Raw genomic sequence first — 72,089 nt, forward strand, 5'->3', positions numbered from 1 at the left:
TCTCTGGTGAAAAATGATGGTGCCATGTTTCATCACCTGTCACAATTCTTCCAAGAAATTCCACTGCATCAATCTCGCACTGTTCCAAAAGTTCGCCACATACCGTTTTTCTTGTTTCTTTGTCAGCCACTGTCAACAGTCAACATCATGGGAATCGACTTGGCACAAACCTTTTTCAACGCCAACACTTTCAAAATTCTGCAAACGCTTCCTTTCCCTGTCCCAACGTAGCGTGACAATTCGTTCACTGTGATGCGTCGTCAGCAGTCACGAACTCCTTAACTCTCTGCACATTGTCTAGAGTGTGTGCAGTACGAGGCCTGCCACTGCGTGGACAATCCTCAATATTGCCGTGTCCGCTTTCGTCACGTAACCTGCTTGCCCACCGACTAACTGTACTGCGATCGACATCAGCATCTCCATACACCTCTTTCAACCTCTTGTGGATGTTTCCCACTGTCTCGTTTTCACAGCACAGGAATTCTATGACAGCACGTTGCTTCTGACGAATGCCAAGTGTAGCAGCCATCTTGAAGACATGCTGTGACGGCACCACTCATGGGAACAGGTTGAACTAAGTTTGAAAACAAGCGTGAAGGATGTATCTACACACTGTAAAACATTCACACATGTAGAATGAAAACTGTATTTTTACAAAAATAGTGTGCATTTCTTTTGGAGTGACCCTCGTACAAAGCGTGTTGGCTGGAGGAGGAAAACAGTGCAGTGGTTTCAAACTGTGAAAATGGAACGATTTATCTGCCGTGCCAAAGGTGGAACCATTTCCGAAACGGCTAAGTTTATAAAATGTTCTCGTGCCGCCGTCGCTAAAGTATACAGTGCATGCAGAATAGTGTTTTCTAAACCTGGCGTCGATTCAACTGTGGTCCTCCATGGGCCTTAGACGACAGCGGTGAATGACGGCTGCGAGATGTATACGGGCGAATAGAGGTGAAACCGTTGCGCAAGTGACCACCCAGATGAACCAAGCCGCTACCAAGTAACTCCTCAAAGACCGTTCAGTGAACGCAGCTGCAAATGGGCCTACGAAGCAGGCGCCTTGTTCGTACACTCGGGATGACTGCTCTTCATTGGCGACGAAGACTTGATTTTGCAAGCCAGTACCGAAACTGGACGTCCACTGAATGACAACAGGTGCTGTTTTGAGATGAATCACGTTTTATGGCCCATCGGACAGATGGCCGTTTGCGTGTATGGCGTGAAACGTTGGAAAGCAAAATCCCTGCATGCGGTTATGGTCTGGGGAATGTTTTGGTGGCATTCCCTGGGTGATCTCGTCGTTCTGGAAGACTCAGTGGTTCAACATCCTTGGGGACGATGTCCACCGCTACATGCAGTTTGTTTTTACTCGGCATAGTGGCATCTGCCAGCTGGGCAATGCAGCGTGTCACACAGCCTGCAATGTACATGCATGGTTCGAAGAGCACAAGGATGAGTTTACCGTACTAACCTGGTCTCCAAACTCCTCGCATTTAAACTCAGTCAGGAACCTGTTGGATCATCATGATCTTGCTGTTCGCGCCATGAATCGTCAACCGACAAAACGTAGTGCTCTGGCCACGGCACTGGCATAGGCAAGGCCTCACATGGTTGTTAGTACCTTCCAGAACCTAAATGATTCTTGAGCCGTGTGTCGGCTGTTAAGATTGTTCTGAGTCCTTCCGTTCCATCGTTAATTGATTCTTTCATATTTATCGTCATGCTGCGTACGATTCTGTTGAGATTCCTCTCTGGCGGCGTGTCTGGTCTTATCGACCTTCGAGTCGTTGCTTCCTGTTAGCCTTGTGTAACGGAATAAGATCTTTGGGGGGATGGCCGGTTGGTTGCCTAGCGGTGACGAGTCGGTCGATCGGGAGGTTGGTTTTTAAAATGGGGAATTGGAGAATGTCGTACGATGAGACCGCGGCGTGGCGTGGCGGTGTAGAGTTGTCTGTTGTTCCGAGAAGCCGCGTGGTATATCCTGGCGGTGCGAGACGTGTGGGACGAGTTGACGAGAGAAGGCTGTAAGCTCTTGCTGTGAACACCACGGCTGTGGTTCCGAGTCAGTACTTGGTGGGAGCGGCAACAGATATCTTCATATTTTCCGTCTGGAGGCGGGAACGATGGACTAGTGACTCGCCTAACCTGAGGAGTGGTATTTCGCCGCCGTGGGTGCAGCGAAGACGAGGGCCCAGTGACAGAGCGCGTGGCTGCGTGACTGTGCCCAGTTGGGTAAGCTGGCGACGTGGACACGGTCAGGTGGGAGGAATCTTTGCATCGGAGTTCACCTGCTGTTTCTCTGATAAACTGCAAGTTGTTAAGTTGGTTAAAGGTTTAGATGTTAAATGAAGAATTTTGGTTTGTGCAACCCGCGTCCTTTCCGCCTTGTGGCCTCCTGAGTTCGGATTTCCTATCCCTGTCGCTGGTGTATTTATAGACAGTGATCTTTTGACTTCTTATTAGTACTGCCTGGGAGGAAGTGTATTTTTGGGCAGAGATTACGGTTCCTGATTTGATTCCTCCTCCTCCCCTGGCCTCACGTGAGGTCGATGTGATTGCTGAATGTGAGGCGTTGTGGGTCTGTCAGTCCGCTTCTAGCCTGAGCATCCATCGGGAGACAATTGTGGCCGCCCTTACACCTGGTCGTTTAATTATTTCTATCCGAGCACATTTTGGTGGCAGGACATGGTATTAAAGTTGTTAGTTATTGTAAATTGTTAAATGGTTGTATTTTACTCTGATTGTTTTTGGCCACTGTTTAAAAAGGTCGTCGACAACGAGGTCATTAGAGACGGAGCGCAAGCTCGGGTTAGGGAAGGATTGGGAAGGAAATAGGCCGTGTCCTTTCAAAGGAACCATCCCGGCATTTGCCTGAAACGATTTAGGGAAATCACGGAAAACCTAAATCAGGATGGCTGGAGACGGGATTGAACCGTCGTCCTCCCGAATGCGAGTCCAGTGTGCTAACCACTGCGCCTACTTTGATTGTTTTAATCTACTTGGCATCCTTTGAAAATGCTAGTTCTGCCTCCCTGTTAGCGCGTCCTTGTAATTTAATATCTTATTGTGCCAAAATTTAAAAGAAGTGGCTCCCTACATGTTCGGTAGCGAAATTGTATGCAGATTGGTGTTTTGTTTCATTACTTGGAAAGTTTTAATTTTGTTATTAAATGCTTTATCAAAGTCTGTTTTAAATAAAATGGCTTGGCTATTAACGGTAAAGTTTTTAATTTCATTACCTGGAAAATTTTGATTTGTTATCAAATGTTTTATCAAAGCCGGTTTTACGTAAAATGGCTTGGCCGTTAACTGTAAGGTAAATTGTTTTGAAAAGGCACTCATGCCTGCTAGCTTTTTTGGATCTGTTCCTGGTCAAGTGGTAAAGAAATGACTTTTAATGATTGGAGTACTCAATAAAGAAATTGTAAATTGCAACTCGACAGTAACCAACTAATTTTGGCCCCGTTTTCCAACTGCGGGTTTTCATTGATTAATCGTAGCACCAGTCTCAATTCTCTTCCTGCACATCTCACATCTGCACTACAAAAATTGGTTATTCACCCTTTTGACGGATGGTCACATTAATGTGACTGGACAGTGTATGTACATCACCTTCATAACGCGACCTTCAGTGTCGTAGTTGGAGCGGTCCTAATACTTTGACTCATCAGTATAGGTACCTCTTAATAAGACCGAGCGAGGTGGCGCAGTGGTTAGACACTGGACTCGCATTCGGAAGGACGAAGGTTCAATCCCGCGTCCGGCCATCCTGATTTAGATTTTCCGTGATTTCCCTAAATCACTCCAGGTTCCTCTGAAAGGGCACGGCCGACTTCCTTCCCCATCCTTCCCTAATCCGAAGAGACCAATGACCACGCTGTCTGGTCTCCCTCCCCAAACCAACCAACCATCTTAATAAGAATGCTATTGCCCCTCACTGACGAGTGATACTATAAGCCACTGGCCGATTGTTTACTTCTCTTTGTCAACACATAGCACCTTGGAGACCACCTTCGGCTTCAGTAAGATAACGAACCAATCCCTCGTTTAGCACTTTACAATAAAATCAGGATGGTTGGAGGAACTTTCCGTGCATATAGGAATTCTTGTGTGGCCTCCCAAGTAACCAGCGCTCATCTCTATACAACACTTCTTTTAATTCGTTGGTCGAAATATGCTCACGTTGACCAAGTTCCTATCAATTTCCGCGAGCACAGATGCTGAATCACCGTGGCTTTCCTAAGCTGCTGGATTCTTACGGAATGGACTGGGCTACTGTGCGCTGCTAGATACGATCTCTAAATCACTTTCTCACGAATGCATGTATAGTGCACACCAAACTATACTTTGTCACGACTGAATTTATAATTCGTACTTTCAGTCGACGTTGCCTTCGTTTGGAAACGTCCCCTCGGCGCCGACAGCTGAACAATAGCTTGCACAGCAAGCATCGTGAGGTCCCTGGGAATAAATCGCGGCGTCTGAGGCGGCACACACTGGATGTTTGTATTAAAAAGAGGGCGGATGCGGCGTGTTGCAAGCAGATCGATAGCCTGGATTTCACTTTACGGTCTGCTCCCAACGCAGCTGTCAACGGCGATGATACATCGCCGGCACTTCCACGCGCGCTGTATAGACACCAGGCCGGTCTCTATAGCATTTCTCGAATACAAGCGACGCCAGGTGATTTATGTATCGGAGACCTGGTTTAGCATTGCCTCTCCCTGCTGCGGGACCAGAGAGCGGCTGCTCTGCGTTGTCGACCAGCCTCTTGTACTCGCCTATTCTTGGCGAAATTATTGCCTTTACAATAGTGACAATAGTATCACCGGAAAAAAAGTATTGTAATCGGTCTGTGTAAAGTGGGAAAAGTGCGTAGGGACAGTCTGAGTCAAGACGATCTGGAAAGCTTGATTGGCGGTACAGTGCGGGTTGTGTAGAGTGGACGGGATGATGGTGAGGGGGACTGGAGAGGTGTTATTAGTTACCTGCCTTGAAAGAAGAAGAATGGACGTTTTCTTATATTGAGATCGACAGAGGATAAGAATTAACTCAACGTTAAAATTATGGTCTCGCGGCGCTATTATAACAAAAATTTTGCTAGCCTAACAACACCTACAGGCCTGTTTCCGCTTTTAATCCATTGTCAAAATCATTATAAATTGGCATCGAACGCATTCAGCCGTAAAAAGATTGTAAATTCTAATGTCAAGGAAGCCATAAAAATATTTGGGCACAAAATAAATTTGAGGCAGTGGTATTAAAATTTGATGCAGCGGAGTGTGCGCTGATATGAAACTTTCTGGCAGATTAAAACTGTGTGCCCGACCGAGACTCTAACTCGGGATCTTTGCCTTTCGCGGGCTGCAGAGTGAAAATCTCATTCTAGAAACATCCCCCAGGCTGTGGCTAAGACATGTCTCCGCAATATCCTTTCTTCCAGGAGTGCTAGTTCTACAAGGTTCGCGGGAGAGCTTCTGTAAAGTTTGGAAAGTAGGAGACGAAGTACTGGCAGAAGTAAAACTGTTAGGACGATGCGTGAGTCATGCTTGGGTAGCTCAGTTGGCAGAGCACTTGCCCGCGAATGGCAAATGTCCCGAGTTCGAGTCTCGGTCCTGCACACAGTTTTAATCTGCCAGGAAGTTGCATATAGACGTGGATGAACATCATTTCTGCCCTTTGTTATCGACAAAAACTTTAGCACTCGCCTACCAGCAATATCAGGAACATGCAGAGCGTCCCTCAATACAGTAGGAACAATCTTTCGTTACAAAAAAGTCTAGTTAACATGAGCTACAAAATGCATATCTTCAAAGCTATGAGCACTTGTTCAGTAGAAGAGATGTTTTTTCACAGTGGCGGAGATGAGCAAGTGTTCATAGCTCTTAAGATAAACGCTTTAGAGTCCATGTTTACTGGACTCCGTTTTGGTCAAAGTACGGAAAGCAAAGAGTTTGAAGCAGAAGAGATTTGTTTCACAGTATCGAAGGTGAAGAGGTGCTCATAGCTCTTAAGGTACGTATTTTAGAGAGCGTGTTTATTAGATTTTTCTGCTTCGAAAGGTCGTTCCTGCCATATCGCTGAAAACTGACTATTCCTCCTGGGAGACTGTACAGACACGCAAAACAAATGTACTGCCGTTGCGGACGTTTACTTACACCTCTAATTGGGACATGTGCACCACGATTCGACACTGCTCCTTGAATCACAAGTCCACCAATGAACAATGTACGTGCAAGCTAACTTTCACCATGATTGAGGTTTCTGTTGATGCCAAAATGAGAAAGTGGTCACTGCAAAGATGAAGATGTTAAGCATCTATATGATATTAAATTTTTACTGGCGTTGTCTGATCTGTTTCTTTAGCCACATACTTTTATTGTTATTGGGGTACAATTTACATGTTATTTCACGCTTGAATACATTCGATGTATACTTCTAACGTTTAGATACCACATAAAAAAGGCTTAAAAGCCGTGCTTTAATCGATATTAACACGATTTTTTCTCAGAAGGTCTTCAGCCCTGGTGGAACCGTAATTGTAGCCTTCAGTGAAAGTAACGTGATGGTTTACCGTTCTGTAGACGACTAGGTCCTCGACAGAAACTCACACTGGGATAGGCTTAAAAGTGCGCGAAAACTTCGGTCTCGCCTTTTTAAGGAAACTATCCTGACGCTCACCTTTATCGATTTAGAGCAATCACAGAAAATATAAATTAGAATTTTCATATTAAAACTGCCTTGATCGCAAGAATTAGTGACATGATTAATTGTTTTCAACTATTGTACAGACATCACGTTTACTAGAAAAGAACGGAAAAGACTAAATCCAGTAATTACTGAAAAAAAAGATACAAAAGTGCATCCGTGGTAGAGGATGTATACCCTTCAGCTTGCCACAGAGTAACATGTTGCTTGCTGTAATGATCACTGAATACAAACCGCCTTACGTGCATCTCCGTCACGATTATTACAGCGAGATAATGGCAACAGAGGGCGAAGAAGCATGCTCGGCATACGTAAATTAGACGATCCAGATAGTATAAATAAAGATGTCAACATAAAATGACAGTAGAACGCATTACTAAAGATGACATAAAATTCATAATCTAAAATCCAGAAGATCGTATGAGTTGTTTTTTTTTCTTCTCTCTCATCTCTCTCGCATTTGCTGGCTTGCGCTCTAGAGGCATTTTGACAGATTTGTGTACGCATACATTGAAAGAAATGTTCTTATGTGACGAAATACGTGATTATTGATTAAAGGCATTGTAGATTAATTAAAAATTATCCTGTTTGAACTTTCCTAGAAAAGAAAGGTCCGAGTGGAAATTTGTCAGTGTGTGAATCGTCAATTTTAATGATTTTGTTATCATTTTTTACACCGCTTAAGGCTCGTTGACTAAAGCCCTCCCGATCATTTAATTTCGATCAAAACGAAAACGAAAAATTGGAGTAGTTGCCTCAGTAGTTACGACCACGCATTTCATTGTGCATGGATCACAGTATTTCTTTTGAATTATTTTAGCTTGTTGCTGGGTACAGAATGTTCATGCAGTTGAAGCGGCAAGACGACGTAAGTTGTCTATTGCGTGCAGGAACATTACAGTGTAATCGTTAAGAGACGTTAGAGGATATTTTAAAAATCGCAGTCAGATACAAGAGAACAGATTTTTCATGATTTGTAGGAAGAGTAAGTAATTTCTTATTCTTGTTCTCTATCAAAATACTGACATGTCCGATAGCAGGAAGTTCGAGAAAAATATGTCGGAGTAAGGGTTTTCATAATACAAGTTGTACTCCTACACACCAGATTTTATGTTAATGATAATAAAGTTTCACTAGCTAGCCTAGCAATTTTTAGAGGAAAAAATATAAATAACGATAATATTATCAGAGTTAGTGCTGTGCATACTCCCGTGCGTCTGTTGACATAATAATTATTTTTTATAATAAAACATTCAATACTGAGCCAACTACAAGTTAGCTGTCCACGTGATCAATCGTTACTCTCAGTTTACTACACACATGACTAATCAGCCACTAAAAATATGCAATATATATGTGAAAACATGAAGTACAGTGAAACAAGTGATCGTTTTAGTAGCAACGTTGGCACTGGTGGCTTATCAGATACTGTAGGGCAATATGAGTTTTCAGTATCAAACCAATTCCGTTCAATAGTAGTCTAAAAGCATTTCTTTTGATTTACGAATTCTGATTTGCTAATATGGCTGAGAGCTATGGTATTTCGTTTCTGATTCTGTAGGTGGCCAACTTGGATGCGCGACAAATGGTATAGCTGCTGCACTTCATTTACTATCATTCGATGACGAAGTGGTTGTATTTAATCTCCTATCTTCACCATTTTATAGTAGCAGACCCTTAGGTCCCGCAGATTCAATCCAAATTGTTGATTTCTATTTGAGGACAATACATTTGCAGCCACCTGGAGTTGTTTACCATTCATTAGTTTTTGCAGTGCTGCGCTTTTCCAGTCCCAAAGATTCTGGACGTTGTATCACAACCAGTAAAACCATGTAAACAGAAAATGTTGTTACAAATACCACTACTCAACAAGTGTTTAATTCTAAGAGTATCGTATAGGGGTTTGATGTCAGTCTGGAAGTGCGGTTTAGAACCATTGTTTTTTGCATGATACAGCAAAAGAATAAACAAGACTGAATGTTATGTTCTGTTTATTTCGGTATGCTATTTTTTTGTATGTTATTTTTGGTATGATGATGCTGTAAAATGCACAGTATCAAAATCTGTTTCTCCATCAACATGTCGAACAGGACACCCCATTTTTGTCAAGGTTTCTGATATGAAACTAATAATACGTAGCTTATTCCTATTCGTTTGCCGAGAGGTTTCTTTCTACCCGGAAAACTTCACAACATGAAAGAAATTTACAGTCTCGCTAATTTTGGAGACAACTTGTCTTCTGTGAGTCGTGTCCTTAATCGAAGGAGCACTGTTGTAACTATCGAAGACAACAGTAGCCCTCCCGTAATTCTGAAATGTGAACTTTTCATAGGAATCTGTTAAGATCAAGTGTCTGTCTAAAACGTACTGGACACTACCTCCAGTTTCTAAAACATTTGCTACGCACAAATTATCACACTTTTTGAGTATTGCATTGGTTAACTGAATCTTTATACCTTTCCTTACTAGAGAAAAATGCACAATAGTTCCACAAAACAAGGAGTTAGTTAGGGCGAGAAACGGTCCTTCAGCTAACTGGACATTCTCTTTCGAATGCATGTATTTCTTGTAGATTACTGTTCGTTTCAGATGGTAATGCTTTCTCACCAGAGTGTGTTTTTCGGCATGACACATGCACTCTGTTTTCAGTACTCACGAAGACATCGCTGTCACCGAGTTCACTGGCCGCATTTATGCCATCAGCATCGTCCTGTGTTTGAGTGACTGCCTCTTGACCGTCTTCTAAACTTTTTTGCAAATTCTACTATATTCTCCAGCAGCACTCATTTTTAGTAAATTTTTCATGAAACAAGAAAATATTCTTTACATACGAGGGCTGTCGGGGAAGTAAGGTCCGATCTGTTGCAAAATGAAAACCACAGCGAAAATAATTTTTTTTTTATTCGCAACAGTTAGCCACGCCTTCCAGCTAAATCTCTAAATGGTCGCCGCTCCGTCATAGACATTTGTTGTGGCGTTGTATAAACTTTTCAGTACCTTCCTCACAGAAAGCAGCCGCATGTGCTTTCCGTCAGTTCTCTACACTGACCTTCCTTTCGTTGAAACTTTCTTGCAGATTGAAACTGTGTACCGCACCGAGACTCTAAGTCGGGACCTTTGCCTTTCGCGGGCAAGTGCCCTACCAACTGAGCTACCCAAGCATTACTCACGCCCCTTCCTCACAGCTTTAATTCCGCCAGTACCTCGTCTCCTACCTTCCAAACTTCGCAGAAGCTCTCCTGCATACCTTGCAGAACTAGCACTCCTGGAAGAAAGGATATTGCGGAGACTTGGCTTAGCCACAGCCTAGGGGATGTTCCCAGAATGCGATTTTCACTCTGCAGCGGCGTGTGCGCTGATATGAAACTTCCTGGCAGATTAAAACTGTGTGCCAGGAAGTTTCATATCAGCACACACTCCGCTGCAGAGTGAAAATCTCATTCTGCCTTTCGTTGTTTGCGCCGAAATGTTTTCATCGTAGGCAGCGGTTCATGTAACAAAGATGAACAACGGAGGGAGCCAAGTAAGGACTGTATTGTGGGTGATCCGACACTTCCCATCGAAAACGGTGCAGGAGCGTCTTTATTGTCCCTGTAGAATGCGGATGAAAATTGTCTTGAAAAAAAGAAACGCGTTATATTTATGTTACGTGGGATGCATAGCTTCAGGCGAAATCTCTCAGCAGACCCACATAACTGGCGGGAGACACTTTGTTTAGGCATTTCTACGTGATCATTTTGCGCTCTGAACTGAAAAGATCGACGTGAAGCGATCGACAGGCACAATAAAGACACTGCTCAACACATTTGTGCAAAGTTACATCGGACCTTATATTCAGAATACGATTCGTATTACACCTATCAAAATAACTTATTAATAAACTTAATTTCATAGTAACAAACAAAATAATTTTCAAAAATGGCCGCCACTTTGAATATGATTTTTAGGTGATTTCCAGAGGTCCGATTGTGTGTGTTTTATACATTTTGAAGGGTAATGTTTATTGAGTTGAATACCACTTAAGTATCTTGTGAAGCAGTTTTTCCCACGTCGAATCATATTTTGACTAGACTAATGCTCTTTCCGCCAGCTGCAGCTAGTATCGGCTTCCTGCCATGTGGCTCCACTGCTCGTGTTTTGTGCGTACGCGAAACACGTCATCCTCTCCCGCAAACGCTTGGCCATGGGCCGGCTGTTTTGACGGACCGCACGTCAGCTGTTTGCCCACTGTTGGTCACCCCGCCAGTGAGCGGCAATAGAGCTGGAATAGTCTGTGCTAACACTTTAGAATCCTCTACTAGGTATCTGTATAAGCCGGCCGCCGGTGGCCGGCTTCAAAAAAAAAAATGTTCAAATGACTCTGAGCACTATGGGACTTAACTGCTGAGGTCATCAGTGCCCCAGAGCTTAGAGCTACTTAAACCTAACTAACCTAAGGACATCATCACACACATCCACGCCCGGGGCAGGATTCGAACCTGCGACCGTAGCTCCAGACTGTAGCGCCTAGAACCGCTCGGCGACCCCGGCCGGCTCTAGGCGCTTCAGTCTGGAACCACACGACCGTTACGGTCGCAGGTTCGAACGCTGCCTCGGGCATGGATGTGTGTGATGTCCTTAGGTTAGTTAGGTTTAAGTATTTCTAAGTTCTATGGGACTCATGACCTGAGATGTTAAGTCCCATAGTGCTCAGAGCCATTTGAACCATATCTGTATAATTTGGCCGTATTGGCGTGCGACAACCTGTCTGAAGAAATTATAGTTAATAATGCTGTTGTATTCAAGACATTAGAAACATTAGAATTAGAATCATCTAGTTGGACCCATACAATAACTGCAACAGTATTTCTGCTACTATGTTTAGAAGTAAATGGTATTTTCTCCCAGCTCTAAAAATCGTTCCATTTCCAAGTCAACAAGCACTATCTAGATCGTTGCTCTGTGAACTTCGGTGAAGAATAAATCTGCATGTTATCCAACTTTTTGCTTTCATTTATCATGGTTTAGCTTGTTATCCTTAATAGATACTGAATTTCACATATTTTGAAGATAAAAATTCATGACTAATTAAGATTCTATGGCAACTGTAATTGTTAATAACTAGTGTGTTGGATCAGCCGCCAGATTGGTTTATAATTCATTGTTCATGTAAATGTTGCAGCCTCTTTTTTTAAAAGAACGAATCTTAATATATTAAGTGTAACTGTTGATGACAGTTATGCTAACTGTTTTGTTGAATAACAAGAGAAGAGAAAGGGTTAAATCTGTGACCATCATAGCGCCTAATCAACTTTAATTGTATCAAAAGGGCCAGTGACCTCACTTTCCTATCCTGGTGCTTACATCACAATACACAGCGACATCAGTCGTAAACTAGAATGTCGGCGCACACGTTTGTTCCACGTCGGCTAAATAGTGGAGACAAAAATTTTATCCTCTGCAGAACTCTACCCTTCTACCGACGGAGTGTCGAGATATTACTTTGTTACGTTGAATCTCGTTTGTTACTATACTTCAGATTTCTTTACCTTTTTAATGAGATGGTTTTTGTGGCTTTCTGCAGAAGACTGAAACTCTTTCTCCTGTTCTTCGAGGGAAAGAACCGCCGCTCCGCGAACCTCGCATTACTCGGAACTGGCTTGCGGTACAAGCGGGTCGCCCTGGAATAAAGACCAAAATAAATGAATCTCAGTTGCTGCACTGGCGCTGCCAGGGTTGTAGGGAAGTTAAACCGCCGATGTTAAACAAAAGATTCGTGAGCCCGTGTTCGCGAATTCTCCACGTATGTCGTGCTGTCCTCTCTGTCAGACTTTTTGCCTTCACTGCTGCGCTATAGAAACTGCTTCTCACTACGTCTGTCGGTAAACAATGTCTAAATGCTGAAAGGCTCCAAGGAACGAGATATTGTTGTGTTAGGACAATGCACTGCATTCGGGAGCATTAGTTTCGATTTCCTCCCGGCCAGGTGTTCGGTGGTTTCTGCAAATGCCTCTACATGCATTCGCGCGGGATTAGCCTAGCGGTCTAAGGCGCTGCAGTCATGGACTCGCAGGCTGGTTCCGGCGGAGGTTAGAGTCCTCCCACGGGCATGGGTGTCTGTGTTTGTCCTTAGGATAATTTAGGGTAAGTAGTGTGTAGGCTTAGGAACTGATGACCTTAGCAGTTAAGCCCTATAAGATTTCACACACATTTGAACATTTTTGACATGCGTTCCCTGAAATGCTGTAGGGACCTTTTTCGAGAATGGTAAGGTACTTGTATACATTCCATCGTAATTCAGAATAACACAGGCATTGCAATATCGTATTTATCCGTCGACACCGGGCAAGTGACTTTGAAGTAAAATCATTCACCTCTAGGGGAATATACGTAATGGATGTATGAGTACAGATTGGTTGATGACATATGGAAGTTTAGATCTGGTCGTGGATCGGTCTTGGACAGTCAAATTGTAAGGCGACAGCTTGCGATAAGCAGGAAATCCGGGTTCGAGGCCCGCTCCGGCACAAATTTTCATTGTTGTCATTCCATCATAGTCGTCTATATTCGCAACTGCGAATACATTTCATGTAACTCAACTAACGGCCGGGGCCACGCAAACAAACTTTAAAATTGACGAAAGTGTTTTAAGATTTACATGACATTTGGCTAAAATGCAAGAAATCAATTAGCAACCATGTTGACTGATCTTGAGTTTACGCCTGTGCGCCGGCCGGTGTGGCCAAGCGGTTCTAGTCGCTTCAGTCTGGAACCGCGTGACCGCTACGGTTGCAGGCTCGAATCCTGCCTCGGCCATGGATGTGTGTGATGCCCTTAGGTTAGTTAGGTTTAAGTAGTTCTAAGTTCTAGGGGACTGATGACCTCAGATGTTAAGTCCCATAGTGCTCAGAACCATTTGAACCATTTTAACGCCTGCGCACGTCTCCACGGGAGACAGATTATCAGGCTTACAGACAGAGTGAGCGTTATGGTGCAATATTAGACTAAAACTTCAGGTTGAACTTATACTAAAGACTGCCTGTAGACGGTGTTGCTTGGCTTTACGCAAGTGGGATTTAGAAGAAACCAATTTCTTTAAATAATGTCCAGCGGAAATGCAAAGTATTTAAGAATGGTAAACGCTTAATTTCAGATGTTTCGGGAAGGGAAACAGTGGTTGTAGCGGACCAAATACACAGTCAGAATCCACTAAGCCCCGTGGACAGAAACTGCAAATTAACAAATGAAAAGATAATTATTTCACAGCAGGCTCGTTCGGAAAACAGATAACTACAAGTAATGCGGACTTATTAGAAACAGCCAGCCAGCTGTCTTATCAAAACAGATACCATTTCCAGACATGTATGAAGAATTTACAAAATGCCACACGTCAAGCGAAGCATACAATGAGGTTCCTCTGTGGGTTTGGCCCTGGATTCGATAAAAAAAGGCATATAATAATGGCTAATCTCTCCTGTAAAACACACAAACACAAACACACACACACACACACACACACACACACACACACACACATAAGCAGAATCAAACAGTATTCTAATAACACACAAGCACTAAGGAATAAAACAAATTTGGCAAACATTGGAAGTGTTAAATACCATTGTAATAAAGTACAAATGCCAGTTAACAGAATAATGCTGGTAAACACTGAGTATAAGTAGATTACAGTGCGTTAAACAATTTTCTAATCAAATGAAAAAAAAATAGCAATGAATTAAAGAAAGCTGGCGATTGTTGAAAAATAACACGCCAGACTGATAGCATACAATTAGACTTGACAGAAAGCTGGTCTTGCGTGCCCAAGAGCGCAGCCAAGCTACCCAGAAACGTGGCGAGTAAACAGCAACAAAGCCAAATTATAATCCACTTTCGCCACAAATCGCGAGAATGTGTCCCGATATATCGGCTAAATACAGCCTGGCAGAGAAATACAAAGTAGCGCCTTTGCTCACAACAAGAAATCGAAAGAACGACTGCCAATACCAGCTAAACCTTAAGGGGATGTTTACTATCTTTGTCCCGAAAAAAGCATGTGCATTGAGAATTTTTTTTTCTCCGGGTGTGTTATAGATGTGATTGTCAAATTTGGTCAAAATGTTTATTGACATCTCCTCTACAAACTGAAAGTTTTTCAACCAGAAATGTCGAATAGCAAAGGCGAAAGTGCCGTCGGAACGAAACAAAATTTCAATGTAGACCTCCACGCTCGGTATGTCACAGGTCAGCCAGCCTGTCTCAAATCAAAATTGAGTTGACGTTAGCGAAGTGTATAAGATTCTTTAGGAGTTGTACCTCGCTTAAGTTATTTGTACCATAGGAAACAAAATGGCTGCCATTTGAAAGAAAAATAGGGATTTTTCGTCGATTTTTCGCGTTTGTCGGCCAAGTGAACATATTTATAGTTCATGGATCGGAATAAAAGTGGTACAACTCCTAGGCAATTTAGTTAGCTTCGGCGGAAACAAGGAATCATGCCAATCGGTTCAGTATATTTGAAGTTACCACCCCGCGCAATGAGAAAAAAGTCATTTCGAGAAAAACGCGTTTGAAGATTTGACTACATATAAATGCAATATTATGCAACTTATGTTCAATCGGCTATTCCGGGTCCATAAACTAGTCCTTCCTCTTCCTCAAAGAGAGCGTTCTGCTCGATCTGGGCCATCCTGCGCTACTTAAGGGCCGCTCGTACGGCCGGTGACAAGCGGTTTTCGGCCGCTTGCATCCGGTGGTCGTTCAAATGCTTCAAATGGCACTGAGCACTATGCGACTTAACTTCTGAGGTCATCAGTCTCCTAGAACTTAGAAGTAATTAAACCTAAATAACCTAAGGACATCACATACATACATGCCCGAGGCAGGATTCGAACCTGCGACCGTAGCGGTCGCTCGGCTTCAGACTGTAGCGCTTAGAACCGCACGGCCACTCCGGCCGGCCGTGGTCGTCCGAATGCTTGGCGACGTGCGTCGAATAGAGTCCCAGGGTGACGTCCATCGTTGTCATGGTCTTCAGAATTGCTGAATACCATTCGTTGAAGCTGCTCACTGCCAGGAAAGTCGCAGTCTCCACAGTCTTCGCACCAGAATGCAAATGCTTGGGGGCTAACTTCCAAACACTCGCGTTCAAACTTTCACTTCAGTTTTTTGTATTTCCTTCCTAGCACCGGTACAATAACACGTCCTCTCAGGCAGGTGCATTTTTTTTTTTCAACCGCATATAACAAATATTTCCGTTCCGTATTCAGAAAAACCGTTTCAGGGGTTGATTCTAAATACTTTTATGGATCAAAAAATGCAATTTTTTTAAAAATGGATTTTTTGAACCAAAAGAGAGTAAACCTCTCCTTAAAGGAATCAGGGTGCAGTGAGTCACACGTCAGCAAAGAAAAAATTAATGCCCATAACAAAACGCTTCACTGTATAGTCCACATTACAGACCTGCAAGAGTTCCCCTAGCAGGCTCGCTTTCTCCTACGCTACAGTAGCTGACAGTAAAAAACAACTGTGACGACGCCAGTATCTCTCTACACGTTACGCAGCCGTCGACCAGCTATGTTCGGCCCAACAGAGCTGTCACATGTCCTCGGTAAAGCCGGACCACCAGCTATCTGCGCCGCTACCAGAAAGTGACTCCTCTTGCTTGCGGAACAATCTTCTATATGGCTGCCCGCTGCTACTTATGCGCCTTCTTGAGAGTCGGCGTCCTTCCACTATCCCAGCAGCGGGCGGAGACATACACATATTACAGTCGCTTACTGAGCGCCCAAAGATTTCCTTTAAAGTAGTCCATATTTCTTTACTTCCTATATTTGACAATCAGAGAAAGTCTTCTTCTCTTGTTTACATCCCTCTCAATGGGACGATAAAATCAAAACCTTCCAGTCTTTTCACTCATGATGACCTGAGAACCTATTATAACAGTGCTAGAAATAGTGCGACCACCCTCAATTCATCGAATAAACGCTATTTGTGTCAGTAACTAGTTTCTTGTCTAAGCCTATCTGTCTATAAATTTATACATTTGAAGCACGAGCATAGAGAGCAAGATATTTAGAACAGTCTCCTACGCACCGGGTTGTATCGTGAGATATGAATTGTATCCTGTATTACTTTATAATGAGAGAGTATATTTACAGGACAAATGAAGTAAGTGTCCAAATGAAACAAATGTCAATAGCTAAAGAAGAGTCGAAAACGAAAATTGGGTTTGGCTACATAAATACACTCCTGGAAATGGAAAAAAGAACACATTGACACCGGTGTGTCAGACCCACCATACTTGCTCCGGACACTGTGAGAGGGCTGTACAAGCAATGATCACACGCACGGCACAGCGGACACACCAGGAACCGCGGTGTTGGCCGTCGAATGGCGCTAGCTGCGCAGCATTTGTGCGCCGCCGCCGTCAGTGTCAGCCAGTTTGCCGTGGCATACGGAGCTCCATCGCAGTCTTTAACACTGGTAGCATGCCGCGACAGCGTCGACGTGAACCGTATGTGCAGTTGACGGACTTTGAGCGAGGGCGTATAGTGGGCATGCGGGAGGCCGGGTGGACGTATCGCCGAATTGCTCAACACGTGGGGCGTGAGGTCTCCACAGTACTTCGATGTTGTCGCCAGTGGTCGGCGGAAGGTGCACGTGCCCGTCGACCTGGGACCGGACCGCAGCGACGCACGCATGCACGCCAAGACCGTAGGATCCTACGCAGTGCCGTAGGGGACCGCACCGCCACTTCCCAGCAAATTAGGGACACTGTTGCTCCTGGGGTATCGGCGAGGACCATTCGCAACCGTCTCCATGAAGCTGGGCTACGGTCCCGCACACCGTTAGGCCGTCTTCCGCTCACGCCCCAACATCGTGCAGCCCGCCTCCAGTGGTGTCGCGACAGGCGTGAATGGAGGGACGAATGGAGACGTGTCGTCTTCAGCGATGAGAGTCGCTTCTGCCTTGGTGCCAATGATGGTCGTATGCGTGTTTGGCGCCGTGCAGGTGAGCGCCACAATCAGGACTGCATACGACCGAGGCACACAGGGCCAACACCCGGCATCATGGTGTGGGGAGCGATCTCCTACACTGGCCGTACACCACTGGTGATCGTCGAGGGGACACTGAATAGTGCACGGTACATCCAAACCGTCATCGAACCCATCGTTCTACCATTCCTAGACCGGCAAGGGAACTTGCTGTTCCAACAGGACAATGCACGTCCGCATGTATCCCGTGCCACCCAACGTGCTCTAGAAGGTGTAAGTCAACTACCCTGGCCAGCAAGATCTCCGGATCTGTCCCCCATTGAGCATGTTTGGGACTGGATGAAGCGTCGTCTCACGCGGTCTGCACGTCCAGCACGAACGCTGGTCCAACTGAGGCGCCAGGTGAAAATGGCATGGCAAGCCGTTCCACAGGACTACATCCAGCATCTCTACGATCGTCTCCATGGGAGAATAGCAGCCTGCATTGCTGCGAAAGGTGGATATACACTGTACTAGTGCCGACATTGTGCATGCTCTGTTGCCTGTGTCTATGTGCCTGTGGTTCTGTCAGTGTGATCATGTGATGTATCTGACCCCAGGAATGTGTCAATAAAGTTTCCCCTTCCTGGGACAATGAATTCACGGTGTTCTTATTTCAATTTCCAGGAGTGTAGTTCATTGAGCAAAAGGATTGGGGAGGAGTTTGTGGCACAACTTGACTAGAAGAAGGGATCGGTTGGTAGGACATGTTCTGAGGCATCAAGGGATCACCGATTTAGTATTGGAGGGCAGCGTGGAGGGTAAAAATCGTAGAGGGAGACCAAGAGATGAATACACGAAGCAGATTCAGAGGGATGTAGGCTGCAGTACGTACTGGGAGATGAAGAAGCTTGCACAGGATAGAGTAGCGTGGAGAGCTGTATCAAACCAGTCTCAGGATTGAAGACTACAACAACACGAGCAAAACTATGATTAACTATATCACTAAGTGAATAAAAATCGCGTATGTCGCCAGTCGAGATATCATTCAGTCCTGTGGTTAGTGATTGATGCTAAAATCATTCACACAACAACCTTTTAAGTGAGTCTATCGTAGGTAGGACGTTGAAACTCTATCCCGGACTTGGATTCGAAACCGGAACGCTGTTTTTCGGAGACACTACGGCATCTGGTCGTGCTCAGAGCTTCATTTTATCACGAATTGAACTCTTTTATATTAAATTAAGGAGAGGTTTCCTTACAGTGGGGAGAAACCAACACCTTCGAAAGAAAAAAATATGGCGATGTGTTTTGATCTGGTATTTGGGGCGTACTGGGAAATCTCGTTTGGGAGCGCACCTTGTGGCCGTTCTCTTATTTAAGGTCTGAGTGGGGTGGGTTTAACTATTAGCTGTCCCAGCCTCCCACATCAGGGCTCTAAAGCTCAGTAAACAGTTCTTACAGTTCTCGCTTGGGTCCCAGATAGTTATTTACAGTCTTCCTCGGACCATAATCTGTATTTGACTGCACATGCGAAGAATAATTACCACTCTCTGTAACACATCTCACGTTTCAAATTTAACTGTAATGTAAAGAATTCAAAATTAAATCATCATCCAGTCACTCAAATATTCTTCTCACGTAAAGAAATTTCTGAACAAACAATTATTCACTATACTTTGTAACACTGCATTACAAATACAGCGCCTAGTAAAGACTCATTAATTTTCATGTAAATCAAACATGATTAAGCTCCATATCAATGTTTACACTTCGCCGTCCGCACGTCTCGTACAAATTTATTCGCTTAGCGCCGGCAGCGCTAATTCGGATTACTTGGCTTGTCCTTGGCCGTTCTTGACATTACCGGCCGATTATAAATTGTTAAGTTTTACTAATTTCATCGTTGGTTCTTATAAGCTCTCAACCCTGTTCCCCTACTTTCATGAAATTTCGAAGATATACATACGTAAATAAATACAAAATTCGTGTGTTTGATATATTTGTATATTTGCATTGTCTTTGGTACTTAGTATTTCTCTTTCATATAATACGCAGCGCCGGCCGGTGTGACCGAGCGGTTCTAGGCGCTTGAGTCTGGAGCCGCGCGACCGCTACGGTCGCAGGTTCGAATCCTGCCTCGGGCATGGATGTGTGTGTTGTCCTTAGGTTAGGTTTAAGTAGTTCTAAGTTCTAGGGGACTGATGACCTCAGATGTTAAGTCCCATAGTGCTCAGAGCCATTTGAACCATAATACGCAGCAAAACAGTCTCCAAGGTGTAACGCAACACTACAAGACTTTCACATTAAGTTTGTTGTTCTTCTTTGTCTATGGAACATAAATGGCAGTTTCTTCATTTTAGTTTATTCAAAAATGGTTCAAATGGCTCTGAGCACTATGGGACTCAACTGCTGTGGTCATCAGTCCCCTAGAACTTAGAACTACTTAAACCTAACTAACCTAAGGACATCACACACACCCATGCCCGAAGCAGGATTTGAACCTGCGACCGTAGCAGCAGCCCGGCTCCGGGCTGGAGCGCCTTTAACCGCACGGCCACCGCGGCCGGCTTAGTTTATTCGTTTTGGGTATAAGTATTAGTTGGTGTTGCTTTATGTGAGCGGAAAGTCTGTCGACCGGATCATAATGAGACGTACACGATGTAGTGGCAACCTCCAAGTTTTGCCCAGAAGCAGGTACATGCTCTTTTATCCATAAAACAGACCCTCCCAATAAAAAAATCGTGAAATGGAAGACTCTTGTGTTCTGTATTGAAATACTGACGAGTACGGAATGCATTAAATAATGCGCAATGAAAGAGGTACATGCAAACCTCTTTTGACCATTTTATAGTTTTTCTGTATGTAGGGTAATAGCTCAAATATTTGTCTGCTCTATCCACTCCTTTCATGTATCTGTTGTCTAATACACCTTCGGGTTTATTTATTGTGTAATTGATTTTTCCACTTTTTTTGAGTGTCAGTCAAAGTGGCATTATGTATTGCAGAGATCATTCGTATTATTTCAGTTTTCGAAGCTCTCCATACCTGTGCGAGTACTTCACCTTTCTGTTGATGACAAGCTTCAAACACATTGACTTTTGTGCTCCTCAGTGTTTCCGTAAATCCTCTATTTTGCCATATCGTTCCATAAACTGGAATTTTCTTTTCAACTAACTTCTCTGCAAGTTCTACACTGTTACAATAATTATCCATGTACAGGTAATGCTACTTTCCATAAGAAGGTTCAGTAGTTCCATCACTGTCTTTGCTAAAGGCTTTCCAGGACCAGAATGTATCTTGAATGAGGAACTGTGTCCCGTACTCGAATCACACAGCATCTGAATGAGTATGCCATATTTCATAATTTCGAAGGATTGTAAACTTTAAAATTTAACCGTCCAATTGACATATTTTGACTTAGATTAAAAGTTTCTTTAAGCTTTCCGGAAAAATAATCAATTACGAATAGCACTTTGAAAAGTCGGTCGGCTTTATCTGGTTTATTGTTGTTGTTGGAAAAACGTAAAAATGATAATTTTTGTCTGAATCGGTTGCGGGACATCGTTTTGCGAAATATCGGTGTGTCTATCAATGGATTCGTTGACCAACAATCATTGATCCTTGCCTTTTTTACAGTTCCCATAAGGGTAGCAATTCCAAGCCATTTTCTAAGTTCGGGTGCCCTATGCAGTGTGATGCCGACCGTTGTCAGTCGAGCAGCGGCCATGTATCAAATAGTTTTATCTTGTGACTTCGGTTTTATATATCTTATGGGAAAAAGAATGACAACGAGAGCAGTTGTTTTTAATTTTTTGTGACAATAGTTTTACATCAGCTGCTCTGCCTCAAAATGGTTTATAAATGTTAATCTACGTTCAGATCCGATGATGGCACCTTTAGTGTGTTGAAACTGGTTACCCAGTAAACAGTATTTAAGCGATCTTGGCTTTTGAATCATTTCTACAAAAAAATTTCCATTACAGACTTCACTGAATCCAAAACCTTCAAAAATCCCAGGAAGTACTGTAGGGATTTTGATCTGATTTCCGGCAATAGGTAGGTTTGTGTCTATAGTTTATAAATATTTCATGCTAATTGACTATGCTACGATGAACTGAATTCCACTGCCACCATAAAAATAATGCCTTTGCCATCTTGTCATCAAGCAGTGATATAGGCACCTGAACTCCCGAGCAACGCACCACTCCGGCGCTAGCATCGGAGGTCATTTACGAATTGCTCAAAAAATGGTTCAAATGGCTCTAAGCACTATGGACTTAACATCTGAGGTAATCAGTCCCCTAGACTTAGAACTACTTAAACCTAAGTAACCTAAGGACATCACACACATCCATGCCGGAGGCAGGATTCACGTATTGCTCATTCTACAAACAAACTATCCCTGGCAGTCTATGCCTACGACATGTACAGAATCCTTAATGTTTCCAAGGAAAGTAATATTGGCAACTCATGCAATATTGCACTTCCATTCTTTGTGACAAGGTTCCATATCCCATAAAATATCCGCTGAGTCATTCCACAGAAAAATTAGACATTTACGTAACGACAGTAGTCCTACGGCTGGCTGTACCGTTTTCTTTTCTGGAGAATTCCGTTAAATTTACAAGTAATCGCAACATGGGCGAAAGTAGACGAAGTATACGCTTCTGAAATTGCCAGTTAGCGTAACATGTTAATATACCCAGAATTAATAAAATAAACGAAAAATTACAACAGCTAATGTGAAACTACACAAAAAATTAATTTGAAAATTAAAACATTCTCGAAAGTCTTGAAATTCCTGGGATCGATATCTTGCCACTGTCGATATCGATAACAGGCAAAAATCGTCGAGACTCTCTATTCTTGGGTGGATGAACTATATATGTACATAGTTACGTTTGTACGAAATACTCCGACTCTTGTCGCTGCTTTTTTGTCGAAAACCTCCTTTCCATATTTATTTGACAGCAATAAATCCCCGTGTACAGCCACCTGTGTAATGCAGGTGAAAAGCAAACGAACACTTTCAGTATACTTGAGAAGTATGCCAGCATGCCTCGAAGGCATCTCAAGTGCGTGCATTGTCACGCTTTGGCATGAAGGGCTCTCCTCAGTAGTGGAGAATTTGCCCATCGAATGACGTGCCCCGCCGCTACCCAGAGACTGAAAACATGGTCGATCTACCTCGTAGTGGTTACTTGCGTCAAGAACACCAGCTGCCGACAGCTGTTAACACAGCAAGAGTTGTTAGTAAAAATATGTCTTGTCTACGAAGAGAATCAACTAGCTCCATAAATCTCACACATTTTTCCACCTTGACAGTTCTGCCCGGATACATTTTGTTGGCTGCTTCTGCGTTGCCGGTGTGAACAGATTTTCTGGCTGCTTAACTTGAGATACAGTCGCAGCCGGAACTACTTCTTCTTCTTCTTCTTCTTCCCGTCTAACCGAAAACTGTCAGAGTTCATCGTGGCGAGAGCTTCCAGGTTGAGCCCGCTTCAGCTGAGGAATCTGTTGATTTGATTCGTCTGACTCTGCAACCTCCGTTTCAGGGTCAGGATAATTTTCTCGCAATTCTCTCTTCTACACTGTTCTGCTATGCCGTCCGCCACCTTTTCGAAAGGCATTGTTGAATTAACGTGTTTCTACTTTTTCAGTCGACTGCAGGTCTTGAATTTCGGATAGTATGCCCTGCATCAGTTTTCGTTGGTTTTGTGTGAATTCTGAAGCTGTGAGCCAGCTAAGTTAAGTTCTTACTGACTAACTCAGCCGAAGATATGTATTTAGTATCCCATGTTGCCCTCATTCCAAAACTATCGTTATAGGATATATAGCTGTGCTGCTAGAATAAAATATTTTGTAGCATCTCACCCCTATTCGACAATTTGAAGCATTTTTCACCATAATTTCCACCGTTGCTATTTGCGACTACATCTAAGCTTCTATAACGCCGCCGGCCGGGGTGGCTGAGCGGTTCTAGGCGCTACAGTCTGGAACCGCGCGACCGCTACGGTCGCAGGTTCGAATCCTGCCTCGGGCATGGATGTGTATGATGTCCTTAGGTTAGTTAGGTTTAAGTACTTCTAAGCTCTAGGGGACTGATGACCTCAGCAGGTAAGTCCCATAGTGCTCAGAGCCATTTGAACCATTTTTTTCTATAACGCCGAATTCGACCAAGCAAGTGTGCAAGTGTGCAAATAAGAAGTCAAGGTCATTGCCGACGGCGTATCTGGGACACCCCCCCCCCCTCCGAAGCACTTCTTCCTTTTCTAATAACCCTTCTTACCCTTCCTCCATGACGACGTTTCCCATACGTGTGATTACTCTATAGAGTCCCTTCCAGTGGTGACTGTATAGTTACAATTTCTTATGATGCCCAAGCGTAATTAGTTGTCTCTGAAGTTCAAGCCACAGTAATTAATCTCTATTTTCGTCGCTTTCATTGCATTCCTCGAGTGGTGTCTCTTCCATCTTCGATCTACTAAATTGACTATGTCCGTTCATCATAATGCATTTTAACGATGCTGGAATCACTGTGGTGCTGTGTATTAGGGATTAGGGAGGAAACGAATCCAAGGTTGCTTGTTAGTGGCACCTCACTGAGGAATCAGACGCAAAATTGTATGTACTGAGATCTGGAGATGATCCTTACGGACCAAAATTAGGAACCTGGTATATAAACTTCGGTGATCTGTAACTGTAATAAATACATGACCAAATGCTGTCTGTTAGGTACTGCGAGCACCACGCAACAGAATTGAACTGTGAGAACTGAAGTTACCATGACAGTACGCAACCGTCACCACACGACCAAATGGCTTCTTAACCATTACGAACAAGCTTCGTTCACAAGAAAGGTTGGCAGAAGAACGCTTACGATGGACGCTGAAGCAATTGCATTATGTTCTCTTTTGAGTGGCTGCCACAACTGGATACTGTGCGACTCTAACTGAAGGCAAGAAACACGCGAATGGAATAACCTTCGGTATCTGCTGACATAAATTCGACTGAGCATGTTTAAAACCAGTTCAGACCCAAAGAGCCTCATCGCAGAAAACCTTCTCACACACTGAATGGCCTCAGGAGGAGAGGAGGAGAGGCGTCGACCGACAACTCGACTAGGACGTGAATAGAATGTTGGGTTTGTGCCAAACAGTACGAAATTAAGCTTGATCATGTTGAGAACCACAGTTGACACTTACACAAAAATGTAAATATTCGTTCGATCAGACTCTTTAACCTCCAAAAGTTCTTCACCGATTGCTTCGAAATTTTGGCACAACGTTGCATTCGACTACGCACTTGTTTTTATATACATATTTTTAATATATGTAGAACATAATCGGGTAACGTTATTACCGAAAATCTCGAATAGTTCTTGACTGATTTACTTCAAATTTTTCACAACTTTCGGACAGATATAAGCAATATATTTTTAATACATGTAATATATAAATATGTATGTAAAACACCAATGGCCTTGCCGCAGTGGCAAAACCGGTTCCCGTCAGCTCACCGAAGTTAAGTGCTGCCGGGCTTGGCTATCACTTGTATGGGTGACCATCCGGGTCTGCCGAGCGCTGCTGGCCAGTTGAGGAGCTACTTGACTGAGAAGTGGCGGCTCCGGTCACGAAAGCTGACAACGACAGGGAGAGCTGTGTGCTGACCACATGGCCTTCAATATACGCATGCTATGACACCTATCGGCCGAGGATAACCCGGCAGTCGGGCGATATCTATGGGCCTTCCGAGGCATGTTCGAATGGAGTTTAGTTTATGTATGCTATTTATTCACGTATGGACCGAGTAGGACCACGCGAGGTACAATCCATCAATGTCACGTTTGATGGTTGGCCTGCCTTTGTACCTAAATTTCTTTCATCTTTTCAGAATGAAGTCTGTTTCATCAGACCACGGTGCTCCAGTCTGGTTCCTAATTTCCCTCTAACCAACTTCCCAATCAAATATCTTTTGTCTGAATGTTTTCCTATCTGTAAGGTCTGCCTGAGTTATACCGGCTGCTTTAAGATCCGCCTTAATCGCAGCAATTCATTTCATTGGCTCAGTTTTGGCCTTATGTGTAATATATAATTGTCAGACATTTATAGTAAGCAGGAAAGTTGTATTTCTGGCTTATTGGGTTCTGATGAGAATACTACAGAATCCGTATTTGCAATAACAATGAACAAGGCTCAGCGTCAGAGAAGGGGGGAGGGGAGAGGAACCGGACAAAGCGGTAGGAGGAAATGCGAATGGAAACCGAAAAGGAGAAGCTGGAGAGAGAAAGGGGGAGAGAATAAGATTAGGACGTATATTCAATTCCCATACATATTAAAAATGTCTTCTTTCTCTTTGCTTTCTTCTCCATTTAACCAGACAGAGCCACAGCAACGTGTGACCACTAACACCTAGTTATTAGTAAAAACCACCTCAGCTGTATTATTACACATCTGTTGTGTTTCGACCGGTTTCGTTCGTAAAAAATCTTCAGGTTGCCGAGTTGTGCTAATGTCATAACATAAATGGTCTGGTTGTCGTAGGTAATTGTAAAGATGAACACTGATGATACACATTCTGCTGACCACCTGGAGTAAGTACGGCGAGCAGACAGGGCAACCTGTTAATGATCAGTGTTTTTGGATTTGACCCGAAACATTACTTACGACAACTAGACTATTTGTATCATGGCTTTAGCAGAACTCGGCAACATGAAGATCTATAAAGAATGAAGCCATGCGTAACGCAATAAATGTGTAACGATACGGCTGAGGTAGTTTTTATAAACCATTAGCAGGTTTTAATTTCACTGGCAGCCTCTATTTTCGTTATTGTTGTGTTTTTAGTTCAAAGTTATTTTTTATTGCATAACATTCATTTTGTCGATACCTTTTCCGATTAAAAATGGCTCTGAGCACTATGGGTGCTAGACTGTAGCACGCGGTTCTAGACTGTAGCGCCTAGAACCGCTCGGCCACCTCGGCCGGCTTTTCCAGTTAAATCGGAGACGCCACACGTACTCAGATATGCAGATGGTGCAAAACGTTTTTCAGAGGTTTGTTGGGAGTTGCGTAAGAGGCGCTGTTCGCCTCGAGCTGAATCTCGACCTGTGTTTATTTTCGCCGCGGCTGTCGCTTGTTTTGTGTGGTTTAGACAGTAGAGACGGTTCACATGTCGCCCCTCGGTTGCCAAAGGTCAAACCGTCGGCAGGCCCCGTATACCACGCGCCTGCTAAAAATACACAGCTCACTCCAGTTTAACCCACTGCGAAAGGGGCCAAGTTCACGGGTCGGTGGCGATAGGTTGTTGTCTCGACGAGCCACAGGCCGTCAGCAGGCGTACGAATGGCGACTCGGTGCACGCAACAGATATATCCAAATGCAGATTTATTCAAGGCTATTTTTCGGAGAATGGCTTTAACCGCACTACAGAGTCCGAATGATAGAGGTTGTCTGACCGGTACTCGAACTCGCTAAGTATGTAAATGTCTGACTATGTTCGTTATAATGAGCGCTTCCTTTTTTGCTTCCTGTCTTGACCGTGACCTAAGCAGTACATTAATCTCGTACTAGCAGGGATAGTAATTTGACCTTGACCTCTTGCTAAATATCTGTGATTATGATCAAATTGCTGACGGAAATTAAGGATAGGAAGGAAGATTACAAACCTACACAAGTAAGAGGGTACACAGACCCAAAGAAAGAGACATATTAAGGAAAACAAAAGCACACTGAATCAACATGACAGCATTGGAATGAGTGACAAACTCTACTTAAATTGTTCAACCGTAACAGGTTATAGGAGCGGTATTCACTACTCCGTAAATGGGAAAAAAATAACACGCAATATTTATTGCACTTGCACGATGTAAATCAAAGCGAGAGAAAAATAAAATCTGCTAAAAACATGGTCAGGAATAACTTAATGCTTAGCGTTACTTAAGCGACAAGATGAATGATTGTGTGATCTGGTAGTGGTCGTATTTCCAGCCATTATCGCAAAACACTACTATATAAAAATGAAGGACAAAGGTGACTATCTCATAGTACGTCACTGACAAGTAACGCAGCTCGATGAAACGTGGACCATGCATACAAAAAAATTTTGCAATTTGGTACGAAAGGTAAATGATAGAAATGTCCAGTGAGACGAACAGAAATGACACTTTTATCAAAGACAGTAATTACACTGAAGTCGCCGCTGTTCATTATGGTCCTCTGGGGACTACAAAAGGCGGGACATGGTTTTTCATAGAGTGCGATTACTATGGACGGCAGTGAATGCTCTATAATGTGCTCCAGTTCTGGCTTCAAGGTTACTATGGAGCTATTGTTGTACGGTGTTCCATTCGTCCACCAGATTGGTTGGTAAATGTTGGATGGTCGTTTGAGCATATGGACCTCTTCCCAGAGCGTCCCGTACGTTATCAATGGGATTTAACTAGGGGAGGTGGGGGGGGGGGGGGGACGAGCGGACTAATCCAGCTGCCGAATGACCTGTCGTTGTGCCCTTCACCTGCGCTGTTTGATGCGATCGCGCGTTGATGTCCATAAAAACAAAATCAGGGCAAATGCGCCTCTGAAAAGACGCGTGTGGGGAAGGAGTACAGTGTCACAATAATGTTGACTGGTCAGAGTACCGTGTTCAAACATATGGAATCAGTACGTCCATGCAACATTGTCCCTTACCACACCACACCATACCATCCGAATTGCCAACACGATCATGTTGGACAATGCTGGATACATCACAACATAGCGAGATGTGAAAATTCGCCGAGGAACATTATGATGTGGGAAGGCATAATGATGCGTGGGAGTTTTTTGAGTCATCAGACTTCTGAGTGGTTTAAAGCGGTCCTCCAAGAATGATCGTACTGACATTTAAGTCTTTGAACACGGTACACTCACTCACCGGTTCACCGGTCAGCGTTACTTTGACGCTGTACTCTTTCCCTATGAGCGTCTTTTCCGGGGTGCATTTGGCCCTAATTTCATTTTTATGGACGACACAGCGGCGATCACGTGGAACAGGGCAGGCGGAGGGACTCTAGTTGGGAAGAGAGGACATTCGGAGAATGGACAAGCCTGCTCGTTCCTCCTCCCTCTCCCCCCCCCCCACCACGAATGCCCCCCCCCCCCCCCACCGAGAGCGTGTGGCACGCATTGAGAAGACACATTGTAGCACACGTAAATGTACTATTGACCATCCAGCAGTTGTCAACGGCGCTGTTGGAGGAATGACAAGCCCTATCACAAGAACTCCTTACCGGCCTTGTGGCCAACATGAGAGCGCGTTGCACAGCCGTCCATGGTGATCACATACACTACCACAAACCATGTCCCGCCTTTTGTAATGTCCAGAGGACCATCATAAATCGCGTTGACTCAGTGTGATTATTGTCTTTTAATAAAAGTGTAATTTCTGTTCACCTGTTCGTCTGTATTGTGCTACGAGGGCTATCCACAAAGTACATTACGTTTTGGAATTAAAAATAAATAAAGTATTGGAAATTTTTTTTATTATATACAGATGAAAGCCACACTTCAATACTACTTTTCTACATAGTTGCCATTTAAATTAAGGCACTTATCGTAGCAATGGACGAGCTTGGAAATTCCTTCGTCGTAAAATTCGGCCGCTTGCGCCTTCAACCACGTGGTTAGTCAGTAACCCGGTAGAAATACGATTTTTGTGGATTTCCTGGATAGAGGCACTACAGTAAACTCTCAAAGGTATTGCCAAACTCTGCACAACCTCAGAAGAGCAATACAAAACAAGCGCAGGGGAAAGTTGGGCTCAAAGATCTTGCTGATTCACGACAACGCCCGGGCCCACACGGCAAATGCCACTCGTGAAGTTCTCGAATCTTTTAAGTGGGAGTTGTTTCCTCATCCGCCGTACAGTCCCGACCTGGCACCGAGCGACTTCCACTTATTCCCAGCAATGAAGAAGTGGTTGGCTATGCAGCGTTTTGATGATGACGCACAGCCTCAAGAAGAGGTAACCACGTGGTTGAAGGCGCAGGCGGCCGAATTCTACGACGAAGGAATTTCCAAGCTCGTCCATCGCTACGATAAGTGTCTTAATTCAAATGGCAACTATGTAGAAAAGTAGTATTGAAGAGTGGCTTTCATCTGTATATAATACAAAAATTTTCCAATACTTTATTTATTTTTAATTCCAAAACGTAATGTACTTTGTGGTTAGCCCTCGTATGTTGTGCTGTACTGTACTGTAGCGAAACATTTTATGTGGGGCCTATGTTTCACCGGCCTATGTAACTTGGCAGTGACACATCATGCCAAAGTGACTTTCGTTCTTAAGTTTTGCACAACAATGTATTAATCTGTACTCCTGGATTTACTTCTTATCTTCAATTCTTATTCAAATCGATTATATGCACATTAGGTGAGGTTGGTGACGGGTTACATGTTTAGCTAGTCAGATGCGAGCTACTCGTTAAAGGTGATGGTTCAGCGCCGTCACGTCGCCGAGGCGTTTTGATCCGCCGGACGGCTCTGGCACGTTCTGCGAGCGTCATGACACTGAGAAATACCCAACTTGCCGCAGCGCTTAGATGAGTTGCGGGCCTCGAATCAGGGCCAGCTATTAACGAGGAGACGTGATCTGCCATCACACCAGTGGCGCCTCTGTTCAGTGTCCCATGTGCCTCGACCTGGCGAGAAACTGAAATCGTCCGCTCGATTCGTCGCCGGCAGATTACCTTGAGTCAGTATCGGATCAGTTTGGCTTGTACGAAAGGGAATTTCATTACATACACACATCAAAAAAATTTTGCTTCACCTCGGTTCCGAGAGTTCCGGAACCTGTACAGAAAATTGACATAGAGATCAACATAAACATCATTTCCGCACTTTATATTACTCAGGGAAACCACACATTGCGTGTTGTACCACCACACAGAGAGAGCTTCTGAGTTGGTGGTCCGGACTGCTGTACACACCAGTATCTTTAATACCCAGTAGCACGTCCTCTTGCATTGATGCATGCCTATTTTCGTCGTGACATACTATCCACAAGTTCATCAAGGCCATCTAGGTCCAGACTGTCCCACTCCTCAACGGCCACTCGACGTAGATCCCTCAGAGTAGTTGGTGGGTTACGTCGTCCATAAACAGCCTTTTCAATCCATCCCAGGCATGTTCGACAGGGTTCATGTCTGGAAAACATATTGGCCACTCTAGTCGAGCGATGTCGTTATCCTGTATGAAGACATTCGGGCGCGAATTGTTGTCCATAAAGACGAATGACTCGCCAATGTGCTGCCGATATGGTTGCATAATCTGTCGGAGGATGGCATTCACGTATCGTGCAGCCGTTACGGCGCCTTCCATGACCACTGGCGGCGTACGCCGGCCCCACATAATTCCACCCCAAAACAGCAGGGAACCTCCACCTTGCTGCATTCGCTGGACAGTGTGTGTAAGGCGTTCAGCCTGAGCGCGTTGAAGGCATATGCGACACTCCTCGGTGAACAGAACGTGATGCCAATCCTGAGCGCTCCATTTGGCATGTTGTTGGGCCCTTCTGCACCGCACTGCATGGTGTCGTGGTTGCAAAGATGGACCTCGCCATGGAAGTCGGGAGTGAATTTGCGCATCATGCAGCCTATTGCGCACAGTCATCACACGACGTCCTGCGGCTACACGAAAAGCATTATTCAACGCGACGGCGTTGCTGTCAGTGTTCCTGCGAGCCATTATCCATGCGTAGTGGTCATCCATTGCAGTAGTAGCCCTTGGGCGGCCTGAACGAGGTATGTCATTGACAGTTCCTGCCTCTCTGTATCTGCTCCATGTACGAACAACATAACTTTTTTTCACTCAGAGACGCCTGGACATTTTCATTGTTGAGAGCCCTTCCTGGCACATAGTAACAATGCGGACGTGATCGAACCGCGGTTTTGACCGTCTAGGCATGGATGAACTACAGACAACACGAGCCGTGTACCTCCCTCCTGGAACTGATCGGCTGTTGTTAAATCCCATAGTTTAAATGGTTCAAATGGCTCTGAGCACTATGGGACTTAACATCTATGGTCATCAGTCCCCTAGAACTTAGAACTACTTAAACCTAACTAACCTAAGGACATCACACACATCCATGCCCGAGGCAGGATTCGAACCTGCGACCGTAGCAGTCGCGCGGCTCCGGACTGAGCGCCTAGAACCGCTAGACCACCGCGGCCGGCTAAGACCCATAGTGGTTAGAGTCATTTGAACCATTGATCGGCTGTCGGACCACCTCCGTCTAATAGGCGCTGCTCATGCATGGTTGTTTACATCTTTGGGCGGGTTTAGTGACATCTGGGTTTTTGATACAATATCCACAGTCAACGTCTGTCTTCAGGAGTTCTGGGAACTGGGGTGAAGCAAAACTTTTTTTGATGTGTGTAGAACGAACGCATCTATTCTAGGGCCCTATGTGGTAGTGGAATTCGGTAATCTGCAAAGTGAGTCGAATGCTGATTGAAGTGACTTGTATCGTCGTTTGTACAACGTTGTATTCCTGAGCGGTTGTTATTGACTAGGTTAAGTGTAATTCTATTTTTCTTAATAAAGACCCCTGTTTTCTATTCACTGTTGCCAAGAGTCACAGACTTTGTTAGTTACCGTTGATGATTGAATACCAGTGCTTGATGTTTCTGCTAAGGGTGTTCGTGATAATTCGTAGTCCTTACCGCTTATCTTCTGGCTGCTGCTCATTTTGGTGTGACATCATTTAGACTATGTTGCGGTTTCGTTTTTAATAACCTCTGACGATTACTGTTTGGGGCAGATTTTGTCCAATGGCCAACATGTTTGATAGTTATAAATAAGTGTTATTTTACTATAAGTTCAAATTTCTGAAGTTCTTACACTTTGGTACAAATATACTAATATATATGTCCTTTTCAAGGTTATGTATTTGAGTTACTGTAATTTGTGCAAAATATGTATAAATGTTCAGTAAGGGTTCGCCTCTTGGCATGAATCTGATTTGAAATAATGCTGTCTTAACTGATAATAAAGGTGTTTCCTGAATGTAGTTATACATGTCTCAATGTGGCACCACCATATTAAATACAAGGGGTGTCCAGTAATTAATGCAACCTATTTTGTCTTAACTAATTTCTATTGGAAAAAAATGCAAAATATGTTGTGGAACATCGTGCAATATTGCCACCTCAGCTGCTATAGTTTCATGAAGTTCCGATATGTGGCGGCACCATAAATAGCTTTCCAAATGGCGTCTGTGACGGAGATGCGTTCCCAGCAGAGAGCTATGAATGAATTTCTTTTGGTGGGACAGCAGAGCACTGCAGATATTCATAAGCGCTTGTAGAATGTCTACGGAGACATCACAACGAAAAAAAAACCACGGTGAGTTGGCCATCATCGCAACAACGTCGCGCGACGCGCAAACCCCTCCGATCTTCGGCTTGCCTGCCGGCCGCACGCAGATATGACTCCTTCCATGATGGAACGTGCGGACACTCTCATTCGACAGATCGGCGGATCATAATAAAAGACTTCGCTGCTTGGCGGGACGTCTCTGTTGGTAATACTGACCCACTCGTCCACCAGTTGGGGTATCGTATTGTATGGATTCGAGGATCTAGAAACGACGGAGAGGCTTCGCCCCGCTGTAGCCCTCAGTGGTACACAACCCTACAACAGGCTACAGCAGTCCACTCACCCCACAGCGAACCCAGTGTTATAGTGCGGTTAGGTCTCCAGTGGACCTCCCGATAACGTCTTACACCAGGCGAGTGTAGCCCCAAATGTTTGCGTGGTAGAGTAATTATGGTGTACGCGCACGTGGAGAAAGTGTTTGCGCAGCAATCGCCGACATATTGTAACTTAGGCGGAATAAGGGGAACCAGCCCGCATTCGTCGAGCCAGATTGAAAAACGCCTTAAAAACCATCCGCAGGCTGGCCGGCACGCCGGACCTCGACACTATTCCGCCGGGCGGATTCGTGCCAGGGACCGGCACGCCTTCCCGCTCTGAAAGCAGGGCGTTAGACCGCACGGCTAACCTGGTGGACTGCCAGTTGGAGTACTGAAAAGTGTGAGCCTGCCACGTAACAGGGAACCATTTGTACGGAATTGCTTGCGCGTTACGAGGATGATCGCTTAAATTTTTTGTCGAGCGTTGTCACAAGCTATGAGATATGGGTCATCACTTCCACTGGAAACAAAAAAGATAAAGTTCAAAGGTGTCCCTTCAACCGGTAAACTCATGGGACTCTGAGGGTTATTCTGTTTGATGTCCTCCCTGGTGGCGCAAGTGTATTGTGATACCCTCAGGAAACTGAAGAAATGACTTTCGTCGCCACAAAACAGCAAACGAACTTTTCTTTCTCCATGACAATGCAACGCCTTAAACAAGTCTGCGCATTCGAAAGGAGCTCCCAAAACTTCATTGGAATGTTGTTCCTCGTCCACCGCACAGTACGGATGTCACACCTTCCGACTTCTATCTGTCTGGGACAGTGAAGGACGCACTCAGCTAGAAGCAGTACTTGGATGATGTGGCGGTTACTGATGCATCAATACGTTTGCTCCTACTGTTGACCACTAGAGTAGTATTATGCAGGCATACAGGCCGTCCTAGTAAGATCGTCGCTTTGAACAGAGAATATGTTCAAAAATAGCCAAAAGAGTGGAGAATAATATATTGTATTTGAATCCTGAATAAAACCAACCTGCTTTCAGAAAAAAGTGTTTCATTACTTATTGAACGTCCCTTGCATATCTGACGACGGAGATATACACAACCAGACACATTTAACGTGTAACCGTTGGCTACTAAATCTTTTAAGATGCTCGTGGCTGACGAGCCAAACATGTAAATACAGGGAAATTGCATACGACTTTCGGATGCTCCTCAGCTATATTTATAACAGAACACATTGCAGAAGTGGGGGAACGTAATACCGGTTGGCAGCAGACCGCCCGGTTCTTTCTAAAAACAAAGAAGTGCTGGCTCCTCATTGCATCCTCGGGACGGGAAGATCGCGGCTACTTGGCTGCGTGCCGAGACACTGGCTGGCGTCGAGCGAAAGGGGAAGAGGCGCCGGCTGGCGCAGCTGCACACGCCGTCGGGACGCTGCGACGCGCCTTGGCAGGAGATCCGCCACAGTGGAATTCGCAAGGCGCGCTTCCATACAGCCTCCTAGAAAACTATTAGTCCATCAAAACAGCAGTGTCAGTGCCTAGTTTCCTTTAGTGCTGAATGGATACCCAACTTGACCGACGGTATGCGATGGCAGGGACGACTGACAAAGACAGAGAGGCAGGCAGAGGAAGAGATGGAAAAAGAAAGACAGGGAGAAAGAGAGAGTCACACAGACAGAGGAAGATAGGAGGGAGGACACATACGGGGGGGGGGGAGGGGAGAGACAGAGACAGACAGAGAGAGAGAGAGAGAGAGAGAGAGAGAGAGAGAGAGAGAGAGTGGTGGTGGGGGCAGAGATGTGGTGGTACTGAAACAGCATCGAAAGTAGTGAAGAGAGGGGATACTGAAAATAAGTAGACAGTAATTAGAATAGACGAGAAAAGGCGAACTGACTATAGAACCGAGAAAGAGATAAGTGACTGGGTGGCGGGCGGGAGGAAAAAGGAACAATGCTAAAGAAGTTGAAAGAAAAGAAAAAGAGCTAGTGAGCATGTATTGGGGAGTGAAAACAGAAAGTGGATGCGACTAGTAAAAATCAATGTGGGTACAGGAAAACTGGGGGAATATTCCAGGAGATACCAACTGTGTGATGCATCTTTGAAGACGGAATGGAAACAGACGAAGATTTTGTAGATTTAGATGTACCTGTGGTCTAGGGATAGCGCTCCCGGGTTCGAATCCCACCACTGCTTAAATTTTGATAAATAATCAGCACTGGCGGCCAAAGACTTCCGGCATAAGAAGTCGCCCACATTCTGCCAACGGCCTTGTCAAAAAGGGCGGAGGTGCAGACGGAGGTTCAGGCACTCTCTTGTCCTCAAGGTGAAAGAATGAGCAACGATCAACGGCATGAGCACGCAGAAGGCAATTGAAACCTCTGCAAGACACGTAACATGTATCCACTGGACATGTGGCTTGTAATTGAAAAAGTGTCATGACGATCTCTCCATTGGCAAAAGATTCCGAAATAGTCCCCCATTCGGATCTATAGGAGGGGACTGCCAAGGGTAGGTGACCATGAGAAAAAGATGGAATAATCAACGAAAGGGAAACGTTCTACGAGGCGTGGAATGTCAAGACCTTGAACGTGGTAGGGAAACTAGGAACTCTGAAAATGCAAATTCAAAGGCTGAGTCTAGATGCAGTAGGTGTCAGTGAAGTGAAATGGGAAGAAGATAAAGATTTCTAGTCAGATGAATATAGGGTCATATCATCAGCAGCTGAAAATTGTACAACAGGAGTAGGGGTCGTTATGAATAGGAAGGCAGGGCAGAGAGTACGTTACTGTGAATTGTTCAGTGATAGGTTTGTTCTTTTATGAACCGACAGCAACCCAACACCGACAACGATAGTTGAGGTACACATGCCGAAGTCGCAAGCTAAAGAGACAAAGTTTGTGAGGATAATGAAAAGGTATACAGTGCGTAAAGAGAGATGAAAATATAATTGTCATGGTGGATTGGAATGCAGTTGTAGGAGAAGGAGTAGACGAAAAGGTTACAGGGGAATACGGGCTAGGGACAAGGAATGAGATAGGAGAAAGACTAATTGAGTTCTGTAATAAATTTCAGCTAATAGCGAATACTTTGAGCAAGAATCACAAGAGGAGGAGATATCCTTGGAAAAGGCCGGGTGATAAGGGAAAATTTCAGGTAGATTACATCATGGTCAGACAGAGATTCCGAAATCAGATACTGGATTGTAAGGTGTACCCAGGAGCAGATACAGACTCAGATCACAATGTAGTAGTGATGGAGAGTAGGCTCAACCTTAAGACATTAGTCAGGAAGAATCAATACGTAAAGAAGTGGGATACAGAACTACTAAGGAATGACAAGATGCCGCTGTAGTTCTCCAAGGCTATTGAAACAGCAATAATGATGAGCTCAGTAGGCAGTCAGCTGAAGAGGAATGGACATCTCTAAAAAGGGCCGTCACAGAATTTCGAAAGAGAAACATAGGTAAAAAGAAGGTAACTGCGAAGAAACTATGGGTAACAGAAGGAATACTTCAACTGATCAATGAAAGGAGTAAGTACAAAAATATTCTGGGAAACTCAGGAATACGGAAATAAAAGTCTATAAGGTATTAAATAAATAGGAAGTGCAGGGAAGCTAAGACGAAATGGCAGCATTAAAAATGTGAAAGAATCGAAAAAGAAATGATTGTCGGAAGGATAGACTCAGCATACAGGAAAGTCAAAACAATCTTCGGTGACATTGAAAGCAAGGGTGATAATATTAAGAGTGCAACGGAAATTCCACTGTTAAATGCAGAGGGGACGGCGAATAGGTGGAAAGAATACACTGAAAGCCTTTACGTGGGAAAAATTTGTATGATGGGATAGAAGTAGAGTCAGGAGTCGATTTAAAAGGGATAGGGGATCCAGTATAAGAATCAGAATTTAAAAGAGCTTTGGATGACTTACGGTCAAATAAGGCAGAAGGGATAGCCATCTGACTTTCGGAAAAAACATTATCCACACAATTCCGAAGACTGCAAGAGCTGACAAATGCAAGAATTATCGCATAATGAGCTTCGCAGCTCATGCATCGAAGTTGCTGACAAGAATAATATACGGAAGGATGGAAAAGAAAATTGAATATGTGCTGGATGACGATCAGTTTGGCTTTAGAAAAGGTAAAGGCACTAGAGAGGCAATTCTGACATTGCGGTTGCTAATGGAAACAAGACTATAGAAAAATCAGGACAGGGTCATAGGATTTGTCGACTTGGAAAAAGCGTGCGACAGTGTAAAATGGTGCGAGATGTTCGAAATTCTCAGAAAGATAGCGGTAAGCTATAAGGAGAGACGGGTAATACACAATATGTACAAGAGCCAAGACGGAATAAAAAGAGCAGATGACCAAGAACGAAAAGCTGGGATTAAAAAGGCTGTTCAATCTATACATCGAAGAAGCAAAGATGGAAATAAAAGAAAGGTTCAGGACTTGAATTAAAATTCAAGGTGAAAGAATATCAATGATAAGAATCGCTGATGACATTGCTATCTTGAGTGAAAGTGAAGAAGAATTACAACATCTGCTGAATGGAATTAAAAGTTCAATGAGCGCAGAATATGGACTAAGAGTAATCGAAGAAAGACTAAAGTTATGAGAAGTAGCAGAAATGCAAACAGCGAGAAACTTAACATCAGAATTGCTGATCACGAAGTAGACGAAGTTAAGCAGTTCTTCTACCTAGGCAGTAAAACAACCAATGACGGACGGAGCAAGGAAGACGCAAGAAGCAGACTACCAATGGCAAAAAGGACATTCCTGGCCAAGTGAAGTCTACTAGTATCAAACATAAGGTTTAATTTGAGGAAAAAATTTCTGAGAATGTACGTCTGTAATACAGCAGTGTGTGGTAGGGAAACATGGACTGTGGGAAAAAGGGGACAAAAGAGAATTGAAGCATTTGAGATGTGGTGCTACACATGAATATCGAAAATTAAATGGACTGATAAGGTAAGAAATGAGGATGTTCTGCGCAGAATCAAAGAGAAAAGGAATCTATGGGAAACACTGATGAGAAGGGTCAGGATGATAGGACGTCTAAAAACTGTAGAGGAAGGCAGAGACTGCAATACTCCCAATAGATAATTGAGGACGTAGGTTGGAGGTTCTATTCTGAGATGAAAAGGTTGGCACAGGGGAGAAATTCGTGGCAGATCACATCAAACCAGTCAGAAGACTGACGACCCGAAAAAAGTTTTAGAAACAACTTTTGCTTGTGTTCACTGTAGTAAATTGGAATTCTGAAACTAGAAGAGATAAAATACAGGTAGCGAAAAGTTATCAAAAACGTGAACAGAAATCAGACTGCAGTTATAAGAGCCAAAGGAAATGAAAATGGGACCCTAGCTGAGAAAGGAGTGAGACGAAGTTACAACCTGTATCTGATATTATCAGTTTGTAAGTTGAGCAAACAGTAACTAAAACTGAAGAGAAATTGGAAAAATAAATCATTCAGGGTGAAGACAGAACAGAAGTACAACTTCAAACAGCAATGATCGTTATTGTACAGCCTTTATTGTGATGGCCGGTTTCAGCAAAGTAGGTTGCCGTTATGAGGTCTCCTCCACTTCATTTCACTGAATCTTGGCCAAATGCATCTTCCGTAGTGTAGATGATCTGATGAGAATAACGTAGGTTGCTGAAACCGGTCATTGCAATGAAGGCTGTACAATAAACTTCACTGTTTGACTTTGTACTTCTGTTTCTGCATTAATCTGGACCGACCCTTGCTTGACAGTGTCAAGCGTATTTGACATCGGGGAGAGGACTTTTAAGCTTCCTTATTCTTGTGAGACGTTGAAGGACTTGGGTGAACAATTGAAAGGATGGATATTACAATTAATACAACATTAAGGACTGTTATGCCATAATCGAATGGATTTCACATTAAAACCCAAAGTTTCGTCCCCTTCTGCGGAGGAGTTTTCAATGGGGTTCGTATCTTGTTTCAGATTGTCACCTTGGGCCACTACTGACTACAGCAAATTTTCATTTACGCGTTCTCCCGCGCAGTGGCGTGACGTCACATACTTTGAATCGAGGTCTACGAGAAAGACAGGCAGCGGATCATACGTCACGAAGATAGGCCTTCGCTCGCCAAACTCAGCGGACAAACTACGTTTCTACACCTATTAACTCGTAACTAGGTGTGTACGTACATAGGAGAATTGCATCTTCTACTGGAATCAGCTACTATGGAGTCTTATACTGTTATTAGTCCTAGAACGATCGGAAGTCCATAAGCCTACTATTAATTTGTACGGCTGCACTGGGATACAATAAAATTAAAATCATGCAAAAATGATTATCAGTTGCATAAGGCACCACTGTTAAACAGAAGAGACTAAATACTGCAAACAAGCCGCTATACCATCTATAACGAGTATTGATCTTTAATTAAATTAGTACATTTAATCAGTAAGACTTCATAATAGCAGATTCCAGTGGAAGATACAATTCTCGTTGGTACATATACGCCCAGTTGCCAGTAAACAGGTTTAGAAACGTGTTATGTCTGATGAGCTGAGCTGAGCGAGCGAGCGAGCGAGTGAGTTCAGGCCTACCTTCGTGACGTACGCGCCGCGGCCTGTCTTTCTCGGGTGGCTCGCTCTGAATATCCGAGCGCAGTTGGCCGTTGTGTGTCGCCTTCGTCCGATATTGCAAGCATCTCATGGTGGAAAAGTCTTACACACATTCTTCAGCACCAGGACCCAGATGTCATTCAACTGCACTCCCTCCACCTTCCTAGTAAAATTCCTGAGGTTTTTAACAGTGTCTAAGGCCTCTCTGTATAGCCTTTCGTGGTATCCGCTTGTAGCTGTCAGTCTTTGAGTCCTATCAAAATGAATGTGGTGGTCTCCTGGCTGCAAAGCATGTTCCGCAAGATCAGATCTGTGAATCACCAGTCTTCTACAGTCGTCCTTGTGGTCTTCTGGCCGCTGCTTCGCCGTTCTTTTTGTAGGACCCACGGGGACCTCCCCACAACTATGCGGAATCCTATAAATTCCTTTTTTCCCAGAGTTTTGCGAGCATCCTTGGCCAGGGTATAAATTGGGCAATCAGAGAATCGACGGTTACCCTAGAAAATATCCTCCGCAGATGGCGACCAAATGTAATCCATTCGACCACCGCATAAAATCCCGGAATATTTTCTTAATTATCACATTTCCGGGCGTGAAATTTAACATTTTACCGAACAGATTTTGTCTTGAAACAGTTTTACGGTATGAAAAGCAACGTGGGTAATGAAATGTGGAATAACTAAATCTGGTGATGCCAAGGAAATTAGGTTAGAAAAAGAGACACTAAAAATAATTTAACAGTTTCGCTTTTGGGGCAGCAAAATAACTACGGCCCAAACAATCAGGAGATAAGGTGCAGACTGGAAATATCAAGTAAAACGCTTCTGAAAAACAGAAATGTGTGAACATACTATATAAATTTGTTAGAAAGTATTTGCCTGAGAGGGAAACGTGGAGGTTAAGCAGTAGTTATAGGGGAAGAAGAGTATATTTCGGCATCGCCACAGAAGAAAGGTGAATATAAGCCAGGTTTATCGATATCAGATGAGCGACTGGCTCACGTCAAGGAGAAAAGAAAAGTCTGGCACAACTTCATTAAAAGAAGGCCTCGGTTGATTGGTCAAATACTGAGGCAGCAAGAAATTGTCAACTTGGTAATGGAGGTGAGTAAGGAGAATGACAAAGGCTTGACTACACCAAGCAGTTTCAAATGCTACTGGAATTGTCTGTAACTTGTCAAAAGCCTTTGAAGGTGTGAATCACAGCATTCTCTTAAGTAAATTAGAATATTATGGTGGCACCGGTAATTCTGCGAAATGGTTTGAGTCTTATCTATCTAACAGGAAACAAAAGGTGTCATTGCGAAATACATGTGCAGTAAGCAGTCAGTTTTCATCTGACAGGGAATTAATTACATCCGGTGTTCCTTAAGGTTCCATCTTGGGTATGTTGCTTTTTCTTGTGTACATTAACGACCTGTTATCTGTTACGTTGCCAGATGGTAAGTTTGTTTTGTTTTCCGATGATACAAACATTGCAATAAGTAGAAAGTCAAGTACAGATTTAGAAATATTTGCTAATCAAATTTTCACTGACATTAATAAATGGTTTAAAGCTAAGTCACTGTCATTAAACTTTGAGAAGACCCATTATATGCAGTTCAGAACCTGTAAAAGACTTCCTTCCAGAAAGTGTATAACATATGAAGACAGGCAGGTCGAAGAGGTTGGCAGTGTTAAATTTCTGGGATTACAATTCGATAATAAATTAAGTTGGGAAGGGCACACCACAGAAATGCGTAAGCGCATAAAAGTCTGTATTTGCAGTGAGAATGATGTCAGATGTACAAGATATAAACATAAAAAACTTCGATACTTTCCTTTCTTTCATTCTATTATGTAATATGGGATCATATTCTGGGTCAACTCATCAAACCGAGCAAAAGTTTTTAGGGTGCAAAAGTGTATGATAGAATCATTTGCGATGTAAATTCAAGAACATCGTGTAGAAAACGGTTCAAGGAACTTTGTACTCTAACCACTGCTTCTTAGTATACGTATTCGTTAATGAAATTTGTTCGAAGTAATACATTTCCAAAAAATAGCTCAATACATAGTATCAATACTAAGAATAGGAACACTCTACATAAAGACCTAAAATCACTTACCTTGGTCCACAAAGGGGTCCCATATTCAGGAACACACAATAAATTGACAGGGACCATTAAAAACTTGATTGCAGATAAAGCACGGTTTAAAAAGATTTTTAAAGACTTTTAGATAAGCAACTGCTTCTACTCTATAAATGAATATTTTAGCAGAGACTGTTAAGCCAGCTTAAGTAAAAATGTCTGTTAGATTTCAATTTTGACAGCCATTGGTCACAACAGTCAAGATTAGGTATTTTGTGCATGATAAATTTATTAATAGTGCATAACAGTGTTTCATTCTGACAGCGTGTTAATTCTGTAAATATTAGCTATTCCAGTTTACCGCATTATATTCACCTATTTCGACAATCTCTTGAGAAATGATCAGGGTAGAACGTATTATATTCGAATGTTTTGTGTTTCTATGTTATACTCTCTAAAATGTTCCCAGGAGAATCATCTCAATCTTTGGGTCTATGTAATAAAAACTGAATCTAATCTAATCTAACGAATGTAGGTTGTTGTACAGAGACGAAGTGGTTCGTGCAAGATAGGCCAACGTCGATATCTGCATCGAGCCAGTCTTGTGACTGAAAACCGCAGCAAAAAGTGCTTTCTAATCCACTGATAGGTCCACAATGTTCTTCCGGATTTTGTCCACCCATCTTCCATATTCACTAACAAAGTTAACGCAGCTACAGAGATTGGACAAATATATGGAAACACCAAAAACACAAGACATTTCCATGCCTAATACGGTGTAGGAAAACCGTTGGCATTCAAAAAGATGTGGTTAAGTATAGGTCCTGCTTGGTTTTCAAAGGAATCTTATTCATTCTTCCTGCAAAATATGGGCAAATTCAGGTAACAGTGATGCAAGTAGATAGCGATCACAGAACTTTCTCTTCAGTCTGCAAGAGCTCAATTTGAGTAAGACTTGGTGACAGTGGTGGCCACGGAAGACGTGACAAATCATTTTTGTTCCCACAGAACTATTCCTGGGTAACGAGAGCTGTGCAAATACAGGCCCTGGCGTCCTGGAACATGGCACCACAACTGGGGAGCAAACATTAAATCGTGGGGTGGATGCAATTAGCCAAGATGATCACAAAATTCGTGGCAGTAGTTCGACACCCAAGCGTAACCATAGGGCCGTAGACAATCACTATAAGGCTACCCAAGTCATCACCGAACCCGTACCGTATTTCTCTCTCGTGATGAAAGCTTAGCCGTAAGTAGGAAACAGAGTGCAACACGACTCATCCGACCAAATGACTTTCTTCCATTGTTCCTCAGCCCCGGTATTATGGCTTCTACAGCACGTTCTCCAGCTGCGGGCATATGCATCACTGATTTGTTGTTTTGGAATTCCAGCTCGGCCTGAAATTCTCTGCTTCTGGAACTTCCTTTGCGTTGTTCTCGTGCCGACGGGGATCACGAGTGCGACTTTCAGTTCTACAGCTGTCGTACTCATATTCTGCGTTACAATCCCCTCCAATATGTGTCTGTCGTGATCACTCAACCCAACATTCTTCCCTTTTCTGACTTAGGTGATAAAGTGGTTCCGCTTCCCCTATACGATACGATGCCTCTTGAAACAACTAAAACTTCGGTTCACTTGTAAAGGAAAGCACCGACTGTACGATCGCCAACAATTTCCACATGTTCCAATTAATTTAGCTTCAACATAATGTACTCACAACTACACAGAACATTGTTGTCACCACGACGGACACTGAGGACATTGTACAGGTGCCATTAGTGGTCAAATGCAACAGCGCAACCTGCAGGCTTGCCTGCTTGTTGAAGCATGAATTCCTTCCGGTGTCTCCATATTTTTGTTCAAATCCGCTATATCATGCAAGTCAAGTTTTTATGTGAATTTTGGGTGCCACGATGTAACCGACGAATGTCGCTGAAGAGCTTTGGGTCGCAGATGACGCTGTACAGTGTGATTGTACTCGTATCTGTATCTACGGTAACCATATTGGTAACCACGCCCTGTTCGCGCTTTTGTTCGCGTGTCTCGTGTGTGGACAGCTTTAGATACTGTAGACTGAAGACAGGGCGCATGGGTTGGCATGCATACTCGATGTGCCTGAGCCACTGTATACTCCAAGCGGGAGACGTGTTTCGCAGAAAGTACCATCGTCCTTGAACCGTATGGCACCTGCGTATCTTATTGATCAACTCATGGGATAAAATCCCAGCAGAATATTAGAAAAACCTTGTGTAACGTTCCAAAGTGACGCAGCGGTGGAAAGATCTCGTTAGTGGGCACACTTCCTAACGATCTATTGCCTAGTACAGGATGAATTATTTTCAGGAGACGATATTGCTCTGTGTGTAGCCTTTCGTGTTTGTTGTCCTTTGTTTAACCGTGGACATTCTTAAGAATCGTGTAAATAAAGTGGATGTATTAGTTCTTTTACGTAGAAATGACAACGAATGTGCAAGCTATTTTCGATGACTGGCAGATAAAACCGCTCGCTCGAAGAGTATATTTACTGGTGTGTCGCCGATAGAATTTGTCGTGATGTGATGTGTTTGACCGCTAGCTTCTTTGTTACGGTCCTTCAACAACCATAGTTGACCCCTCGTTAACTTTTATTTTATCTATGTAGACAGTTTAATGAGACTCACTGAAAACGGAACAAAGTCATATTTCATTTTATGCCACAATAATCAGAGGCTCATGCTCAGTAGTAAAGCAATTAAGATTTATTCAGTTTGTCATAGTAATTGCCTTCATTTATGGAAAAATACCACGAAACACTGAAAATCCTATAGTACGACATAAAACACAGGGTACTGCAACAATCCTCGAAATGCAAAACGGGTGTAATGGGACGGCCGTCGGTGGAAGAATGTCAGCATAACGAGGGTGTGTGATGATATTTGGTTTGTGGGGCGCTCAACTGCGTGGTTATCAGCGCCCGTACACTTTCCCAACCTTTGCTCAGTCCAATTTCGCCACTTTCCTGGATGATGATGAAATGATGAGGACAACACAAACACCCAGTCATCTCGAGGCGGGTGAAAATCCCTGACCCCGCCGGGAATCGAACCCGGGACCCCGTTCTCGGGAAGCGAGAACGCTACCGCGAGACCACGAGCGGCGGACCATAACGAGGGTGTGCAGCTATTTCATTGCATTCAGTGAACCTATTCAAGAGTTGAATTCCTCGCTGCAATGTATCATAGTTAACGAATAGTTAGCCGCAAAAGAAAACCGAGACAGTGTCAAGCAGTATTGCATTGAATGGGCTTTACTATTGACAGCAAGAAGTACTACTAGTGAATGAAACAAATGTTTCCAAACGAGATACACAGTGTATACCATCGACATTTGCAGCGCTGTTCAGATACATTCAGTGCACTAGATTGGCGATCTTTTACAGAAGCCCGAAATTTAGCGCGGACTTCAATGCGAGATGCTTATAATAGTTTCCACAACGAAACTTTGTCTTGAAACCTGGCTATAAATCCTGGTCTTATGTTAAGTACACAATCAATGCCAAATCTGCTCGATAGCAATGGAGATACTATCCAAGATAGTGCTGCCAAAGCAGGGTTACTAAACACAGCCTTCCGAAATGCCTTCACAAAAGAAGGCAAAGTAATTATTCTAGAGTTCGAATCAAGAACAGCTACCAACATGAGTAACATATCCTCGGAGTAGTAAAGGAACTTAAATCGGTTAATAAAAGCAAGTCTTCTGGTCCATACTATATACCAACTACGTTCCTTTCAGAGTATGCTGATGTAATAGCTCCATACTTAACCATCATATACAACCGTTAGCTCGACGAAAGATCCGTACCCAAATGCTGGAAAGTTGCACAGGTCACACCAATATTCAAGAAAGGTAGTAGGGGTAATCCACTAATTACAGGCCCATATCATTAATGACGATATGCAACAGGATTTTGGAACACACATTGTGCTCGAACATTATGAATTATCTCGAAGACATCGATCTGTTGACACACAGTCAACACGGATTTAGAAAACTTCGTTCTTGTGAAACATAACCACCTCTTCACTCGCATGAACTGTTGAGTGCTATTGACGAGGAATTTCAAATGGATTCCGTGTTTCTGGATTTCCCGAAGGGTTTTGACACTGCACCACACGAGCGGCTTACAGTGAAACTGCGTGCTTATACACTACTGCCCATTAAAATTGCTACACCACGAAATGACGCGCTACACAGGCGAAATTGAGCCGACAGGAAGACGATGCTGTGATATGCAAATGATTAGCTTTTCAGAGCATTCACACAAGGTTGGCGCCGGTGGCGACACCAACAACGTGCTGACATGAGGAAAGTTTCCAAACGATTTCTCATACACAAACAGCAGTTGACCGGCGTTGCCTGGTGAAACGTTGTTGTGATACCTTGTCTAAGGAGGAGAAATGCGTACCATCACCTTTCAGACTTTGATAAAAGTGGGATTGTATCCTATCGCGATTGCGGTTTATCGTATCGCGGCATTGCGGTTCGTGTTGGTCGAGATCCAATGACTGTTAGCAGAATATGGAATCGGTGGGTTCAGGAGGGTAATACGGAACGCCGTGCTGGATCCCAACGGCCTCGTATCACTAGCGGCCGAGATGACAGGCATCTTATCCGCATGGCTGTAACGGACCGTGCAGCCACGTCTCGATACCTGAGTCAACAGATGGGGACGTTTGCAAGACAACAACCATCTGCACGAACAGTTCGACTGCTTTTGCAGCAGCATGGACAATCAGCTCGGAGACCATGGCTGCGGTTACCCTTGAAGCTACATCACAGATAGGAGCGACTGCGATAGTGTACTCAACGACGAACATGGGTGCACGAATGGCAAAACGTCATTTTTTCGGATGAATCCAGGTTCTGTTTACAGCATCATGATGGTCACATCCGTGTTTGGCGACATCGCGGTGAACGCACATTGGAAGTGTGTATTCGTCTTCGCCATACTGGCATATCACCCGGCGTGATGGTATGGAGTGCCACTGGTTACACGTCTCGGTCACCTCTTGTTCGCATTGATTGCACTTTGAACAGTGGACGTTACATTTCAAATGTGTTACGACCCGTGGCCCTACTCTTCATTCGATCCCTGCGAAACCCTACATTTCAGTAGGATAATGCACGACCGCATATTGCAGGTCCTGTGCGGGCCTTTCTGGATAGAGGAAATGTTCGACTGCTGCCCTGGCCAGCACATTCTCCAGATCTCTCACCAATTGAAACCGTCTGGTCAATGGTGGCCGAGCAAATGCCTCGTCACAATACGCCAGTCACTACTCTTGATGAACTGCGGTATCGTGTTGAAGCTGCATGGACAGCTGTACCTGTACACGCCATCCAAGGTCTGTTTGACTCAATGCCCAGGCGTATGAAGGCCGTTATTACGGCCAGAGGTGGTTGTTCTGGGTACTGATTTCTCAGGATCTATGCACCCAAACTGCGTGAAAATGTAATCACATGTCAGTTCTAGTATAATATATTTGTCCAATGAATACCCGTTTCTCATCTGCTTTTCCTCTTGGTGTAGAAATTTTAATGGCCAGTAGTGTAGAATATCGTCTCAGTTTTGTAACTGGATTCGTGATTTCCTGTCTGAGAGATCAGAGTTCATAGTAATTGACGGAAAGTCGTAGAGTAAAACAGAAGTGATTTCTGGCGTTCCCCAAGGTAGTGTTATAGGCGCTTTGCTGTTCCTTTTCCATATAAACAATTGTGGATACAATCTGATCAGCCGTCTTATGTTTTTTTGCAGATGACGCTGTCGTTTTGCGACTGGCAATTGACCCTAAATAATGAAAAGTGTGAGGTCATCCACATAAGTGCAAAAAGGAATCCTTTAAATTTCGGTTACAGGATGAATACGTCAAATCTAAAGGCAATATATTCAACTAAATACGTAGGAATTACAATTACGAGCAACGTAAATTGGAAGGAACACATAGAAAATGTGGGGAAGGCTAACCAAAGACTGCGTTTTAATGGTGGGACACATCTATTAAGGAGACTGCCTACACTATGCTTGTCCGTCCTCTATTACAATACTGCTGCGCGGTGTGGGATCCTTACCAAATTGGCTTGATGGAGCACATGGAAGACGTTCAAAGGAGGACAGCACGTTTTCTATTATCGCGAAATAGAGGAGAGAGTGTCACAGAAATGATACAGGATTTGGGACGGACATCATTAAAACAAATCTTGGGGCGGAATCTTTTCACGAAATTCCAGTCACCAACATTTTCCTCCGAATGCGAAAATATTTTGTTGACACAGACTTACACAGGGAGAAACGATCACCAGGATAAAATAGGGGAAATCAGAGCTAGTACGGAAGATATAGTTGTTCGTTCTTTCCAAGCGCTATACGACATTGGAATAATGGGGAACTGTGAAAGTGGTTGGATGAACCATCTGCCAGGCACTTAAATGTGATTTGCACAGTATCCATGTAGATTTAGATGTAGATACTACAAATACAAAGATAAATGATTGTAAGAAGTCAAAAGAGCAATTATTCTGTCACGAGCCACCGGAAACGAAAGGTTCCTTATATTAAAATACTCATAAAACATCTCAAACGCTTCGATTTTCTTCTTTGCTGGTTTCCCCACAGTCCGTGATTCAGTATCAATCAACGTTGTGCCCCAAATATATATTCTCAGAAATTTCTTCCTTAAATTAAAGTCGAAGTTTGATCTTAGTTGTCTTCTTTTCTAAAGGAGTGTCTTCTTTGCCTGCATTAGTCTGTTTTTTATGTTGTCTTTGTTTGATCTATTATTTTGCTCCAAAGGCAGCTCAATTATTTCACTTCACCTGCGTTGCGGTCACCAATTTTGAAGATGAGTTTATCGCTAATCTTACATGTGCTCCTTCTCATTTTTTCAAGTTTCTTTGGTTTACTTTCGATCCAAAGTGATTGCTCATTAGACTGGTCATTCCTTTCAACAGGTCCTGTAATTCTTTTTAACTTTCACTGAGGTTAGCAATGACATCAGTGAAACTTGACGTTGATATCCTGAATTTTATTTCACTTTCGAACCTATCATTTATTTCCATAATTGCATCGACGTGTAGATTTATGGTGATATGTGGCGCAGAACTACTGGGAGCGATAAATGGCTGGGAGCTCTGTTGCTGTAACTTCTTAAGCAAGTGTAATTCAGTTTATTAACAGGTATAAACAATCAAGAGCAAATACAGAATAAGCAACGACCAAGAAACTTAACAGTCATAGAAACAAAATAAGACTTACGAAGTAACACAGATAATGCACTTTTAACTAACTTATCCCAGTAGAATTAGTCAATGTTGCAGTAAGAGGACCAAATGAAAATATTATTTATCAATACTCTATTACCCAATGCAATTAGCAGAACGTCAATAAATCAACCCTCCGGGTTCATTCGTGACGTAATTTAGAGGTATGAATTACGATACAGAAATAACAAATAGTGGAAGAATATGAGATGTTCAATACCGGACCTCATCCGTAAACGAAATTAAAAAAAAACCCAACCAAAGCCATCACCATAGTTTATACTACACAGACGAAATAAGAGAGACGAACTTCACAATGGACCAAATGATCTCTACATTAGAACGGTAAAGCTATGAAAGCCAACAGTAATGACAACTTAATTTTCACTAGTCCCATTCTCTTCAGCTGTACTCTCTTTACTGAATACGCAGCAGTCTTGTCTTCCACCGGGTAATCAATAGGCGTCCAAGTGTTCACAGTTCAACACGCGAGCTGCTACCCAGGGGAAAAGAAGAATTAATGGCCTGCTCTCGCCACAAGTACTTGGAGGTACTACACAACCTAAAAACTTCCCATTTTAGTAGCTGTAATTATTAGCCTGCGAATGTCGTAAATACTTAAGTAACGTTGCTCAGTACACCGTCCTCTGTCACCAATAGAAATAGCTCCATTTATACTCGTTAAACCCTGTATGTTACCCTTATCTTGCTCTTGCTTATAGGTATTTTGTTTGAGAATTTCAAACTTGTTCCACCATTGTACATCGTCAAATGCTTTTCTAGTTCGGCAAATTCAATGAACGTAACTTGATTTCTCTTAAGTCTTGCACCTCTTACCAGAGCTGCCTCTCTGGTGTCTTTACCTTTTCGAAAGACAAACTGATCGTCATGTGATAGAGCCTCAATTTTCTTTTTCATTCTTCTGGAGATTATTTTTGTACGTAACTCGAATGCATGAGCTGCTCTGCTTCTGGTAAGATTGTTCTCGCATTAATCTGCTCTTGATATCTTCGGAGCTATGTGGATGAGAATTTCCGGAAGCCCGATGGTATGTCTCTAATCTCATATATATTATACTCAAGCTTGACTATCCTTTTTACTGCCAGTTTCCACGATGATTCCGAATGCATGTTACCTATCCCTTCTGCCCTATTTGATCAGAAGTCATCCAAAGCTGTGTTGAACTCTGACACTAGTACTATATTTTTCATATGGCCTATCACATCATGAGCCAAGTCCTTGTTTTTGTAGAGGCCTCCAACGTACTTTTTCCACCTATCCGCTCTCTCCTCGGCTTTTAATAGTAGAATTCTCACTGCAATTTTAATATCGACGCCCTTGCTTTTAACTTCACCGAAGATTATTCTCACTTTTGTATAAACTGAATCAGTCCTTACCACGACAATTTCTTCATCAATTTCTTTATATTTTTCCTGTGGTCTTTATATTTTGGCGTCCCTACACTTCCTGTTTGTTTCCTAAGTGATTTATGCCGCTGTATTCAGAACTTTCTCTGACATCTTTCGTCGATCATTTCAAGTATTTCTTCCCTTGGCCGATGTTTCTTGACAGTCACCTTCCTTGTACTCGTGTTTGGCTAAGTTCCGTGATTACCCTTTTCAAAAATATCAATTATTCTTCAACTGCTAGCCTATTCTGGTATTCGCTATCGCAGAATCTATAGCTTTAGAATTTAAAATGCTTTTCATCATTCCTCAGTAGTTCAGTATAAACTGCTCTTGATCACTATTGTGATCTCAGTAGCTCCTCCTCAAAATTCTATATCTAATTTGGGAATCTCTGTTTGACCGTGATGTAATCCAGATGGATTCTTCCTGTGTCACCAGACCTTTTCCAAATGTACCTCCTCCTCCTGCGATTTTTAAAAAGTGTATTCTTTGTTACTAAGTGAAAATTATTGCAGAACTTAATAAGCCTTTCTCTTCTCCAATTCCACAAATATGGACAAATGCTTCCTATCTCAATTTTCAATTCATTCCCCTACATCCATGTTCCAGTCACCTATGATTATTTTATTTTTGTCTCCCTTTACATACTGAATTACCCATTCGGTAGCTTCGTATAGTTTCTTCGTTTTCTGATTGTGACGTCTTCATATATACCCGAACTATTGTTGTCAGCATTGGATTGGTTTTCTGATAAGAATACCTCTGCCACTGAACCGTTCACAATAAACCACTCTGTGACTTACCTTGTTATTCATATCGATCGTTTTCTGCTGCTGTTGATATTACCCTACATTCGTCTGACTAAACACTCTTATCTTCTTTCCATTTCACTTCACTGACCCCACCATTTCAATGTTGAGCCATTGAGTTTCCTTTTTCAGTTTGTGAGGCATCGTAATCATTTCAAACAAATGTTGTGTCTTTAAGTGCTAGAGTGAAAAGATATCATGGTGAAATGCTACAACGTGGTTTGGTGTATCAGAAAAATAATTAGTTGTAGCCGCATTGGAATGCAGAAAGAAGTGAAATATAAGAAGTAAAAGTAATTAAATGGATGGACTCGTCAGTTTCTTTTTCACAAAGACCAATTTCGAATTAATAATCATCTATCATTTATATCTTTGTTAAAATGTAGCTCGACATTTTAGGAGCTGAAAATACCAGGCTCTGTGATACGTTTGCATGCTACTTCGCATATGAGCAAGTAGAGAACTGAAAATGGATTTTATTTACGAAGGAATATCGTCAAAACAGCCATATGTTTTGAGAAGTTATTATAGTTTATTTTCACAACCAGTTTAGGTATTTCAATATGCTATCTTCGGGCCCCATACGCACTTGATATGTAATCAGATGTATCGATATTGGCATACTGGAGCCATCGCTACCTGGATACTGTGAATTCGTTACTCGAATGCTTCCTTCGAAGACTTGACACCAACTGGTCACGCTCTTCTCCTTTACACGTAAAATGTCTAAGTGTCATCAAATAAAAAAGAGCAAATATTTTTTCTGATGACTGGCACAACAGCTAGTGCTCTGAGTCGTCGTAACACTTTTTTCAACAAATTTTTGAATCCTTATCAAAGAAGCGTTTCTTTCTAACGGCTATCATGTCGTAGCAGCCTTGTAACTGTCTGTTGTTACGTTTGATTATGTTTTATCGTCGATGATATTTTCTGCGTGTGTAATTTTTTGCCGGCCATCACTCGTCGCTCATCCACCTTTGTGCGCTTTCCTTGGAGAGCCATCATTCGTTATTACCCTCCCCCGTCGATACGGTGCGGGCGACGCAGCGCTTGGCGAGAATTTTCCGTAATTGCTTTGAAGCGCCGCTACCGCGATCGTCAGCCGTGCAGCGCCGCTGCCTTTGATGTCCCCCCCCTCCCCCTCCCCTCGACTTCTCCCACCACTCCCTGACCCACACCCAAGTACACAGTGCAACTACTTTCAGCTACTGACTGTTGTGCCTAGGACGGATTCTACGCACTTCTCCCGCACATGTCAAAGAGAAAGACGCTAAAGAGCTTCATTTTTCCCCTCTGTTCTAGTGTCTGATTTCCTTAAGGTTGACGGCCCGCCCTCCGTCAGTCGGACGCCATTCAGTTTTTGCTGGGTCATTGTCGGAAGAGACGGCGCTCGGCAGAGGGCGTGATTCCCTGAGCTACAGCCTTGTGAAGAGCTGATTTCCGCTTGACGTCACGCCACTTCCCGTCGTTGCCCCGAAAAGCCTCGTACCTGTCTCCAGTGTTCGTTTTTTTCCACTTGTTGCCGCAAGATGAGTTTTTGTGCGTTTCATTTGTAACTCGACCGGCCGATGGGCGTCGTGATAAGGACACAAAGCTGACATACAAAAACAATTACATTGTAAAAGCATATTTATAAAGATACAGAGACGATTTGCGTAAAAATTTCGGAACGAGGCGGTAGAGAAAATACAGTAGGAGTTGATGAAATATTCTTGGGCTTTCATCCGGGTAGCTGCGTTGAAAATTCGCCAGAAGATGATGAGAACGACACTCGACGAAACGTCGCGGATTTCGACGCAGCTACCTGGATGGAAGCCCAAGATGATTTCATCAGCAGTATACACCGGGAAAGCCTAATTCACATAAAAATGCATTAGGAGTTCTTTCTATGTACTTACGTAGGTACTTCATCGACTTACGAAGGAAGTACAAAAATACTCATCGAAAACCAAGAAATCAGTTAGAATGAAATAAATAGGAACTGCTGGGAAACTAACGCAAAATGGTTGCAGGAAAATGTTTAGAAACCGAAAAAGAAATAAGCAGAAGAACAGATGCAACACATGGAAAAGTCAAAACGACCGTCGGTGATATTAAAGCCGAAAGTTTTGCGACCTTTTTAACACCATCTGTCAAACAGGTAACTTATAAATTCGAATGTGACTTGACACCCTGGAGGCCGAACTTGAACTGAAGACCGGATTTGAAGTCTTTGGTGGAAACTAGTCAAGCGGCCGATCGTCAACCGCCGGCCGCTGTGGCCGAGTGGTTGTAGGCGCTTCAGTCCAGAACAGCAATGCTGCTACGGTAGCAGGTTCGAATCCTGCCTCAGGCATGGATGTTTTAGATGTCCTTATGTTGGTTAGGTTTAAGTAGTTCTAAGTCTAGGGGACTGATGACCTCAGATGTGAAGTCCCATAGTGCTTAGAGCCATTTGAACCTTTTTTTATTGTCAACCACTGTATAAAGTTCCTTCTTTAAATCAGAGTTTATAAAGCTTGCTTGCAAAACTTATTAAATGCAGCACAAAACAAATGGAGTCAGTATGACTGACTAAACTAGGCGTTACTGCAGTTCATATTTTCCAATCAAAATGTTTAGTTAAAAAAAATCTCTGTAACTAAAAGGTGTTGAGGTAGCACCGTATGCTGGCAGCCAATTCGCAGTGCATCCAACTAAATGAAAAAAATTAATTTCGTACACCTTGAATTTGGCAGCTCCTCTTAGTTAATGAACTCCAGATCGTATAGATACAAGATAGGCGTGTGTGATGTTGGTTGCATTCACAAAATAATTAATGAATTTTCCTTGTATCCGGTCACTGTGCACAAGGACAACGGTGGCACAGGGAAGTTACCCAGTTGGGTATACATCACGTTACATTTATTTCTTCTTGGGCCACCTAAAATGAAAAAAAAATGCGTGACAATTTGGTTTATTTCTCTGTGTGCCTCGCAAAAATAACATAAAACTGGCAGAAAGCATAGTTATCTCAATATTCAGTTAAATTGACCAAGAATGACTCTAACGCTATGGGACGTACCAAAATTTATCTGGGAGGCTGCATGGAGAATATAGTACGACATAAATGGAATGTATTCGCACTTGCGAATATGGGCAACCATCAGCTGTATAATGAAATGACGACAATGAAAATTTGTGCCGGATTTCCCGCTTGTCGCGAACTGCCGCCCTACCCGAGAACGACTGATGACCAAACCCAAACTTCCATATATTGTCAACCATTTGTCTACAACGCTGATTCCTACATCCATCATCATGTATATTCCCATCCAGGGGACACATTTCATTTGAAAGTCGCTTGCCCGGTGCCGACGAATAAATACAATATCGACGTGCCTGTGTTTTTCCGATTTACGATGCAATGTTCATTCGGGCACTGCAGTGTCATAATAAAGTATGAAGATACTTAACTACGCAGCTCGTGAATTAAAAGCACAACATTCCAAAATTACAGTTTACAATGAAACAGTTCGGAAACACACTATGGATCGCGCAACTGTACATTGCGAACTTAAATTTCCTGTGGGGCAACAGTGCGCCAAATATCACCAGATGGTTGCTAATACGTGATCCCTCAAAACTATCTCTCCAGACCGTGAACATGCACCAGTTCCAAATTATCTCTCGACACGGCAGCCGCTTACCGATTTCCCTAACGTCCTTCTCTCTCCCCAACTTGAAAGACTCTACATGTAAGAGGCGGCTCTGTTCTGTTTCCAATATGAACGGCGAGAATTGTTGCTGAATTCATCGAAAAGTAGCAGAGAGCATGCAAGACGCTGACGTGAGTCAAGAGTAGGAATTCAAGACGCCACTGGGCTATCGCTAGATGGAAGCTGTTTCAGTGATCTGAGTCGAGTAAACCCTCTCTACATTCAGATTTACCCCCCTTCCCTTCACCCCCCCACCCCACCCCCACCGATTCAGATGTGATTTGATAAACTGTTCACTATGGAAAAGATTGGGAAATTAATGGTACTGACAAATGATTCGTGGATGTGGTTTTTGACAAAATTAATAATAATTACAGGAATTAAGAGGTTCATGTAACTTCTGAAGTTAAAGACAGCTTCACTTTGATCAACATTTATTACCGTAAAATGCGAGAGGAAAACCAAAAACATTATCCAAGAACCGAATACTAACTTCTCTAAAACAAAAGATAACAAAAATTTGGACAACGGATTCCACACAATACATTCACTTATCATAACACAACAATGAGCCGCAAATTCCATGGGAAAGGGGAAGGGGAAGGGGAAAGCAACTGGTACTAAAATCACGTTCAGCCATAAAGAGTTAAATACATGCTTCCGAATCTGATATGATAATTGCATCGATCATTGTGGGGTAAAGGAAGACATCTAGAAATCCAACTTCGGAGTCATGAGCGAGCCGTCACGCACAACGTAATTCGGAACAAGGTCCCTTTAGAACAACTCGCCTCACTCTTGCGACAGTATCAGACCACAGTCAAGCTCGCAGTACGAACTTGTGGTGGTGCTGCTATAAAAGAAATATTTGTAAAGGCCGAAATTATAGTTATCCGTTGTCGAAATGCCTCAGGATTATCCGTAGAAATGTCGACTGAGAGTCTACAGACGCGAAACCAGGATGAGAATGATCACGAATGATGCACCTCAGAGCTCTAAGCAGAAAAGTTGCAGAAAAAGTTTGTTTTATTCCAAAACTTTGTTAGACGGTCTCCCAGTGTGGTACTGAGTAACACGCCTTGCACTCTCTTCTCCGAAAGGTTTACTTATCCTTAGCCAATCTCCGAATTTTGCAAGTTCAAATCAAAATGTTAACGAGTTTGTACACATTCTTTCCCTCGAGAAATGTTGCAAATCAGACCAATGCAAGCAAACGTAAGCTTCGTTCTCCTAGAAGGAAAGCGCATGACTCCCAGATTATTTACCTTTTTTAGGACCGACCAGTCCTAGCGTCTTCCACTCAGTACGAAATAAGACGGCGTAACAACCTCCGAGTCCTGGCGACAAATAGATGCGACGGCACTCCTTCAAAAAATGGGCCGAACATTCCACAAGTTTAACACTCGCACAGACATGGCAGTGTTATCTCGCAAGCTGACCACCCTTCGTCTGTTCTTTCGTGACTAGCGTCCGATCTATGGCCAACGAGCGCAGCAGATTACAATTTGGATGAATAGAACAAACCGTAAGGAAAGCATAGATCCCCTGCAGATCCAACGATTTCTATATATTCCACCCTGCCGTGGACTATTTTGTGTGGACCATCTGCCAGACCCCTTCTCTGTATCAAAAGGAAAACTAAGATTTTCGTCATGCGCTGAGCACAGACAAATGTAGCATAATAACCCCCCGGTACAGAACGACAGTGTAACCCATTCTAGAGTACTCTTCGTGTGTTTGGGCTCAATACAGAGTCAGATTAGAGGAAGAGAATGAAGCAAGTCGGAGGTATCATGCTAGATTTTTTTCTGGGCGGCTCGTTCAGTAGGAGAGTGTGATGGAATCTTCGATGAGCTTAGATACGAATTCCTGCAGAGAACTTTTTACCTGAAAATCTATTGAGAATGTTTAGCCACTGGCACTGCGATAGACTGGAGAAACATTCTGCTGCCTCAAACTTTCATGTTGCGTAAAGGCCGTGAGTCAAAAACGAAGAAAATTAGGGCACATATGCAAATTTTTATAGCTCGCTGAGTGGAATGGAATGACTAGTAATGATTCAAAGTGCCTTCGCCGTGCACTATGCAGTAACTTGTGGAGTACATACGTAGATGTAAATGTAGATTTAAGAACAAAGACGAGCCCTACTATGCTTGCCGCTGTGATAATACCGGTCCCCGCAGATCACCGAAGGTAAGCGGTGTCGGGCTCGGCTAGCACATGGATGGGTCACTGTCTAAACTGCCGAATGCTTTTGGCAAGCGCGGTGCACTCAGCCATTGTGAGGCCATTTGAGGAGTTGAAACTTCCTGGCAGATTAAAACTGTGTGCCGGACCGAGACTCGAACTCGGGAACTTTGCCTTTAGCGGGCAAGTGCTCCACCAACTGAGCTAACCAAGCACGTCCTCACAGCCTTACTTCTACCAGTACCTCGTCTCCTACCTCCCAAACTTTTCAGAAGCTCTCCTGGTGGAGCACTTGACCGCGAAAGGCAAAGGTCCTGAGTTCGAGTCTCGGTCCGGCACACAGTTTTAATCTGCCAGGAAGTTTCATATCAGCTCACACTCCGCTGCAGAGTGAAAATCCCATTCTGCAATTGAGGAGTTACTTGACTGAGAAGTAGCGACACCAGTCACGAAAACTGACAACGGCCGAGAGAGCGGTGTGCTGACCGCATCCCTCTCTGTATCTGCATCTGGTAACGCGTAAAGACTGAGGAAGACACGGCGGCCGGTTGGTACCGAATGGGCTTCAAGGCCTGTTCGGTAGGCAACAGCGTAATCATCGGTACTTATCTCTTGCACACTCTGGTCAATCAGGCATTTAAAATCATCATTTAGTCTTACTGAAAAATACGCTGTCATTTTTACATCGCCTGCAACGGTAGATATTGTGTGACCATAAACGTGAACCGAGGAAGTGTAGAAAAGGCGACACTTTGCCGTGTGTGTCAGGAAAGAGCGGCACAGGCGCGACAAAGGCGACCGGCCGTGTTCTCGCAATCTGAAGAGTGTCAGAGGGATGGTCTGTGGGCGGCCCGGGGCGTTGCGGTGGTGAGGGGGGGAGAGGGGTCAGGTGGCACGCCATGGACGGCGGCGCATTACACGGATTACGCGCTGCCGCTGCCATCGCCGTAATGCCGGCGCGCTCCATTTGGAAAATTAAGAAATTAGAGCGAGACTGCTGCGGTGGCGGCCACGACTTGTTCTACTGCCAGTCCCAGGACCTAGCGCAATTGCACGATAGTGCGTGCCGTCCGCTAGAGTCAGTACCCACATCCACGATTTTCTTGGAGGTCTTGGACAAAACATTGCAAGATTTATTTAACGTCTCCACTTAATTAACGTTAACCAGATGGTTCTTTTAGTCAACTGAGACTTTGTGAGCTAATACAAATATATCAGGATGATTCAGCTGCCCCTACCGATTCCTTTTATACAGCCCGCACTACGTGTGTATCAGGAACGCCATCCAGACAGGCGACAGCTCTTAGAGCTTTGGGCGACTGTTAACAGACAGATTCATACTGAAGAAAATACAAGTTGGGGTCTGGCCATGAGTATTTTTGGACAGAGGTATCCCTTACTTCTACCATGCATATTCAAGTGCATTTAATCTTTTTTGAGTAATTAGTGGTTTGCTCATATAAGTTTTGAGTTTATTCCATTTATAAATCTCCCGTAAATCGTTCAGAGTTTACAACTTACTTCCACACTTCACATTTTGATACCTCTTATTAATCTCGTTGTTTCAGGTGGTGAAACACACTTCATAACGCAATGTTTCTAAACCAATTACGAGAGATTAAGTACTATAACCGGAATAAGCTTACAGAGACGTCCAAAACCTATGTGATAACAAAGCTGATTACACAAAGAAAGATTGGAGATACTTGGATATGTATGGCAGAAATTACGTATATCTTGGTCCAGAAATACCGCGCAACTCATAACCAATCCACACTTGTAATTTTTTACAGTATGATTTCGTTTGCTAAGAGTCGCCTAAAGCTCTGTGAAGAAATTGACGTAAATTACGTGCCTGTGGCCTTACTGGGTACCAACCAGATACAGACATAGTGTGAGTTTCGCTAAAAGAATAGGTAGATTACCGTCAGTTTGGCTTTAGGTAAATATTGTAGAAGAATTTTGGACGTTTCGGTTGATAATGGAAGCAGGAATGAAGAAAAATCAAGACACCTTCGTAGGATACGACGACCTGTAAAAAAGGTTCGAGAATATCAAATGGTACAAGAAGTTCAAAATTCTCTGAAAAATGGGGATAAGCTATGCGGAAAGACTGATAATTTCGAATATGTACAAGAGCCAAGAGGGTACAATAAGAGTGAAAGACCAGGAACTAAATGCTCGGATTAAAAAGGGTGTGAGACAGGAATTTAGTTCGCCCCTAATGCACAGTCTATACATTCAGGAAGTACTGACGGAAATAAAAGAAAGTTAAGGAGTGGAATTAAAATTCAAGGTGAATGGATATTAATAATAGGAATCGCTGATGACATTGCTGTTCTCAATGAAACTGAAGAAAAGTTGCAGGATCTATTGAATGGAATGAACAGTGTAATGAGTGCAAAATATAGGTCGAGAGTAAATCGAAGAAAAACGAAAGTAATGAGAAGTAGCAGAAACGAGAACAGCGAGAAACTTAACATCAGAATTAGGGATCATGAGGTGGACGAAGTTAAAGAATTCTACTTGTGTCGACAATATTCCTCCTTACATACTTCGTCGAATGGGTTGAGGTGGATCTGGGCGGGGAGAGTAGGGAAGTGGAATGTTTCTGTTACACGACTTACCATGTACCCTTCACCCCACACAAAACTTATATTTCTTTCATTCCAATAATTACTCCATAAAATTCCTGGAATTTGCACAGTGATTTGGGGACACTATTTCTGTGTGTAGTGTAAATTTGATAGACATACGTTAAGTTACATATGCGAAAGGAATTTGTTACGGTGTTCTTTGCGAGCATAAGACAATATTATGTGTCATGCAGGCACAATATGTTCGTAAAGTCTTCGCCTGAATACGAAAAATAATTTCCAAGGAGCTATGCTAGATACATATGAGCGGTTTGTTGCAAATGGTAGTTCTATACAAAGTTTTGTAAATACATTTCCACTAAGTTTGTTAACCAACTGTCGCACCGATCGTTGCAGCATGTTCCTAGCAAACGAAGCACGTCCGGACCTATCATCTGATTGCAAAAGGAGCAAGAGTAGCTCTTTGTGTGCGTGGAAATGCAGCCGTTTCGTGGAAATGCAGCCATTTGTGTACTGTTTTCACCACAGGGTTCTGAGCTATCACAATTTCTCTGGAAACATGACGCGTCGATTCTCGCGGACTGCGTTGACATGCTATAAGCTCGGCATCAGCAGTGTCACCACTCGCTCCGAGCCTGCCGGTTCTTGCGTTTATCACCAACAGTGCTGCTCCCATTAAACTTCTTCATACCATATTTCGATTCTCTTCGCGTCTGACATCTCAGTCATAGGTACTTCGGACCTGTCGCAGAACTGTGAAAGGCGACTGTGTTTCATGAAACCACAGAACACATCGCACTTTCACTTGCACAACTGCCATTATGACAGCAGCATTCCTAAATCATGCCAGCTCTAACAAGAGACAGAGAAAATAGATGCTGTCCGAACACATGCATAAGTTCTATATATTTGACATTGTATCAACAACTGTGGGCGATCTAAATTGTTACACTGTTCTGAAATATCAGATGCGCCAAGATCGCTTGTAAATCTTTTATTGATTACCTGTATCGACAGAACTCTGCTGTCATCATCGGATATTGTAACATGTTAACAGAAGTTCATGTTCTTTACAAACATGATGATACGGCTCACATGTTTGTAACGATCATGAACTTCTGTTAATACACTCCTGGAAATGGAAAAAAAGAACACATTGACACCGGTGTGTCAGACCCACCATACTTGCTCCGGACACTGCGAGAGGGCTGTACAAGCAATGATCACACGCACGGCACAGCGGACACACCAGGAACCGCGGTGTTGGCCGTCGAATGGCGCTAGCTGCGCAGCATTTGTGCACCACCGCCGTCAGTGTCAACCAGTTTGCCGTGGCATACGGAGCTCCATCGCAGTCTTTAACACTGGTAGCATGCCGCGACAGCGTGGACGTGAACCGTATGTGCAGTTGACGGACTTTGAGCGAGGGCGTATAGTGTGCATGCGGGAGGCCGGGTGGACGTACCACCGAATTGCTCAACACGTGGGGCGTGAGGTCTCCACAGTACATCGATGTTGTCGCCAGTGGTCGGCGGAAGGTGCACGTGCCCGTCGACCTGGGACCGGACCGCAGCGACGCACGGATGCACGCCAAGACCGTAGGATCCTACGCAGTGCCGTAGGGGACCGCACCGCCACTTCCCAGCAAATTAGGGACACTGTTGCTCCTGGGGTATCGGCGAGGACCATTCGCAACCGTCTCCATGAAGCTGGGCTACGGTCCCGCACACCGTTAGGCCGTCTTCCGCTCACGCCCCAACATCGTGCAGCCCGCCTCCAGTGGTGTCGCGACAGGCGTGAATGGAGGGACGAATGGAGACGTGTCGTCTTCAGCGATGAGAGTCGCTTCTGCCTTGGTGCCAATGATGGTCGTATGCGTGTTTGGCGCCGTGCAGGTGAGCGCCACAATCAGGACTGCATACGACCGAGGCACACAGGGCCAACACCCGGCATCATGGTGTGGGGAGCGATCTCCTACACTGGCCGTACACCACTGGTGATCGTCGAGGGGACACTGAATAGTGCACGGTACATCCAAACCGTCATCGAACCCATCGTTCTACCATTCCTAGACCGGCAAGGGAACTTGCTGTTCCAACAGGACAATGCACGTCCGCATGTATCCCGTGCCACCCAACGTGCTCTAGAAGGCTGGCCAGCAAGATCTCCGGATCTGTCCCCCATTGAGCATGTTTGGGACTGGATGAAGCGTCGTCTCACGCGGTCTGCACGTCCAGCACGAACGCTGGTCCAACTGAGGCGCCAGGTGGAAATGGCATGGCAAGCCGTTCCACAGGACTACATCCAGCATCTCTACGATCGCCTCCATGGGAGAATAGCAGCCTGCATTGCTGCGAAAGGTGGATATACACTGTACTAGTGCCGACATTGTGCATGCTCTGTTGCCTGTGTCTATGTGCCTGTGGTTCTGTCAGTGTGATCATGTGATGTATCTGACCCCAGGAATGTGTCAATAAAGTTTCCCCTTCCTGGGACAATGAATTCACGGTGTTCTTATTTCAATTTCCAGGAGTGTATATTACAAGATACGATGATGACAACACAGATATGTCGGAACCGGTAATCAATAAAAGATTAACAAGCGATCTTGGTGTACCTTATATTTACGAATAATATAACATATCGAGTGTATTCATAAAATGTTAGTGAGTTAAGCTACCAGCTGCAGCAGACGCATAGAGCGGGATAAGTGTATCCATAAAAAAACTGTCCAAAGTAAGCTACAGTTTACAATAAACCGCATAGCTGTATCTAGCACTGTTCCTTAGAAACAAACTTTTGTAATCAGAAAAAGACTTAATGCTCAGCCTGTATAATTTATGCTGGAATTCTGTTGAATAAGTGTGAAGCATTGCCTCCAGGCAGCTTTACTTGTTCTGAATGGTCACTAACTGCAGAATTTAAGAGATGTTCTAACAAAGGGACACTGAATAATTCACCTCTTCCTATGCGTTACGTATTTTATCCAAAGTGACGAGTAACAAATACAGTCCCTCCATTCCACAAAGGTAAAGGGTATATCCTAAAAGTACGAGAAAAATAGCGAAGAAATACTTGGACAATTTCGCTATATGCAAAAAATAGTTATGTTGAAGGAAAAGATGCATTGAAGGAGCTAAATACCGTTACTCTCCTATATATTGCTACAGGAGCATACTCCGTCTCGAGCGTCAGATATTTTTTGTGGCGACGTTGGGTGTTAGGTAAACCGGTAAGGGCGAAGCGAGTGGTGACTCCTGAACTATCGGTACAGAAAACGAGCTGATTTTCATAAATTCAAAAGCAAAATGATAAAAACTAGTACCGATGAATAGAGCTCTCAATTATTATTTTATTATTTAGCGTATGGCTGGAGCTCTCAATACTGAACTTCTTTAAAACTTTTTTTTGTATTTGGCGCCATTTCGGTGATGTCTTTAAAAAATCTTTTGCTGGAGTCAATTATTCGGCATAATAAAGTTTGTTCGAAGCTAAAGAAAAAGTTTTCTCTTACCTCTGCATTAAAAAGCGTAACAACTGTTTTGGAACTTTCATTTTCAACACTTAGAGAACGTAGAGAGTCGAATGCCGGAATCAAAGATCAAGAGGGCTTAGGAAGACTTTCAGTAAAGAAAGGTTAAAGAGACAGCTACACTGCATAGTAATTACTAGGATCATTGCGAGAAAATCGGGAACAAAACCATCATTTACGTGGAATCTTTGATACTGAAGACATACATAGTCGTAGATTTTCGAATGTATAACCTCCACATATACAACCCCTAATTCAGCGAAGACAGCCAACTATAGCACAATCAGCTTGACAGCTCATGAAACCAATTCCTCAACAGAAAAAATACATAAAACAATTGATAATAAATGTGAAGATCTGTTAGATAACGATCAGTCTGGATTTATGAAACCTACAAATAAGAAAAGAGGCTATTCTAATATCACGCTTAACAATACGATTATTCACCACATTTAAATCATTAGACAATGTTAAGTCATATAGTATGGAAAGGCGAACAATATCATAAGAACTACAAGGGACGAATAAAAATAGGTGAAGGGGGAAATGTGCAGATTAGACAAGGCATAAAGTAGGAATGCAGTTTCTCCCCGAACTGGTCAGCCAATGCTGAAAAGAAACGATGCAGAGTATGAAGAAACGTTCAGATGTAGGGTTAAAATCCAGAGTGAAAAGATATTAGTGGTGATGTTCGCTAATGACATTGCTGTCCATTGCGATAATAAGGACTGTATGATGGACGGTCTTACTTGCAGTAAACCAAGGGAATATGGAATGCGAAGATGAGTTACAAACTATGTTTTTACACACGGTGTATTTACGAAATGATGGAATTTTGATGGCTTGGAAGCAGTATAACAACCGAGTAACAAACCGAGAACGATTTATAAAGCAGATAAACACAGGCAGAAATTTGCTTCACCACAGAAACGACAATGAAAGTAAATGTTCAGGACATTAGCTAGGTGTTAAAGGAGGCAAGAATGAACAAAAATTGCATACAAAGCCAAAGAATCCAACCAGTCGGATAACTGATTCCTCCCCAGCGCACTAGCCTAAAGTAAACCAAGAAGATTGCAGCTAAGTTGGATGGTTCATGATATCTCAAGAGAGAACGCGGTTAGTGAAATTACCCTAAGAAACAAGGTTGGGGTCGGTCAATAGATTTCCATAACAAACTAAATGATTTTTCATGTTCAGGAGGACTGTTATTCAATGAAGGCGTTATGAATATCCAAATCTTGACCGATCCACGTCAGTCAACCCGAGGAGTAACAAAAGACGAATTCTGAACGGACATTTGTTTGGAGGACGTTTGCATTCCGTCGGTGACAGCTGGAAGTTATCTTTGTGGCTACTTACGGTTGTAACCACAATTAGTGGGTGACCATCTACGCATCTCTGATAGTTCTTTGCATTTAACTCATTACTGGTGACAAAATTGTCAGCAAGGAAAGAAAAGCATCACCCAGTACTGAAGATACCGTTTGCATCAAGTGGGATGAAGAAGGCGTTGGTGCTACGAATTGCCTGGTATTTATTGACAACAATACAGCCTCACTGCAGCCGCAGTTAAATGCAAACGACCGAGAAGAGTGCATTTAATGTTGCAGCGCGGTAAGCTACACCCGTATACCGATAACATAACGAAAGCTGTCGTCCGACACCTTGGATGGCAAGGTATTCTCCGTCCTCTATACCCTATCAAATTCTAAAATTCAGGCCTTGACCAGTTCAGTATTTTATGCAACGACGCTCCTGTAAACGCTTGAAAATTCCAAAGTCACTTAAAAAAAAAAAAGACTATGATGTTTCTTCAGGCATGAAAGTGAGAATGAAGAATTGCCTTGAGACTTTGTGTGTGAAGGATGCAATCAATTTACTAAAAAAATTCATTACACTTCTTATCCGATAGTGGAACTGCAATAGCTGCAAAAAAAGAAAAAAATGTGAAAAAATGTGTAAATTTCCATGTTGATAGTAAATAACAATACTTGAGTATATTTCGTACTGTCAATGTCTTGAGCCAGTTTCGTAATTTGTTCATGTTCCGTCACTGATTTGAAACGAAAATATTTCTCTGCCCATCGACTATTAATGCAGCTTCCTGTTTTAGTGTGTCTACAGTAATATACTTCTTTTCTAGCAAACCATGTTGAAACTTTTCTCCCTTATCAACCTTGGCAACATAAGGGCAGGCATTATCCTTAACAGAATGATGCAGGCCGTCAACAATCCTTGGTTTTTGGATATTTGGACTTGACGGAGCATTTCATTTTTTTTTCAAGGTATCCACGTATCAATGTGATACCGTGTTCCAGAAAGACAATGACCAGTGGACCCTTGTGTTAAAAAAAAGAAGGCTAACATGACTTTCCCGGAGCTGGCATGCCTGTTGTTTCGACTTCACTACAGAAGTTTCGCTGGGAAGACCTTGCAAACATTCCATACAGTCCCTATTTTTCCCCATGAGATTTCCATATTTTAGGAGCCCTGAAGAAAGACTTTCGTAGTCGTAGATTTCCTGAAGAGGAAGAGATGCACGCCTACGTATAATCAGGGTTCCGCAAGCAACCGCAAACATTTTTCGATGAAGGCATTACCCATCTTGTCAAACAATGTGATCAATGTATTAACAGGTATTGCAATTACTTTTGAAATAATAAACAGTTCACATACTTTTTTTCATGTGTCTCGTTTTCATTTGATTGCCCCTTATAAAAGCAGAGAGAAACATACCAAGCCTCAGGCGATAAACTACCTCATGACGCCTATTGCGGGCTATGGAGCGCTTAATTAAGCCAACACTGACAGGAATTTTGATAAATTCTTGTGGATGTGTTTAAGAGAGAGAGCCATTTTCGGGGTTGTGACGTCACTTTTAAAATCTCTATTTTACATAATTTATTCATTTCTACAGTGATCTTGTCCTTAGGTTACGTTGTTGAATACTTTATTTTGCGATGACACCGTTTTATGCAAAGTATTGTGCTTCGGACACGTGATATGCCAGTGTAAATTGTTTCATGTATCTGGTGAGATACAACAATAGCTCTTACATAATTTATAAACTTATCTCGACACTTCGTGTATTTAGTGTTAAGTGCATTGATATTACGCGTAACAAAGTTTATGGCGATGCTTTTCACGAATAGGTACGGGATATGTGATGTATGTGCAACCTTCAATTATCACATAAACTTCAACTGACGGAAAAAATGGTGACGTAACAGCTTTGGGTACATATCTCGTTTCTTTCAAAAGTTTAATCACTATACTCTTTTCTAGACTCTCGTATCACGTCAAAAAGACATTTCTCCGTGGAAATCCAAAGTTACCTTGATATTTAATAGGATAGTGAAGCTAAGAGTATTACCAGTGCAGAAAAATCTTGCATACTATTACTTGTCGAAAATTTTGTATAGTACCTAAATAGTTAATCCAGTGCTAAGAGTATCTACACTGTTGAGCTAAAACATTGTGACTGTTTAATAGCTTGTTTGTCCGTCTTTAGAACGAAATACAACGCTGATTCTACCTGTCAGGGATACGGCTATTTCTTGGTAGGTTTGTGGAGGTACGTGGTGTGGTGTCACCGCCAGACACCAGACTTGCTAGGTGGTAGCTTTAAATCGGCCGCGGTCCATTAGTACATGTCGGACTCGCGTGTCGCCACTGTCAGTGATCGCAGACAGAGCGCCACCACACGGCAGGTCTTGAGAGACTTACTAGCACTCGCCCCAGTTGTACGGACGACTTTGCTAGCGACTACACTGACGAAGCCTTTCTCTCAATTGCCGAGAGATAGATAGAATAGCCTTTAGCTAAGTCCATGGCTACGACCTAGCAAGGCGCCATTAACCATTTCTAGAGAGAGTCTCACTTGTATCATCAAGAATGCTGTATACAAATGATGGATTAAAGTTAAGTATTCCAGCAGCTACGTACTTTTCTTTATAGCATTCATTACGTATCCTGTTTCAGACCTAACGCAAGCCTGCGTGAGTTGACGCGTGCCTTTCGGCCTCCTCTAAAAACAGTGTTGGCAATTCTGCCGACACTTCGCGTGGTATTAGACGTTTACGCACAGGTCATGTAATTTACATAAATAATGGGCCGCTGATTTGCGTGCGTGTTGATGGCGACCAATAGCGATGCAGATGGATTCCATAGGATTTACATCAGGCTAATTTGGTTGCAGAGGCATCAACGTGAGTTCACTATAATGCTCCTCAAACCACAATACCACGGTTCTGGCACCGACACACGGACAATTATATTGCTCAAAGACAACATCGCCGTCGTGGAAGACATCAAACTTGAACGGATGCAGGTGGTTCGTAGCTTTCAGCGTGTCTTCGAGCTCTATCACATGTCCCATGCAAGCGCAGGAGAATGTCTCTCATAGTATAATACTGCTCCCACTAGCCCCCGTTAGCGGCGCGCTGCCCGTTTCGTGCAGCCGTTCACGTCGATGACGGCGGTTATAGAAACGACCCAGGGCACCAAAAATGTGATTCACCCTAAGAGCCAACACGTTTCCACTGATACATGGTCGAACCCTGGTGGTTCCGTGCACACTGCAATCGTAACTGAATGTGTCGTTTGTGCCAACATGTGCACACGTAGGGGTGGTCTGCTGGGGAGCTGCATGTCGAACAATGAACGATGAACGGTGTGCTCCGAAACATTTGGCGCGTGCACCAGCATTGTGTTATTTCGGCACTTACCTCCTAGTGATAGTTTCACTGTACTACCTCTTTCCGCAGACACTCACCACATTAGCACGTGAACATTCGACGAACTTCGCCGTTTTCGAGATGCTAGTTCACAGACTCTACGAAATAACAATCTACCCTTTGTCAAAGTCGCTTATCTCAATGGATTTCCCCATTTGCAATCCGTATCTTCGTGAGGGTCAATCGTCTGCTGTGCTTACACACCTTTGTTACTGCCTTAAGTGTCAACGCGAGCAGGCCGTGCCGGCCGCGGTGGTCTAGCGATTCTGGCGCTGCAGTCCGGAACCGCGGGACTGCTACGGTCGCAGGTTCGAATCCTGCCTCGGGCATGGATGTGTGTCATGTCCTTAGGTTAGTTAGGTTTAAGTAGTTCTAAGTTCTAGGGGACTTATGACCTAAGATGTTGAGTCCCATAGTGCTCAGAGCCATTTGAACCATTTTGAATCGAGCAGGCCGTATCCAAGGTTGCGGTGGGCAGTGATCATAATGTTTTGGCTTATCAGTGCATGTGTTACTGAGGGCGGGCTGTAATTCATAATTCTGTGCCGACACATTCAGTGTGCATTCAGGTACTGTGTGTGTGTGTGTGTGTGTGTGTGTGTGTGTGTTTGTGTGGCGTTTCCCCCTAAACTGCACTTCAAATTTGTGATACGAAATATGTACACGAAAGTTCTTCATTTTTGGGGAACGTATCAAGCAATATGAGGAGACTTCTACAGAAGCAATACGGTTACAGAGTTGCCTTATTCGTAAATAATAGCTTGAAACAAAGAGTGATTCATACTATTGGGGCACGGGAAGAACTTGGCACTAAATCCGGAGTTTACAGATTACTTGTAACGACTGCTCCAACTATTACATTGGACAGACAGGTAGACCCATTAAAGTAAGATATAAAGAACACATGGTAGGTAAAAATGGGAAAAACGTGTACAATTCCACGTTTGCTGAACATCTATTGCTCTTGCAGCATACGGTACGTAAAGTAGATGACGTAGAATTGCTACACGAAGTGAATAAGGGTTACATACTGGACCTGTTCGAGGAATTAGAGATTTTCAAGCATCTGTCACAAAAAGATGTTTTCATTCTTAACCAACAGGTGCAGCTTAGAAACAAAAAATTTTGGATAGTTTCAAACTCCTCCTTGCTCTAACGTAACATAGTCTGGCTGACTAGAAGTTAGTTTTCCTGTTGATGCTGGTGAGATGCTCCTTTCCTGTCTTGTTGGGATTTTACGTATTTTTTATGTTTGTTGTTCGCGGTTTTCGATGTTTATGTGTGGTTTAAATGATTCTGTTATGTTTTTTATTCACGACGACAGATGGTTTCAATTTACTACGACATTTTGTTCGTTTTCGCTAATATGTATCCTAGTCTTTAAGTTACGCAAGATTTTCGCGCGTAACACTAGTGCCCTCTCTCGTAGACGTGTTCCTTAGCGCAAGCTTCATCTGCTTGACACTAGGACACAGGCAAATTGGTTTCATATTTTCTACTTTATGTAGGTGTGTTAAATGGTTCTGATATGTTTTATTTATTAAGACACAGGGCTTGAATTAGCACAACACTTAAAATTTTGATGCGCATGAGTATGTATCCCTGGGTTTTAATGTGCGTGAGAGTCTCGCGCATACCACAAGTGCCCTCTCTCCCTGAAACTGTCTGCCCTAGTGCTTCCACACCCTCATCACGCTAGTTCACAGGCTAATTACTGATAATATGCCGTGTTTGCATCGACCTTCTCTTCATAATTATGCTGTACAAATGGAGGTGATATTTAAATTTTAACTACTGACGACGCCTTTGGCACGATTGTTTTATGTATCTTCACTGCAGGATGTGATTTTAGTAAGTGACTGACTTCAAGTTTTTGTGCTTGTAATACTTTGGTAATTTTACGGTTACTTAAAGCTGTAAATGTTTTTTTCTCTCTTAGATACAGTGCTAAGTTTTTTGCTAATGAAGGTGTCTTCCTGTTAAGGAGTATTTTTGCTTCTGATGAAGGTATATTTAGATATACCGAAACCGTGGTCAAGGATTTCAATAAATCTTTATCTTGCAACTGTTTGGCTGTAATTATTTACCTTGAAGGCTTGTTTTACTTGTGACATTAAAACTTCATGCTTGTAGTGTATGTCACTATCTGCTTCCAGCAGCCTTTGGAAAAAGGCAGTGGCCAGTGGTTTCCAAATAACAGATTAGGGCAGATGCAGCGCTAGCTGCTCCATTTCCTGCATTTGTCCAAATTAAATGAGAGCTCGATATTTCAATTAGTGTAACCAAAGGAACTGATATTAGCAGATTAATTTTTAAATTTGGCATGGAATTAAACTCTTCTTTATTAGACAACTAGATTTGCATGTAATACACGTCCGTACCAGCGCCCGGAAAAGTGCATAACTGTTTCGGTCACCGGCAAGTTCACGAGAATGCTTGCGATCTACCGTTGTTAAAACTATTCTGTCACATTTTGTGTGGGTGACGTTTCAGATGAAACTGTAAAATCAATGTTTCGGGCTGATGGAAAATATAAAGCCTTAATATCGAATGTCCTTGGTGTGAGAAAGGTAATAAATGGAATAAGTACATCACCTACTGGAACCTAAGCTTTTTGTGTACTGCCAAGTGATGAATTAATTCGTACGTGTGAATTATAAAAAGTACTTTTACCTTGTGAAAGATAAAACATTGTTACAGAAGGTCAACAGAGATCTCCTCAGTTGTGAAATCCATCAACGTTGTTACTCTGATTACTGCACAAATATTTATGGGCTTTTTTTTTGGTTACTAATATTCCTGTAAAGCCGAATATAAGTAAATCAAACGAACTGCTCAGTAAATTTAGTAGGTCCGCATTTGTTTCGAATGCTTTACCAAAAAAAGATTCTCTGCACTCTAAATTACTCGTTCGTTGACTATAGAACTTCCTCTCATGTAACAGATGTCATATTGCGACCAACATCTTTCGAAAAGAGAAAAAGGATTCAAATAATTTTCTCTTTAGAGAGCTTTAAAGCGTTTATTTCTGTATAAGTACGTATCAGCTCTGCCAGTTTTGGACAACCCACATTTCTGAATCCTTTTTTATACGTGTTATCTATTATCAGAAATGATTTACTAACTAATTTACATAGCGTTGTTGCTTCTATTAAACATGAACACCACAAAGCCGTACGGACAGCTAGGGTAATATCTTGGTGTGAAATCAGATTCATCGATTTCTCGGTCTTCATTTGTATTGCGCTGTGACGTGCATTATTAAAATATCTTTAGTTCGGTCTTAAGTGTATTGATAATTCAGAAACTCTCACATTGCTCATCTCCACCTACATGGGTACATCGTTTGCTACCCCATAGTGTGTGATGTAGGATACACTGACTCGCAAATTAATTTTTTCTTTGCCTGTTGTCTTCATGAACAATTATTATTATTGTGCGGAAACAGTTGGCTGTCGGCACCATTTTCATTACATCACGTCGGGCCTGGTGGTCTAGCGGTCGTCGACACTGTAGCTCAGCATGTTCGGTCAGAGGGCTGGCTGTCCTCTGTAACAAAAAGAAACGACGAACTTGAAGGGGTGTTATGTGACGTTCTCCCAGACCAAATGCTGAGAAGAGTGACGACAAGAATGGGCACGAAAAAATACAAAGGGCGCTAAAACGCGTGCCTCGTAAGAGAGAAGTTGCGGGATTGAGTCTCGGTTGGACTATGGAATCTTCAGACTTCGTTTTAACCTAGCCTTCAACTCTCAACGACGTCAGGAGTCGCCAGAAATGACACATCGCGGGGGTAGGTTAAAGACACACAAGTCGACAAA

This window comes from Schistocerca cancellata, chromosome 2 (assembly GCF_023864275.1).
Source record: "Schistocerca cancellata isolate TAMUIC-IGC-003103 chromosome 2, iqSchCanc2.1, whole genome shotgun sequence".
Classification (NCBI taxonomy): Eukaryota; Metazoa; Arthropoda; class Insecta; order Orthoptera; family Acrididae; genus Schistocerca; species Schistocerca cancellata.